We start from the raw sequence: 72089 nt of genomic DNA on the forward strand, positions 1-72089 counted from the left end.
ATTCAATAAAAGGATATTTCCTCAACTTTGATTGAATTTGGATATCGATTTCAAGGACTCGACGCGAAATAGAAAAACAAATCATTTCTCTTGGTAGGTTATCACTTATCGTTAGAATGTCGAGAATTTCAATTTTTTCAATTGTGACTCGATCTTAAGTAAAAAAAAGCTACTTCAGTTTTCTGAAAACACACTTTTTTGCTCAAAATTCGTTTTTTTTTTTTCACTCTGATTCTTCGTACAACGTTTGCACATCCCCTTACTTTCCAAACACTCCTTAAAACACTCGCCGAAATAGCGAGCTCCTCCATATCTCTTTCATCAAACATCGAACTCACAAATTCAAACACGTTAATCCGCCTAACTTGCCGAAATCTCCGCGCGTACGCAAACGCTTCGCTACGAACTAGTCTTTGGAAGCGGAGCTCTCGGTCGGAGCCTTGAAAACTCCATTAGCGCGTTTTCTTGCCTGCTCGCGAGGCAACGTTTCAACTAAATCAGCCAGACGCGTGACGAAACTACCAAAAACTCGCCGAAACTACACCTTCCACCGATAATTGTATTTTCTTACCGGCGCACAGTCGCCGAATCTATCGTCTTTCTATTCCTCGTGATCACCGTTACATCGTTACCGTGTTCTCTGCCGATTTACCTGTTCCCTGGCGAGTTTCCCCAGCGAAGAACAACGAGAACAACTTTCCCCTCTTTCGTGTTTTCTTCGGTCGGCGGTAGCTGCGGAACAAAAGATGGGGAGGAATTAGGTAGGTTGTTGGCGTTGCGAGGCCATTGGCCGAAAGTTGGTCGTGCAAACTTCGATAGGTGGCTGGTTAATAAGATTCGCGAGGAGTCGGGCGAAGATGAAGAGGGGCAAGAACTATCGATGCAACGAACTCGGCGTTGGGATTAAGAGCGTGGGAACCTTAAGTGGTATAGGGCCTCGGCTATTGGTTAGACGAGTTACGCTTCCGCTTCTGAATCGAGTTATCTCTCGTTGGTAATGCATATACTGTAATTGCGTTTGACGATCAGCCGGAGTTTCAGAAATGAATTTCGAAAAAGAAATCGTCCGGCTCCAGCTCGAAATTCTGTCTACGGTGCAACGTGCGAGTAACATGTTTTGGGGACTGAATTTTGAGGAATGACTTTATGTATCGTGTTGCAAGGTATAAAATTTATCGTCGTGTCGTATCAATTATTAGCGCGTACATAAAAGTGGAATTTCGTGTATGAGAATGCACAATTATTCCATGGAATTTCAATTGACATTTTTTCAGAAGTGCTTCTCTGCTAGAAAATGTAAAGTGTTTCGTTTATCAAACTGTGCAACAGTGCAACTGTTGACCGACAATCAGTTGAAATCTAATTCGTGAGAAGAATGTGACAGTATCATCGAAAAATAAATATTACATTATCACACGCACAACTGTTTCAAATCCCTCGAAACCAACGATCATCTTCTCTATTCTCCGCGAATCAACCGAATCAGCGACTAACAGCGAGTCCCTCGTGTTAACGGGCATGTCTCTCAGAATCGTCTCTGCGCCGGAGAACGCAGGCTTCGTGTCGGCTGATTTGCATCCAATAAATACGGTGCCGGATCCCGATGATTCGGTGGTAGTTGTTAGAATTACGTCGACTACGGAGCCGCGGCTGCATTTCCATTGACCATTAATCGCGCGACCGAACGCCCAGACGCTGCTCGATCTCCGCGCAGGATGAAGTGGCTTGTCACGCGGCGGAATAACAAGCGTCCGGGACAGCCGTGTCTGTTTGATCGGGCCCTGCAGTTATTTGACAAACACAAGAAATGGCCGGAATCGAGTTTCCAGCAACCGCGTCTCAACCAAGTCTCGATTAAATTCTGCTCTCGGTCAGGCACTGTATTCTCGGAGTCCATCGCTCGTTAGAGGTTAGAAAACAAAAAGAGAGAATAGATCGATCGTTTCGAAAATGAAAGCAACATCGCAAGATTTAGACAAGCTGACTGTGGATTTTACGCAATTGGTGGAAAGTCGATATCGAAAATGTAGCATGATATTGCTTACAGTGATTTGTCTAGGTCGCATATTCTATCAAAGAAACGTGGATCTGCATGAAAGAACTACAGTCGAGCTTGGAAGCTGGTTGGATTTCAACTTATTGTCACCGGTTTGACGCACGGAGTCACAATTATTCGCGCAATTAGGGCTGACATGACAACTCGCTGTTGCTTCATTGCATATCGCTTGCACATCGTTGCCCCATCTCGATGAAACAAACGGCTGAAAAATCCACTGTTCGCGATCGCATCGATGATCTTACGGGCGCGTAAAGGCAAACAGCGGCTATTTGCACGACCGCCGTGTTTCATAACGCGATCCTCCGTTTGCACAGCGTATTCATCACTGACAGCTTGAAAATTCAAACGGCAGATACGCATCTTTCAAACGACACGGGGCCCAAGAACGTATGAATATCCGTGGCACAGCGACGAGAGCGTGCAATTTGCCGAGTTCGCGTACCATCGTCCTCCGTTAAGGAGTTTCATGCCACTCTTAGCGACTTTGATAACGATCGATCGTACGTCGCGAGATCTTTCGCTGCGATACACACGCGACCGCCGGGAGAAAGCTCGTGCGGGAAGTTCGCGATTAAGGCGAGTGAAATTGTTACCTAAGATTTTTCCCGCGCGACGCGAGTCAACAATTTCAATTCGAGATTTTTCGATAGACTGTTAAGTGAAGATTGTATAATGTGAGGTGCGCAAGTCCCCCTTGCTGCGTGTATACAGCCAAAAGAACTAGACTTGGAACTGTTTGTCTAGTCGCTTTAGCCATAAGACGTAAAATACGAATGTACGATTGTGCGTAAGTGTGTGAAGTGCTTAAGAAGATAGTGGTTTTAACCTCTTGCGCTGGCAACTAGTTCGCGGACCATAACGAGTGACCGAACCGTACACAATAATTCGTCGTTTTCTTTTCCTTTTGAACTCGTCCTGTATGATATCACTGGATAGAAATTATTAGGGAGTAATATATTTATCATTTGTTTCGCCTGGATTACATTTAAATATACTTAAAACTCAGAGAATGTGTTGCAGTTTGGGATAAAAGAAACTCGACCTTGCGTGGCACGTCATTCTAGCGCGAGAAGTTAATAAATCTCGATTCGTTTGTTTTTAATGTTTGTTCCATGTTTAAAGTGGCTGTTCAAATTTGCACCAAATGGATAGTTTAGATAAGTGGTAAGAATATAAGATTTTGGACAGAGAGTATCGAATCGTGAAAGCGTGTAGATCATGAGAGAGTTTATTCAGTTTTCTTTAATTACTTAAATATTAATAAATTTTATATTTTGAGCCACTTGGTTTAATTTTATTTTCCTTTTCCTCCACGATACGTTTGATTTTCCACCAGTTCAATGAAACATGACAGGGGAAAGTGAGGTTGAAAATTGATTTCAAATTTGTAGCTTGAGAATATTGAAACGAGAAACACAAACCGCAGGATTATTTTTAACGTTGCCTTGATTTTTATGCACCAAATTTTGCTCGTCTTCGTGATTTTAGCAATCCTTCCGTAATTCTCGCGAAACATACACTCGTTAACTAAATTTCAACAATCCCCGTAGTAACCAGCCACCTCGTGGCCCAGTAAAAAGTTTGACAGAAGCAAACGACCAAACAAAAGAGACAAGGGAAACGGAAAGTTGGAGCGAGAAATTGGCGGAGGCGCGTCGCGACCACGCTTTCTCTTCGGATTCAATTTATCTGTTTGCTGCGACGTCTCGTTAGTAACTTTCCAGATCCGCTGCTCCCTCGCCGGTAAATATTGTTATTGTCCGATGAAACGCGATTATTATGAACGCAGCGCGGTCGTCACGTCGCCAATAAACGGTCCCTCGGCAACGCCACGAGAAATAATTTCCTCGAGCAACGATCCTCGAACGTCAGCTTTCGCGTCAGTTTATAACGAAAAATGCAATAACCCCGGCTTGTGGTTAGTGATCGAAGAGAAAGTGTAGTAATTCGAGTAATCTCGAACATTTTGTGGTAATTGATGTTACCGTTTTGTAAAAAAACATTGTCGTGCTGAAGATTTCAGTTTGTCGTAGAACATCAATCATATAATTGAATCCGTGATATGATATCGTTGGATTGTTACTAGAAAAGTTGGAATCGGGTTAATGAATTGTCGAATGTTCTCCTCGTCGAGTAGAATGAAAAATGTGAATGGAGGTTTGAAACAAAATGGAAAATGACCAAACATTTAAGGATTCAAGTATGGCACAGTGATTGATGAGAGTCCACCGAAATTTGTACACAATGCGAGTAACGTATATTCATGGTGTAACGTTTGTTGAGAGAATTCTTTCAAATCACATTCTCGAGAGTAGAAAAATTTGCCGAAACATCCGCAATCGATCGTACAGAACCAGAGTTGTTCCCAAAAATTCTTCCCTCATCCTTAGTTCCTTCCCCTCCTCTCTCTCTCTCTCTCTCCCTCTCGCTCGGTGTGGTAAGAAACGAGCGGCAAATTCAGTTAACAGGAAGCGGGGAGACAAGCATCAGCAAGAATCGACGAGGAGACACTACGTGAGCCGCATTGCGACAATTCGACACGCTCGATAAACAATCGTCTGTGGCCGCTTAACCGTCCGTTTGATTCCGTCGCGCTCGTTCCCGCGTTCACCTCGCGTCTTCCGCTTTAATTGGCTGCTCGTAATTACCGCTGAAGGGGTCTCTCTCCCTGCTTGTCCCTCCCCGCTGTCTTCCTCTCCGGGGCGTTCGCCTCCGGCGTCTTGTTAGCGCACATCGGTAAACGGTGTCGTCTCGCGACGATTAACGAGACAATGGCTCTGCGCGGCCCCTCGAGGCGCGTCTTGATCCGCGCGTCTCCTCCCTTTGGCCCAGACGCCGTATCTCCGTCGCTGTTCGTCCATCCACCAACTGTTCGCCGCACCACCAACTGCTCGGCCGATCTCCGATAGTCTAATCGTCTCTCCACTCGAGATAACCTTTGTCGATTCCCGGCCTGGCTGCAATCAATCTTCCGCCTGACGTAAGTAAATTGAAATTCGCCGTTTAACACCGAAAGACTTCCCACCTCCTCCCCTTCTCCCACTCCCGCTGGCACGTCTTGGTGAACGTGCACGTCTTGGCGAAAAGACGCTTTGCTTTTCCTTGTTCTCTCGAGGAGAGATCGAGGACGATTGGATTGAGTTGAATGGAAGGAGAATTGTTCCGTGGTTGTTTGTTTCAGTTGGTCTTGGACGAAAGTCTCCCGTTGGCCGCGAGTGAGTTTTTCTTCCCGACGTACAGTTGTTCGAACAAGGGTTTGTTTGTGTAATTTGGAATATTCTAGCATTCTGAGCAAGATCATTCTACTCTGGCTGAAGAAATTTTTACAATTGGCCGAAATTCCTAAAGCTTCGTCACGTTCCTCACAATCTTGCCTTTTCGTCGTCAAAATTCACTTCTCAAATTAAAGAAAAATTGTCCTTCGTACCTGCGCTTCTTTCTATACCGAGACCGGATACCCGCTTTACTCAAAGAAGAAAGAAATAGTAGCGAATGCCAAATACTAAAGAGGAAACCTTCTTCGTCATTAAATCTCAGCGCAAATCATCCCGTTGATCCGAGTTGAACGGAATCCTTGCACGAAACGGAGTTGGAAAGATATTGCAGTAATGGAGAGGAGAGAAATTGATCGGAGAAGGGGGAAGAAAGGGAAGATCCGACGATGACGATTCCACTCGAAAGCAAACGGGCGCTTTGCTTTTCGGTGGTGGTGGCGGCGGCGGCGGTGCCACAATTTGCTCGAGCCCGACCGACGATTACCGGTGCTTCCCACTCGCGTCTCGTTTCCCGTTTCCTCTGCTCCAGCGAGTAACTAGACCAGTTCACCAATACAAGACACAATAATGATGTAACGACGCGGCAAGTGGCCGACTAGCCTAATAATTTGCCGTTCTCAGCCACTCGGAATTGTGTCGCCGACACTTAGCCCCGTTGCGACGCTGACGACGATCGATCGTGATCCTCAGCTTCCCTCTCTTCGATCGTTTCTCTTTTTCTCTACGGCTCTTTCACACTTTACGCGAATTGCTTTTCGTGCATTCAATGACTGTAAGTTAATCAAATTTGTTTTTTTAATCACTCTCATACGCTTTGAACATTGATAACATAGGCTACAGTTATTTGGTTTGTCATTTGTTTTTTCAAGTTGCAATTTTTAATTCAATGAGAAATGTGCGCATTGTTTCCATTCCTTAACTTTTTGTAGCAGTGAGACTGATATCCACAATTATTCGTCAGTCGTGTTAATTTTCCTTCGAAGGGTTAATTTGTTTTCCTTTTCCATAACTGTGTCGTCCAGGATTTTTATGGGGGAGAGCGAGCGCGCGCCCGATGAAAATTTTTCGATCGATGGTCGGTAAGCTGCATTATTAGCGATCGCGCTTCGCGAGCCGAAAACTCAATTTCGCGCTCGAATCGAGCTTCTATCGCTTTTCTAAAATATCCTAGATCTGGGGAATACCCTCGATTCTCCGCGGCGAGTAGAATACGACGTGCAATCGCGCCGAGCTTTTTGGTCCCTTGCCAATTTTCCCAAGCAGGCGTTAAAGCGATTCTCGTTGCCTCGAACTTCCAAACAAGGCTGTTATTCTCCTCGCGGCGGTGGACATCGATAATCGGTCGGAAAATCCAATATTTTCCGATAGGGTAGCATCATTTGGTGAAATTCGATTGGGAGAAACGAACGAATATTCTTTAGTAAATAATTTAAAATTACAATAAATCCATCTTTTAGTATGTGATTTCTTCATTTTGTTACGTACGATTAAAAATCATTCACTTTCGTCAGACTTGCTGACGTAAATAATAATATTTATACAATATCGTCATATTTCTATATTTATGATGATGAATGTTCGGATGTTCCTAGAATATCTGAATAATTTTTGTGGTCGATGAAGAATAAAAATGAAGAGGAGCATTCTTTATGTAATAATTTGCTAGTGAATAATTGTGCACCAAAGAGAACAATCAAACTTATAATTTGTAAAATTCGCCTTTGAATGAATGCTCATTCATTTTATCGGTCAATTTGCTAGCTTTGTGCAAAAGAATTTATTAACGTCAAAGTGACGTGCCATTTCTTCATAAATAGTATTAAAAAATAATTTTAAAAAATATTTGAATAGTAGAGTCTGCCAGAAATCAATTACAGCTACCGTTTTGACTTCCACGTCAATAATTGTTTAACAACAATTTTATAATTTCGCATCAACGAGCTTGCGACTTGTACAACTCCCCCGTAAAGATTAATTCTGTTTATTCTACTTTGAAACTTATAGTTGAAATTATTCTGCTAAGAAATTATAAATTATAAATTATAAATTAAATATAAATTATATATATAATATAATTATATATATATTATATATATATATAAATTACAGATATAGATAAACAAAATTATCATCTACAAATAAATAATTATTAGCAAAATTCAAACTCAAAAGTTATTCTGCCAAAAAATCATAAATATGAACTAACTCTAGAATAATCGTCTATAAATGCAAAATAGAAAATCTGACCTGTCAAAGAATACGTAAAAATAACATAACACAATTACAATTAAAGGAAAGGAACAGTTTGAAAAATGTCGCCCGAGGGAGAAATATAATTTTCGAGGAACGCGAGAAACCCAAATCCATCAGGAATCGATTACAATTGCTCGTCGAGTTCTCGTAAACACGTTAGCGCATCCCCAGCTTCATCCTCCCATAGGGGAATCGGTGCACGTGTATGGAAAAACGTCCGACAAAAAGGGGAAAGTTGCAGTCCGCTCTATTAGTTGCGTCGAGTCCATTGGCCGGATTGCCTCGGATCGACGTTGCACTTAAATTTCAAGCGACGCAGCCCCTAAGAACTGCAATCGGCAGCTCCAAGACGCTAACTTTCTTCGCGAAGTAGACGAAACGCAGTTAACTCCGGAAACGCAAGCACCAGCTAACTGAATTAAAGTCACTCTCACCCCCTGTTACAGCTCTCTATCTCTCCTCTCTCTCTCTCTCTCTCTCTCTCTCTCTCTCTCTTTCGTCCACGATATATAATCTCTTTTGTGAACGGCTCTGCGAGCAGACTGTAACGTTCCTGGGGAAAATAAAAGCAAGATTACTCGGTCGAATCGTCGGTCCAGAACTTTCCTCCATTCTCCTTGTCCCGCGCGCGTGTGTCCCTCCTTGGTTTCGTAAATCAATTTCAGGCAGAAAGCTCGGTATCTCGGCCTCCTTTCGCTCTCCACTTGGTTAATGAAAATGAGTAAATAAGCGCGAGTCGTGTGCCCAGCGGAAGTAAGAAGTTTAAGTTGGACGGATGAAATTAGAGATTGGATTGATATTGTTGGATTGAAGCGAAGGAGCGAGAGGGTTGTTTTATCCCCTCTGTCTGTGTTCCTCTGTCACGCGTAATTTCGTTCGAAATAAAGATGCGCTTCTCTTTCGATTTATCTTCCAAATTTCTCCCGTTCATTCGCTCTCGTCTCGAATCTTGGCGAATTTTCTAATACTTAGCATTTGTAATGCGTGTACTTTTTCGTATACATGTGCGTATTTTACAACAGAATTGCAGTTTTCAGAAATACAGTAGAAAGTAAATGCAAATTTAAAATAAGCAAAATAATAGAAAAGCAAAAGAAAAAAATACAGTACAAGATAAAACACAAGTATCTAACTTATAGTACGATGGATTCAAACGAGAAGTTTCCAACGATCGTTCAGACTCGCATAATTTTCTACGACGTCCCCCGACGTTAAGTTACACGTTAATTTCGACAAACCTCGACTTTCACCCGTGTCTTGGCCTACTTCCGCCAATTTTAACACTCGCGCGCGCGAGAATTGTTTAACAGGCATCAAGCCTTGTTGGTTAAAGACGGTAAGCGTTTCAACGGGGCGTGGGGTTAATTAAGAAGACGGACGGGGGTACTTTCTTTCTGGCTGGCGTTCGACGAGAGTCTCACTCGAAAGACGGAGTATTCGCGGCTTTCCTTGCCGCGTGAGGCCGGCGGCAAGCTGCTCATAATGAGGGACACGAAGATCGCGGTCGTCGTCTAACGTCCCTGCTAATTACGGATTCGCGATGCATGCGGCAACTTCGAGATCTTCATTAAGGGTGAGCTCGCGCGAGGCCGAGTTGTTTCACCAGCCGTGAAAACGTACCTCGAATCGTCAACTCGCTCTCTTTCTCCGTCCTTTCCGAGATCTTGAGAACGAGAAGCGTTATGTCTCTGTCCATAACGACTGATTCAGGTTGGCTTCTGTCTTTGTATGTATGTCGAAAGCGGAACTTCGGTCGATGTATTAATGAGATATTCGTCGGAGATCGAGTTCGCTGAATTCCTCGGAATTAGTGAAATAAGATGATTTCTTGGCATTTGATACATAAATACATAAAAAGTCACTGTTAATATATGTTATACTTATTTTATAATATATTATATTAATTATATTGATAGAAACTAGTGACTAGTGAAACGCAAATTAACCAACGTTTAAAAACGACTAATAGTTTGACTGAATATTCATTTATAAAAAATTCTTTACAGTACATATCATTGTACTTTATACTTTATTGTATATTTCGCATTATAATTATATCATTGCCGTTGTACACTTGTATATAGTAATTATATTATTGTACGTTGTAATTGCATTCAATATTCACGTTACGCTGTAACGTGATTACTAGCATGATTCCGTCTTCTTATTACTGGTTTCCAATGCTCGAACGTTTCAATTCGTATGACACAAAGGAGCGCGTGACCGCGACAACGTGAAAGCTGCGAGATATCGATTTCGCATATAGATGGAGGCGAACGATAAGCAAACGTGATTAATTTAAATCATTTAACGACGTTCCAACGCCGGTTTCTGAAAATACCCGAACGCAGGTCGGCAATAAATCAGCCGACAGAGTCGCTGCTCTGTCTTCATTATCCGTAAAAGCATTCCAACGCGTACGTATATCCAGCAATATCTCTTACATTCATGAGATGTTGCACTAACTAAATTACCTCGCGCTCTCGGTGCCTGAGATGCAAACGGAACATCTATTTCTAATGCCGTCTAAGCCGCCTAGCACCTTCCGTCTGTGGCTTGCACAGTCGAACAGGCAGCGCAACGGATACAAATCGATCGAATTTATTTCCGGTTCCCCGAGTTTCCGGGAGACACGTTATCGACGACACTCGAGGAAAAACTCGCATGCATCAACGCGCGTAAATTGGAATAAATTACACGCAAAGTAATATTGTGCATACGATCATACGTGACGCACATCGTTGTACATTAATGCGGACGGAATGTTAAATCGTCAGTCGATGCTTGACTGCTGAATTCTGGGACAGTCTTCGACATTATTGATGATGTAATGCAATGTAACGACGAATTAATCGATCGTGAAGAATTACGTCGCCGTGTCTATTATATTGAAATGTGTCGAGTGAACGTGTGCCAATCACACGTATGTGAAATAATATTGAGAACGTGAGAATGTAATGAATAATTTTAAATGAACAAGTTGAATGGAGACAATGATGGAAGGTTCTTTGATGAATCTTTAAATTCTCACGTTTGACAGGTGTCAAGCGAACAATATTAAAAAATTATATAATATAAACAGGAATAATGATAAATCAATCACGTGTGTAGGTAATGAATAATTCTGAGTGAGCAACGTGAAGATGATAATGAAAGATTCTTTGAATGTATCTTTAAATTGTCACGTTCGAAAAGTGTTAAGTAAACGATATTAAAAAATCGTATAACATAATCAGGAATGAGTAAATCAATCACATAAATTTTCACGTTTGAAAAAGTGTCAAGTAAACAGTATTGAAAAAACTATCAGGAACAAGTAAATTAATCACACGTGAAATAAGAACACTAATCGCTAATTTAAATTATCCGAATCATCAGAAATAATAATAATAATAATAAATTCTTCAACACATCTTCGAATTTTCCGGACTTATTTAAAAGATATTGTTTAAGGTAGCGGCCACTATGAATAACTATTTATAAGTAGATACGAAAAGGAAGAGGATGTTCGTGTTCCAGCGTCGTAGGGGAAAGTTATGGAATTTTTAATTTTCAAGAATCGACCTCGTATCGAGTCGGCGGATGAAACATCTGACTGTAATATATTCACCGGCATCGTTCCGGCGAGAATTTACCGCGCTCGAGATATTGGTTATTGCGTCGATGCTCCTTTTCCTTCGAAAAGTTCCGAAGAAATTTACAAGATGGCCAAAGTGACTCAGAAAATGTCTCGCAATGATTTCCTGAATTGTGCATCGTATTCTTGAACCGGAGCCAGCTATCGATCAATTTTGATAGCCACCATTGTGTGTTCTAATTTGACTTTCATCCCTGCGCATTCTACTCGCCGCTTCTTTAACATCTTCGTCATTCTTGCAGATTTCGTGTATCGAAAATAATCAAGTTACCTGTATTTAATTGAAACTTTGAAGAAATTTGTCATTCGACTGGCAAGAGCAAGGTACGAATCTAATTATTCGACGAGAGGAAGTAATTTTAAATCAGCAAAGGGAGGCGAATAGCACTGATGGATGAATAAATAAACTTAATGGCAGCATCAGCAGCGATCATTTTCACGATTTCAGGAAGCTGCGTACATGCTCGTCGAGGATCAGCCAGGATCGGTACGAGCATCAAGGCACAAAGGCGCGGCAAACATGCGTGTTGACGAGCCTCATGAATTAGGCCGACAATTACACCCGTAATTCCTTCTTGGTGGTCCCATCATCGTGTTGACTCGTCTTCAGAGATTCCGTTTAACAACATCTCTGTTACAACGACGAAAAGAATTTCGAATGAAAGCTAGAAGAAATTCCCCACCAGGTTTTAACGAGTGGTTTATTTTATCTGTTTCTCAATTATGTTATGGGTCGTGGCGCACTGCGATTAAAGATAAAATGTCAATGGAACAATTGAAACTCACGTATCGCGTGTTCATATTTGTACGTTCGTTGATGCAAAGCAAGTCGTAACCTCGTTGCAATTGCGATGCAACGCGCAGACAATCGTCTGGAGGTCCCTATTGTTCCAACGTCATCGTTTCCATTGCCAACGATGCGAGAGCGCGCAGCATCCACGTTTCAAGGGAGAGGACCGGTCAAGTACAGATCGAACGAACCTCGCGGAAGTCGCGAGACTCTTACAGACGTCTGAATACAATTTTTCATTTCAATTCTGTGGCTCGCATCTGAGATGATGAAAGGGACGAGGCAGAGTTTAACAATCTGTTGTTATGAAACCGATATGTATTCCCCAATGGGAACTGATTAATCTGTAGGAACTGCGAGAGAAAAATTGCACAACGGATAAGATCCATCAGCGTCTGAAAGCACAACTTTACTACATAATTCCAAATACGTAACAGTTCTCTTGTCACAAACGCGAGGGCGTTTTTACTGCCTCTTTGTCGTAAAACAAATTACGAGAACGTTAACAAACAAAGTCTCTCGGCTTTGGATCTCGAAACGCGAAACCTACTCTTCCGAAGAAGAATTTTCCCTCTCGAAATTTTCGACGAAATTATCGAGATTTCGTCCAGCTCGGAAATGATCTTCAACTCCGGCCGTTCAACAGTCTGGAAAACGTTGAAAGCGGCCGGGCCTCGGTACGAGGGCGAACATTCTCGACGGAGCGCTCTCGAAACAGGACCATGACCATCCCTCGTTCCTGCCCGGCGGTGGTGACGTCACCACCTGATCCCGGGAGTTTCCTCGCAACGGCGAGAGGCGAGAGAGCGAGTCGGGGAGCAAGCAACGGATTAGGGTGACAGAGATGCGACTCGGTAAACTGGGCCGCCGGTAGCGCGAGCGAGAGAACACCGCGGAATCAGGTTAAGAACGACAAAGAGGATGAACGTGCGCGCACGCTCGAGTTCCACAGAAAGTAGGGGTAGTTTAGCTGGAACGGCCCGGGCATGCATCTCTTCGCACCCCGTCCTCCCCCGTATCGCCGCACGCATAGCGTGCAGAACCACTTTTCATCCGTGTTCGTGCTGGGATTTGCGCCTCCGTTGCTAGGTAACCGCGCAGTGACGTCATCGCCGGCTGACGTCATCGCCGCGCCCCACCACCCCTTTGCAAGGGGTGGGGGTCGGTATATGAAGAGCCGGCGCTAGTTTCCAAAGCGTTAGTCCGCGTGTTTCCACGCGTTTAGGTCGTCTCTCTTCTTGGCGGAATTTGACGTCTCTTTTTCTTTTCCACGCAGATCGACGGAGAAGATACGGAATTTGAAGAAACTCCCGAAATTATTGTCTCTAGTCGGCTAGACTCGCGATTAGAGTAGTAAGATACTGAAGAGAAAGGCAATTTCATGGATGAAACATGTTGAACGAGTTTGTTGGATGATGAGATTAACGAGGCTCGGAAATTTGAGTCAGAGAGCTTTAGTGACTTAGATTCTATTCGTAGGAAATGAATATTTATCCGTTGATTGGAAATATTCTTTAAAGAATACCTTGTCTCTTGAAAGTATCGATATACGAAGGTCATCATTTATGCATCACTTTCGTTCAATTCACTATAAAATTTCTACGTTACAGGTATTATTGACCATTAGTAACTGTCGAACGTTAATCGATTGTTCGACAAAATTCCACTTAACAACACGATCGATTGATTCTATAGAGATTAATGAAGATGATGGAAGTTTAGTTTTAGAAATTTTGCAAAGAAGGCATAACGCGCGTTACATTTGTATCAATAACATCTTAAATTGCAACGTTCCTTTTGCAAAGCATCCAGAGTAAAAGAATTCATTGCACAATCGCGATCGTCCATCTAAAGCATCACAGAAAGCGTCATCCCCCGACGAGGTTATAACGTTGACCACCGTTTTCAGATAAAAGATCGATAAACACCGGCGTAAATAACGCAACGAGCTCATCAATCAATTTATCGATCCCTGCCTCGTTTCACTCTTCAACCCCTCTGCGTTCGGTGTCGCTATTTTTACTCGAAAATCACCTCTACTGCCACTCGTAAAGTTCACGAGCAGCCACGACACCGCTTGATACTTTTAATAGAAAAGTGGAGCGTCGTTTTCAGCTTTTTACCTGATCCATCGACCATCCTTCGACGCACGATTGCATTAAAATTTATACGATGGAAAATCCGCGGTATCGGCGTTATTGATTTGTCAGTGTAAACAAACAGATACTTCTATATTTTCAACTGTTTGCGAACGAGTATTTTGCCGATTCCGGTTCCTAGGATATTTTACAACGTGGAGCATAACCGAGCCAATAACGATGAAAAATTGTTTGATGTTTCGAACTAGTGTAACTTGGCAAAAGAAAATGTATCAATCCACTTGATCTCATTTTCAAGCACAAAACTTCATTTTTTTTGAACGATGTTTTTCCATTACTGATAAATGAAAATGCCTCCCATTCTTGGAAATTGTAAAAGCTGAAACATTTCTACAGACATTGGAATAATACACTTAGAATACGCTTAGAATACAACTTTTTTTTTTTTTCTTATCAAACTTTGAACATTGGGATTGGACGGCGGAATGTTGAAGTCGTTGTCGTTTAACATTAACATTCAAAGTTCGATAAAACGTTAAAAAAAAAAACGAATCGTAGAGCAAGTTTGGAAAGTTCATAAGCTAGTGATTTTAGTGAAAAAACTTTTGCAATGTTTGAATTCACGTGTACCTATCTTAAGAAACGAGATCGTGATCGTCGTAGTGGCTTAAAAGGATTAATTATTGCCTCTCTTGCTCAGTTGAGTGAATGTGTTGCGTAATTGAAGCGACGAATAGCACCAGCGACCTATGACCTTTGCACAGAGGCCCACCCCCTCGAGCGACGCTTAAACCGACCGTCGATCATTAATTCCTTACTCGATTCCTTTTCCTCGTGCATTGTCGCGCGGCTGGAACAATGGCTGTATCGAGCTCGATTCAATAACGGAACGCTTAAATTCACCGTGGTACTTCGCTGTGGCACGAAAGGGGCCAAGGTTGAGTCTTTTGTTTGCTACTTGACAGGAAAGAATGCTGCCTCTCTTCTTTGCGGATTGTTTGATAATTGATTGCAATAGTTGCAGGAAAATCGAGGAAGTGGTTAAGTTGTCTTTGTTCAATTGTCTGAGCTGATTGATTAAGGGACGAATGCCTGTCTTTAGTATAATTTGGCGAGATTTAATAGAAGAAACAAAATTCTATTCAGATTCTTCGGGTATAACAGTATCGTTAGATTACACGTAAATAACAGATTTCTAAAACATTGGATATCTATTTTTCTCATTCTCTGTCTGTTACATCCACCGTAAGAAAAATGTAAAAGTGACGGAAACTAAATCAAGTTAAAAATTCCAAGATTGAGTAAAGAGGCAGAAGCCCAAGTCAGATTAATTTTATGTGTTTCTTGCATTTTTTGCATCTTTCAATCAATCTCGTTGCATCCTACATTAACAATTACAATGTTGGAAAAAATCAATTCATTTGTATAACGTTACAACGTTCGCGAAACACCCTCAATCTCTGAAACACTCTCTGAATTTCTATTTGAAATAATTGCCTGGCAACTTGTCTTCCAGTTATTGGCTTTCTTCGAATATCACCCTTGTATACAGTGTACGAGCGTATGGTTTCCGGTTGGGGATGTGGCTGCGACGAAGCCTTGACAAAGGGGTTGAAATACTTTGAAGAGGGTCGGAGAATGCTGGCTGGCAACACCATGAACTGGGATTAACCGCGATAATCGCTCACACGGAACGCCTCGTAAACGTTTCTACCCTCCGGAGTCGATCTTTTGAATGACTTGATCCGTCGATTATAGGTGGGAGGGTTGATTTAGGATTTGCTTTGGGAGAATGGATCCGTGGTATTTGGCGGAAATTCTCCCGTCCATGAGGGGATGCCACGTGGTTTAATGTTTTGACACTGGCGATAGAGCTGTACGGGGAAAACCAACAAGGGTGTCCAACCCCCCCGATATCGACTGCTAACAGTCTTTATAGACTGTGTGGTGAAAGCACAGTAATATTACAATAACACTCAATTTATGGTGTACTTGATTGGCAATACACTGGGGAAGTTGAGCAGGGGGAATTTAGACGCCCCTTGATTCGATATTTAAATTTTTTGCACTTTTCTTTTTTGTCCATGAGCGTTGTCGAATACTTTCAACGTTCATTCAATTATTCAGGGTAAAGAATAATGCTGTTTTATTTCATTAGTTAGACACAAAATAATTTAATTTTTATAGTTTTGCAGTGTGCACACTTTTGTCCAAAAATTTGGCGCACCCTCTACTTTTTGGACGAAAGAGAGAGAGCTCCTTTATCTATTTTTCTTTCTAAAAACATCTAGACAATACTAATAATAGAATTAGATAATACAATTTTCCAAAATTTAATTAATTAAAGCTTATACCGAATTGGAAACTAAAAACAATGTTAAGAACAGAATATCTATTTACTAAGAAAAACTGATTATTTTCTTTCTAATGCAATCTCATTCAAAAAAATAATTCGCAATAAATATCTTTACATAATACGTACATATTACTCTCGGACAATTCTGCAGAATCAAAGTGTTCTCTGTACACTAACGCACAATTGTGGCAATTCGAATTACCACAGAAAATACAAAAGAACATGGCGCAACGAAATTCGAAAATCCGTCAGCTGGACCGTGATGCACGTAGATCTTCCTGGACGAATCGGTCACCGCGCCACTTGCCGAAAATATCGAGCGTTCGCTCTCCTGAATCATGCTCCTGGCGCATGTGGGCTAGCTCGTCAGAACGATTCGCCAATCTGGGTTATTGCTGTTGCAATCGGTGCGACTGTTGCGGCTCGCCAATTATCGGCCCTACCGTTCGTTTCTGTCTCTGTCCGGCCGTTTCGCCGGCGCCCGGATTTTCTCGTCGTTGGCTTCGCTTTGAAAGCGAGCCGCGAAGTTGGTTGGGGCAGGGCTCGATTTTCCCGTGGCCGCGGCCACCGCCGCCGCCCGGAAACGAAAACCGCCGACCAGGCCGCGTCCGTTTGCAATTACGTTGCCCCTCGTTGTGTTTTAGTTAACGCCGTTTCTCCGCTCTCGTCTTCCTTTGCCGCACCGCCGACGAAAACGGACACCGTGCCACGAAAGTTTCGACTCGAGGCATTCTCCATCAAACAGCCTCTCTCGTTGACTCGTCTTTCCCGTGAAATGCTTCAGATACACCGCGATTCAAGACGAATTCTTTCCTTTTCGAGATACGAGAAATTGGGACACCGAGGTGGTGGTACGAGATTTGTCGACATTCGATGTAGATTTAACAGATTTTTAGATACTCCCAGATAGATATTTGATTTAATATTTGACAGAGGTATTTATAATCAATTTGAAAGTAAATTTCCAGAAAGAGATTTCCAGATGTATAATTGGTTTAGTATTCATGGAGGCATTTAGATTGTATTTGGGTGTAAATTTAACAGATTTCTAGAGATTTCTACAAAGTTAATTGAGGTCAAAAGTGTGTTTGGAATTTTTAAATATTCAGAGTAGATTTTTATAGATTTCCAAGTAGATATTGGGTTTGTTATTTTTGGAGGTATTTAAGATCAATTTGGAAGTAAATTTAGCAGATTTTTGGAAACTTAATTGGCATAAAAGGTGATTTGGAATTTGTTGATATTCGGAGTAGATTTCTAGAGATTTCCAGATGTATAATTGATTTAGTATTTTTAGAGGCATTTACAGTGAATTTGGAAATAAATCTAGTAGATTTCTAGAGATTCATATAAAGTTAATTTATAAAAAGTGATTTGGAATTTTTAGAGATTCAGAGTGGATTTCTGTAGATTTCCAGGTAGATAATGGGTTTGTTATTTTTAGATGTATTTAAGATCAATTTGGAAGTAAATTTAGCAGACTTAGGATCAATTTGGAAATAAATTTAGCAGATTTCTAGAAATTTCTGAAAAGTTAATTGGGATAGAAAGTGATTCGGGATTTTCAGAGATATTTAGAGTGAATCTAGATAGATAATTGAGATGGAGGTTGATTTAGAATCTATAAACATACTTGGGATATTTCTAGAAATACTCAGAGTAGATTTCAGAATAAACTTAGTAAATTTAAAATATAGTATTTGTTTCATCTTCTTCCGAAATGGCCAAGCTTTTAGAGATATTTTCGATATTCTCGAATGTTTAGGCTCAGAAATAAATTTAACAGAACAAAATACGACTCCCTTTCCTCATGGAACACTTTACCCACTTTTAGGATTTATTCGGAAATAAAAATAGATTTGCAATGTGACAATTTTTGGACGTTTCGTCTTCTTCGTAGATCAATATAAAATACAGTATTCGAAGATTTGGATGAAATTCCTTCTCTCGTACGTAAAGAATTGTTAAAAACAGTTTTTACAAAGTTACTTTTACAAAAAGTAAGTATTCATCAGAGGAAATTGGTTTGAAATCTTTGAAAAAGGTTCGAAATAGAAAAACAGTTCCATGATAATTCTGAGAAGAACATATCTTGTACATTGTTATATCACCTTTGTGATATCAAATTGGAGCCAATTTTAGCGCGGAACAGAACGTAGCGTGGCCAATTACTTCGCGAAAACTTGCCAGTGAAGCAACGTCGTTTAGGTTCACCAAGCGAACTCGGCGATATTTTAACTTAAATCCAGTTTCCATGGAACAGTGTAAGAAGGGGGTATGAGGTCAGAACCGTGGCTATCCCCACGCTTCGTTGTTTAAGTTACACAGTGCATCCCGTAGGATCGTGTAATTGGATCCTAGAGCACCTTACCTGGCGAGACACCTGCCGGCATTAATCTTTAAGACCCCCTACTCTGAAAGGATCGCGTTAAACTGGTGGGAGAATAATCACCTTAAGAGCTTATAAGTATTTCAACTTAATTACATATATTTTTCAACGAAAGCACCACAACCAACTTCCCCACTGAAAGAGACTAATTCTGGGCTATGAAAATCCCCCTCTCCTCATCCCCATGAATTTCTTTCCCCTGTTCAGTCGTCCCTTGGAGTCTAAAAATTTCCGCTAGTATGTTTCTTGAACAGTTGATTAGCAACTTTCAGTATAATTAGTAATTTTTAATTAGTACGTTCCATTGTTACGAACATCATTCATCGTGAAGTATGTAACAAATGAATTTAACAGGCTAACGTAAATTTAAAACCGTCTAAATTAGGAATATGACAACGAAGCAAAACTTGTCAAGTTTCGCCAGAGCATTCATAGTCCGATATTTTTTTTTTCTAAAATTTATAAAAATATCGCGTCTCTATTTAAAAGCGTGATACTCTACGCGGTTAATAATCAAGTCAGTTAAACGTATCAGTAATTAAATTCAACAAGCCACGAAACTACCACAAAATGCCAGTATTGATGAGCATCCCAGTAAAATTGAAAAAGCCTACAACTTATTCCCAAGATATCCTTCTAAGTACTAACGTCCGATATATCAACATCTATATAACACCTGAGAAAGCCGAATTTCTGCTATATCGACGGTCTCTCTTTTCTTGTTTTCAGTAGCTTGAGTCTTTATTTGATTTGATCAACTTTGAAAACATAGGAACAACAATAATTTATATGAAAACATGTAAAATTAAACTTCGCCTGGCGATTTAAACTAGCGAAGGGGGAATTTAAATACCTCGTCCTTAGAAGGTTAACAACTTCGAGATAAAAAAGAATTACGCACCTGAGAGACGTAAACGCGCAAAAATACAAATTTGACGACAAACGTGGGAAATATTCGTTACGCTCGTCTTGTTAATAAATCCGGGGAAGGGAAGTTTGTCCCTAGGAAGCTAATCGCTAGTAACCGGCGGTCGTAAATTCATCAAGAGTCACGCGTCACGATAAATAGGGCCTGCACGAACGTGAAATAAATCATTTTCTCCGCGGCATTTGTCGGCCGGATGCGTCCGTTGCAGACGTGGCTGCGACTGAACGCGCGCCGACGAGTTTCGGATCTAATTTGCATGTTCCAGACGTTACGGATCAGACCGGAGATGCGAACGAAGCGGTTTCCACGACGTTCAAGATACACTGATATGCGATGGATGTCTGATTCGCGTTCGACGGATGCTTGTGTTTGAACGATAACTTGCGAAGTCTGTAATTTCACTGAGTTATCGGACGAATTATATAGCAGATAGAATTCACGTCGGAAATTCCCCGATTTACCGACACTTGGTTTCTTCAATTATTTCTTGGAACGGAGGTCTGAACTGATTGTCGTTGATTCGAATATCTTTTTTTTTAATTGTTATTCCTTACAACTGGACTCGAGTTTGTCGATATACGTGCAAGTTAGACGGTTTTCTAGATTTCAATGTTTATCGTGGAAAGTTTGATTGATCCATTGTATAATTGGATTTCGAAGAGCTCAAGTTTCGCACAGAAATTTCAGACTTCGCCGAGTCGGTAATCATTGACTTATACTACTGGAAATATTCCTCCGCAGTTTTAATACTTCTATTGCAAAAACGTTCTGTCGTTCGAAATAGACGGAAATAAATTTATCGAATAAACTACGCGTTAACAATGTACAAGTCCCAATGAATCGAAATGGTTGACCTGTACTACTAAAAATATTCCTCATCCCTCTGCAACTTTAATATTTCCATTCCAGAAACGTTCTGTCGGTCAGAATGCATTGAAAAATATCACGAAAATAATAGCAAACCAGACTAAAAACACGTGAATAACGAATAATTTCCAAATGGACCGAAGTGGTTGACCTGTACTACTGGAAACCATACCACGGGCATCCAGCTGGAGAAAATCGTAAAAATAAAAACATTCTCGCACTGTACTCGGTAAAATATACCTCGCAGTCTTGAAAGGCAGCGTCTTTATTAGTGTCAGCGTAGGCAACGCGACTGAATAAAAGACGAGAGAGCTTTAATCCAACAGCGCAAACATGTTTGAAGTGTTTCGCGCCGCGCACTTGTGTAAACATGAAGAAATCGTTTCTTCCATCTAACAAACGTCCATTTGCATCGACTGCGGCATTGAAACGGCGGCTGAGTGCATCGCGGAAGGCTTGGATTTCATTTGCATATCCTCCGCGAGAAGACTCGCTTCACGTCACTTCTGCTTGCGCGAGCTTGGAAGCGCGACTGCCGGATGTTTATTATGTTAAACACCACCACCTTGATCACCCACCGTGAAACAATATTCCCCGTATCTCTTCCCGCGTCTTTTCAACATCTACGATACTTTTCTGCATATTTTAAAACGCCGATGAGAATCGTCAGGTGGGAGAAATGCGGATGACAAAGTGAAAACAGTGGATTCGAGGATTTGATTGATTATTTTCACGTGGCAAAGTGGGAACAACAATTCAGCGAACGTAAATTTTCCAATATTTTGTTTAATATCGAAAGGACGAAAAGGTTTTCAAGGATTTGCTCAAATGCTGTATTTTCATCGCACTGTGATCAATGTGTGTATTGTTAAATTTTATTATTTCAATATTGGAACGAAGAAATAATTCCAAAGACTGGCTTAATGTTTCCCCCTTCGCGAAGTCACGTCGATCAATGTACATTATCAGATTCTATTTTTTAATACCAGAACGAAGAAAAAACTCCAAAGGTCAGATTCGTATTCTTCTTTCACGAAGTAGAAACATCACTTCAATGTACATCTTCTATTTTTTAATATTAGAACGAAGAAAAAGTTCCAAAGATCAGCTTGATGTTTTTCCTTTACAAATTGAAATCATCACTTCAACTTCTGAAATCATTACTGGATTCTAATTTTTAATATTAGAACGCAAAAAAAATTTCAGCGATTAGCTTAACATTTCCCCTTCGCAAAGTAGAAGCATCTCTCCAATCAGTGTACATCTTCGAATTCTTTTGTAATATTGAAGCCACGAAAGAACTCGTCGAGAGGGATTTCTTGGTATCCTGTCATTTCAAAATCGACGCGCATTATCAAATACACAGCGGCGTAACATTTTTCTCATCATGTTTGAATAATATATATATATATATATATATATATACAATGAATAATATATAAATGTTCAAACTTGAAACAACATACACTGGTTGCATCGTGACATTCGCCAACGTATTCGTTGGTACTTTCTCGCGTACCTAGTCGAGGTCGACTTACAGGGTGTTGTAATCACGGCGCAGCGTTGTCAAGATATGCATTCTAATCCGTTAGTTGGAAATGCATTCGGAATCAAATCCTTAGCGCATTTCCATTCGCGGCATAAATGCAACCTGCTCCGTCTGAGCGCGTTTAATCTAATTTGCATGTTTTAGGTGTCGCGTAGAATGGAAATTGCAGCAACCAGCTACGTATCCGTGGCTCGCGCTTTGCGAGCGAGGGCGCGAGACCGCTCGTAAGAACGCGAGGTAGACACGTGCTCGAATTATTAATTAAAGTTTAACCAAAACGCGGACCGCTTTAAATGGACGGGACACGCCGACACGCCCGTGCTGTTCGATGTCCCTGTGCAAATAAGGACCGACGAGATAACGCCGCGAAACTTTCCACCCGACCGTTGCAAACGTAAACGCTACGCCGGACTTTTCGCGAGCATTAACTTCCAGATCTAGGCGTAGATCTTGACACCCAGTACGACGAATTCGTTTCATTTTTCATCAATCTTTTGTTATTTTTGTGTAAGTTGAATTTATGTCTGTCGAGCTAGTGTATCAACAAGATTTCTCGTGGAAAAGTGGTATATTATATAAAATTAGTTTCTTTTAAAAATTGTATAAAAATATATTTTATTTATATTATATTTATATTATACTTTATATATATTATAGAAATATATTCCAAAGTTCGTAGTATTGCACCCTCATTTACTCTCAAACATGTTAATGATGCATTTCAGTTATTTTCCAACCTCGTATGATATATTGTACGTATCATCAATTTGTCGGTATCATAACTAACTGTAAGAAAAATTAGGACAGTAGGATGTCTACTCTGCAATAGTCAGGTGATTTATGAAAATATCAAGCAGTGAGTGATTCATTTCGTTCTCACGATACTTCTTCCCCTTTCTCAGCAACCGACGTTGCACGAAATCGATCCGCGCGAGGCAAAACGCTTCGAAATTCGACAGAACCGAACGATTCTCGATGTATCTCCCGCTCTCAGCTCAAACGAAGAATTTCAGTGGACGTGGACGTCCCTTAGATTTTTTTGTAAAAAAATAATTAAAGTTTGTTATAAATGACGGTGCTGAGGGGCGCTTCCGGGGTAAAGGGTCGCGGCGTCGGAACGCCCCGCAGCCGAAACAAGATTATCACGCAAAGTGCAGCCACGTGCAGCCCCTTGCCAACCGTGTGGTTTATCGATGCCAGAAACTTCTTTCTTCGCCACTTTTCTACACACGCTGCACTTTAACCTTTTAACGGCCGCCTGCACACTGCGTCTATTTTCGCTCGTTATATTTAGGTGGCCAGCAAAGTGAACGCTAACATCGTTTCGTGCGCGAATAACGTGCACGCCCGATGAGATTCTCCGAGGCATCGACGTTCCCTTAAAATTGATTGTTTTTTTTATTTTATTGGCGCTGAAGAAATCACGATGCTGTACAAAAGTCTCGCGGAAGTCTTGTATCTCTGTTCTACCTAAAGTAGTAAAATCAAAAATTCTACGAGTAATGGCGAGCATCGTAAACTCTGTTATTAATCAAAGGAATTTAGATTTAAAAATAATTAGTTTGTAGAGATTTTCTGACAAGCAATTTAGCATTTAACAGTCTAAAATTCTGCTCGAACACATTTGAACTTTCTTCAGCGTGCAGAGAGAAACTAATATCTCTTTGTCGTACATATACGCAGTTTCCCTTAATCGCTCAAATATTAACAAATTTCATATTTTCAAACCATTTGGTTGACTCTCGTTTGTTTTTTTTTTTTTTCTCTCCCACAACGTCCACGTACAGAATATTTATTTCTCGATCCGGCTGAGTTCCACGATCAGGTGGAAAACGTCTGAGCCGAGTTGCGTGGCGCGCGACCGAACTCCTCGGATTCGTTATTTGCATTTCGCGGAGCCGGATTCGATCCGGCAGAGCACGTTGTAACTGACATATTTCACGAGCATCGAAACGAGGGTCGACGGTTCTGCAATAACGCTCCGAATGTTGCGAAGAAAAGGATGATTTCCATGGCTATCAGGCCGGAGGTGTTCCCCGACCCGTTCTCAGACTGTCACTCGCAGATGGAATTGCTTCATATTAATCCGCAGCCAGGCCTACGGGTGATCGATGAGGACAAGTATAGAACTATTCTCCGAGGCGGAAAGAAGTTCGCCTCGTCCCCCTTCGTTCGCCGTTTCCTTCGACCTTTCACCCCCTCCTTCGCCCGAGAAACGCTAGGAGAAAAAAGTTACTTGGTCCGGGCATCGAGGAAAGAAACGCCAAGTTGGTTAATAAATTATCGGGATACGCTATCGGTTGAGAAGCGAGAAATGAGAAATGACTCTGAGCCGTCTAAAAACCGGTCGATATTTTTGCGAATCTTACACGTAGTGATAGCGACCGATTTTTACGCGAGTTTCTTCTCGCGCGGGGATCGTAGGTAATTTTTTTAGTTTCACTTGAACCTAATGAAAATCCGATAAATTTTAAGTGAATAATTAGTTAATAGTGAGCGGTGCTTTGTATTTCTGTAGCTGTTTAAAAGCGGGTGGGGTTTTTTTTTTTTTTTTTGCGAATCTTTAGCGACAGCTAATCGCTAAATTGGCGATTTTTACGCGAATTTCTTCTCGCGTCGTATGTACTTTTTATTCACTTCGAACTAACGAAAATCCGAAAAATATCCAAGTTAATATATATAAGTTAATATATTGAGCAGTGTTCTCGTCTTTGTATTTCTTTTTCAAATTGAAATCTGTTGCAAATTGACGAATTTCAGTGTCTGAAATAGAGATTTTCAATTTTCGAGTCAATCAACAAGATGATTTCTACTGTCAAATGTGTTATAAATTTATATTACAAATTCATATTATGGAAACGCATCCAAAGCAGACTACTCTTTATGATATTTGGAAAATAAATATCCATTCGATTGAAATTCAAATTAAAAAATTTCCCCCCCCCAAAAAAATTGAAACACTGAAGTAAAAACGCAAAAAAAAAAAAAAAAAAATACTGAAACGTTTCCGACAAGCTTTTATCCCACTCTGTACGTAGTACGGGAAACGCAACAAACTTTTGTAGAAACAACGTCAACCGAAGGACAGAGAAATTACTCGCATTTACATTTTACAATGTATTTTGCAATACGTGCCCCGGTTTCTCGAGTGTGTATATACATATATGTATATATGCGCGAAGAACAAGGGGGAAAGTTCTCACCGTGGTCCATAAACTTTCAAGAAAATGTTGCCGTGGTTCTGCGTTTGGAAAGGATATCCCATCTTCATGCAAAAGTTCCACCTTTATCGTATAATAACGCGGTATTTTCTGTGCATTCTACTTTCCAACGGGCGATAGACAAATTCTGGCAACCGCAAGAAGGGAGAACGTTCTCCCCCTCCCTCCTCTTCGGGACATTCATGAACACAATGATTCCCCAGTTTGGGACAATGGTATTTGAATAACGTTCGAATTGTAAAGTGGATCGATCTTTCCCTTCCTTTCAACGATCCACGCCGAATGCGCTGTTTAGCAAGTATTATTAGACCTTCGAACGTTACATCCAAATCCCGACGATCTGTAATATTTTCCAGATGCTCTTTTGTCCGTGATTTCGGCGACTCGAATTGTTTTTCGTACGTGGATCGTACGGAAGAAGGATATTCTTCTATTCGCGATTGTGGAACAATTTTGAGGTTCAACCTGTCTGTCGATTTTGTGATTCATTTCGCGCGATTGTATCTTTTTATTGGACGTTTAAGAAATGTTTTGGTTGTTCGGTGTCGCACATCTTCGTGTATCGTGATTGATAGTCCATCTGTGTTGATTTATTTTCAATTTTCAATCTTTTGTTCAATATATATATGTATTTACATCTCAAAAATGGAATGAAACATCTACTGTCAATTATTCCTTCCTCTATTCGTACATTAAAATTATGTTCCTACTAGGATTATCTTCAAAATTGTCATTTTTAAAAGAGTCCGTTATCTCTGTCAATTTTGCAATCGCTCATGACTCAATCTCTGAATGAAAAATTGTTAATTCTTATTATTTATTCCATAAAATTGACTCGCCAAAATTTCAATACTAATCTGTTCAACACATTATTGATTATTCCTCATTAATCATTAATTACACTAATTTACTTTCCAAAGGCTATTTGTTTCTATTAGGAATTTTTATCAATGGATTTTCACTGAGATCATTCATAAATCAGTCCTTCAGAAAAAAAATTTACTACTTATTTTCATTTCCATTTTCATTCCGTAGACCTTGACCAAGATCTCAAGATCACTCGGAAATCATCGTATCGCAAATCAGTTTCGAAACGTTTCCACTATCCCACCAGTTCTACCTATTCTTCTCTGAAACTTCTCTCTTCTCCCAATTCCCCAGCCGCTTCCTTCCAAATTCCACCAAACTTCAAACTCACCCTTGACAATGTCCCCCAATATGCGGCTAGCAACGTATTTTCATCCCTCATCAACGCACGTGTTTGAAAAAATGCCACGGTGTCTCATCTCGGTTCGAACAAAGAGATCGAACGATTCGTGAAGCGTTTATGGATCGTGATCTATCAGCTCTTTTTTTTTCTTTCTATTTCTCCCGTACGCCAGCCAGGGGAAACAGAACGACAAATCGTGAAATCAAACACGGTTTGAATTGTGGTTACGTGCGTTTATCGCGCGTCTTCTGATTTCTCTCTTCCTCGCCGCTCTCTCCTACTCGTCGCGTTTCTTATTCGACAGTACAACGTCTCCGTGTATCTAAGAACGATTCGATGGAACGGTTTACCGACCACGGACCCGGTATAAATCCAGTCCCCGCTTTTGATAGTCCCGCGTCCGACGAATGATGTCGTAAACGTGTCACTGGCCGCGACCCTGCACCCACGTTCAACAACTATTTATGGCGCCTGTAGGGCGAGAGTGTTTTTTCAACGTCGCGTTAGAAGATCGTTCGGTGCCACCATCGTGGATGCATCGGTGTTTTTAGTGACCATTTTCATGCTGTGTCATTTCGCGATGGAAGATTAGACGGTTTTTATGGAAATTGGAGAGATCGTTTGGGCAGATTGTGAATTTGGAGAGGTGGTTGGTTACCATTGGTGGCTTCGTGGGACGAAAGATTTTTAACAGAGAGAGAGAGAGAGAGAGAGACTTCTGGAGGAAATATTTTTTATCAGACAGCATGCACACAATGAATTTTTATTTGATTCAATCTTGTTCTGTTGATTGTAAATTTCTGGTTGTTCACTTGAAAATATATAACGCGACGATTGACTAAAATGATTTAATTAGATTGATTGATTAAAAAAGTTTGACGAAAGCTTGATTCGAAAATAACGAAAAAGAATTATCGATGAATCATTTTAAGAAAGAAACGGTATCAGCAATAGCATGATAAACTGGTGTGGTTACATTATAATTTTTATAGAGTTGATTTAAGATGGTTTACCCTGTATACGTACGAGAATTTTAAATTCAAACAAAGTGACAGTATGATATTCCCTAATGTATCAAGAAACAACTTCGAAATTGAATCAAGAATTTTCTAAATAGTTCTCGAAGTCCAATAAAATTTGTTTCCCCTAAATACCAAATGCAAATCTACCAAATTTCGATAAAAAGAATTACAAACTGCTCATTTTCACCACTTTTACACCTTTGTCAATTAATATAATTTTCACTCGCTTAAAATAACGCGTCAAAGTAATAAAAATTCAAATCTCGAAAAATACACTGTGTCTGAATCTTCTAGATGTATCAGGAATTAAAAGTTGCTCATTTCGACGTCTAACCCCATGATACAGTCACTCCAAATAAATAATCGTGCACACGTGAGAAATTATCGACATTGTGAATTGTTATTAACGTTGCAAAGGGGAGACCTCAATTTTCAAGACGATGGTGAATTTAGTCATGAACTAAAATTCCCTTAGTCTGAATTCTTGCAAACAGGAAAGATTACGTTATATCGTTTGCTTAATTTCTTTCATAAATGACGTGAAAATACGTTCGAGAAAGAAAAACAGTGATACAATATTTCGAAAGCGAAACGCGATTCGATATTAAAATACAAGATTGATAGATCTATGACTATTACGTCTGTCGATAATTTTTATATGAGAAGTCTTCCCTTCTTGCGCGAATTCCTCTTTTCACGCAGTTAATGAGAGTTTCAATCAATGTCGATAAAATCCCTCGTCGTGCGTATGAAACTCCTGAGTGGCTGTACGTCGTGCAAAATTAAATCGTCCCCGTACACCGGCGCAAATTGTTTATCAAACGCTCGGAAAGCAAAAAAAAGAAAAAACGTCGCAAGACAGTGCACAGTGTAGTGTACACGCGAAACCGTTGTACGTCAACGTTGTAACGCGTTTTTGCTAATTCGCAGCTTTGCCATTGAACGCGAGTCGTCTCATTATCGCGGACGGTTTCGCGTTAAGTGGCAAAAAAGTTGGACACGCGCGAGAGATTTGATCGATGAACGCCTCGGTTACTTTCCATTATCGCCATGCAGAAAGCTAACGAGACAACGAGAGAGAGAAAGAGAGAGGAGCCGACGAACGATATTACCAGGCGCCGATTCCACGTTTCCTGGTTTTTGTTTCATTCGACGCTTGTTTTTCGTCCTCTTTGTACCCGTGGTTCGGCCATTATTCGCCAGCCGATCGTGATTTCGCGTGTCGCGCGCTCGAAACGATCCTCCTAATCGATTTCTCCGGTAGAGAAGATTTCTTCCTCGTAGAGATCTGCACGCGCACGCTTGTTTCGCGTTCCTATTCCTGCAAACGAGGTACTCTCGAGTCAATCGGTTTAACGTATTATTATTGTACAGAGGAGAGTTCACGTTGGAAAGTTAGATGCGTATTGGTTGGTTTGAATTGCGTGTAAATGTAGTCGAAGTCGTAATACATTTGTTTCAGTAGAAGTACTTAAGTACTGTGTTTCATTTCAATAAGAAATATCAAATGTATTTTAATATAAGTGATGAACTGTAGGAGACGTAATAAGTAAATCCTGATCAATTAAATGTCACGAATCGCGATAACTAACGCGAATGGATATTACATTTTCATAAAATGATTTATTTTAATGAGAGACGTCAGATGTTATTTATTTTGTAATTCGATGTGAAAAGCCTTCTGGGGAAAATGTGGGTTTACCAGCCTCGGTTGAAATATCGACAACTAACGTCAAATCGGTATTAAAACTTGAAACGTCTCATCGCTCCTCCATATTGAAAAAGTAGAATTGGCTAATGTAAACTAATTGGCAAAAAATTGTAACTAACAGCAAGTCGAGAAAGGAAATACCACGCTACGTTAAAAGAACATTCAAGCATCGTTAAAAATTCAAATTCCTGAAAACACTTTGCCAATGAAACGTCTCAAAGTTCAATATATACAATACAAACATTTTTGTATTTAAATACGAAATAAAATATGAAAATTAATCGATACATCTGCAATGTAATTCGCAAAATTAATCAATATCCGCGATATATTTTGCAATATGCGTTTATCTTCCTCGTCCATAAAAGTTATTCGTAATGTAAATAAAACAATTTTCTGCGGTGTATCGAAATTGAAACAGCCGGTAAAAGAATGACGACAGTTTTCGAGGCCGTTGACGATGCGCTCAATTTGAGCGGCAACGAGCTAGCCTGATTTCCGGTGTGCATCACCGCCGGTAATTTTCGAGTGGGTCGATTAATCGATGGCGTATTAATGAATTTCGATTATCGGCAAATGTGGAGCACCGTGCTAGGAGGGGAGGATAGTTTGTTCCGATGGCAGGCGATTTGTTTTCGCGATAGTGACGCCGACCGTGCGCGGCAGTCGCTCATTTTCCGCGCGTTGATGAGAGTCGTTGGAGACTTCCGGTACCGTTTCCAATTGTATTTTCCACTTGCCTCGCAACATGCTACGTTTATTGCTGTAATAATATTTTTACCACATTTACGTTAAACCGCGTTGTTGAGATAAATTTTCGTTCTTCAACTTTAGTTTACCTAGATGTTTAACTAGAAAATTTCTATAACTCCCTAGTTGTGTCTAATTTGTGTAATTAATATGGGTGAAATAATCTATTACAATTAGAAATGTGGAATTTAATTAATTAATTGTTAAAGATTATAAAGAAAACGTCTAGTAGAAGCATCATACCGAAATTTCAAATTTCTATTTTCCCTTATAAAGATAGCAGACAGATTGTCTTTGTAGAATTTTCCTACACTTGTTTTTATGTGTCTTATCAATACAATATTACATTTCTGACAAGTACAAATTGGAATGAAGAATTGAATGAACCTTTCAGATTCTAATCGCAGAAAATTATACTAAGATTCTAATCATACAGAAAATTATACTGCATTTCGTTCAAATCAACATTGTCATCGAGAACAACAATTTCAAATAATATTTTTCGTATCAAAGAATGAAAATATTTGCAGCGCTGCATCGATCTTCAAAAATCATGCTAATAATTAAAAAAGGCTATTTGTATCGTACATCGCGGTTTAATCCCGATGTTCAAGAATACAGTTTAAAGTTTGAAAAGAAAAAGGAAAGAGCCATTATGAAGCATATAACAAAGTTCATTGTGGCAATGATATTTCATTCAGCCTTTGCGTGTCAGAACGTGAATTATTATCGTGATCAAAGGCCTTCGCTCGTTTTTTCCATGGCGTTGTACGAAAATAAAATATCGAAGCTCGTGACAAGGAATCAAGATCTCATCTCGTAATTGTACGAGATTATCAGATGTTGCGATTTACCCTCAACCTTTCTCTACTTCCACTCTACTTACTCTTTTGCATAATTCTGGGAATCTTTGATATTCTTGATTTATTTAATAGCAAGTTCAATACACAGGTTCCCGACATTTTAATGGAATACTTTATCATTTTATGGAATACTTTATCAATTGTTTAGAAAATATATATGTCGTTTGTTGTTGTAGAGAATTTCCAGTTGAGTTTGATAAATATTTAAATTACTGACAGATGACTGTGGAAATCTATGTTAGATTGCTTGTATTCTGATCAATCCGATTTCATTTTGTATTTTACATTCTCACTGACAGAGATTGGCAATTAGAAACTTGACGAAATTAAAAATTCCAAAATGGAGAAATTTAATCTTAAATTGTTACGACATTCAGTGACCCAGATATCATCTGAGAGTTAAATTCTATGGAGAATTTTTCAAGTAATTGACACTGCAAAACACTAAATTTTGATTGTGACCAATTCACTCTATCTTTCCATCTAACGAGATGGAATGAATTTTCCAAATGCACAAGAAGAACACGCGCTATATTCCTCACGCTTGGAAAACAAAAGGATCGTTCCGTCCCCCTAACGGGAGCATCGTATCGACATTTCAAATTTAAATTTTTCCTACTTTCCGCAGAAAATGTACACGCAGTTTCTATATTAAAACTTCAATTTCCATTCAACTCGAGCACCAAGCATCGAGAGATCCAGCATTCGCTGGTTATGAATCCTGCCGTGGGCAACTTCTAACAGGATTCGCCCCCCTCCCTCCAACCTCTTCTTCCGATTCGAAGCCCGGGGAGATATCGAGCCGGTCGTCGTGTATCGAGACAAGAAACTTCGTCAGAGCGTCGGTGTCTGGGTTCTTCCCGAGGCTTTCGCACTTTCCGGAAGAAACAGGCCGAGACAGATGGTCGACGCGTGCCGTCTGCGAGGACAAGCCTGCCAATAATCCAAGTCTCCAGGGGATGGGTGCACAGTTCTCCAATCTTCCATTTTTTCCTACTTTTTGCCTTTCTCTTTTTTTCCCGTGTTTATTTCTCCCTCTCTCTCTCTCTCTCTCTCTCTCTGTCTGTCTGTCTCTCTCTTTTTTGTATCGAAATTCATTTGAAAAATCATTTGACTTTAGTACCGTAATACTCGACGTGAAACTTTGAATTCATTCCGTTTAAATTCTAATAAATTTTTCATCGAAATTGAAATTTATTCTATGCTTATTGATACATGATATACACGATGCACATTTTTAATTTATTCGTTTGATTTTTTTTGTTTCTCTCTCTCTCTCTCTCTCTTTTTGCGTTGGAACATATCCACGCAGAAATGTAGAATTACTTAATCAAAGTCAATGAAGCTTCCACCAAATTTTTATTTCATTTTATCTTGAATCGTTAAGAGCAAGTTTTGTATCGAACGTGGCAACTGTTTTTGTAGTTGCGAATAATTAAAATAATATTTACGCAATTGCAGTTACTTCCAATTTCTTTTTCGTTCAGCCGTGTCTCTCCTCAGAAATCTCTTCAATCCCTCGATCAACTATCCCAAACTCGGCACGAGCCACGATTTTCCGTTTTCCTCCTTCGAACGAGCCTCGTTTCCCTCGCTCGACGAACGGAGCATCTGGAATTTCATCGCGCGGTGTTGTTAAGCGATGGGCAATGTTTGTCGAAAAAGAAAAAAATCCAAAAGGGGGGAAAAAAAAAAGAAGAAAAACAGAATGCAAAACGAGGGAAAAAAGAGGGTTGGAGAGGGAGGATGAAAACATTCCGTCAGGATCGGTGGCCCGAGGTGAGCAGGCTTGTTGGACGATACTTTCTCTCGCTTTTTTTTTTCACGATATGAAAAAAACTGTTCCCCCCTCCCTGCCCGTTTCTTCCTTTTTTTTCCTCCCCTCCCCCCCGTTTTATGTCGTTTTCCCGACCCCCGTTGTTTTTTTTTTTTTTTTTTTTTTTTTTTTTTTTTTCTTTTTTCATTCTAACCGACTTTCATTCCATTGCCCGACGCATCTGTCCCGTTTCTTTCGACCTCGAGCTTGGAACTTGAAAACTCTGGCTGTCGAAATGGAGCAAAGAGGAGAAGGAAGATGCTGCGAGACACCCGAGACAAGGAGCGCAACGAAGGCGTGGAACGTTGCGGAGGGAGGATAAACGGGCCAGAAAATAGTCTGCACTGTGTATCAAGATTGTCTGAGAGGGCGCATCTCCCACAAAGGAAGGAACGAACGAGCGTTTAGCGGTCGATTTCGAAAAGTGCACTCTTCCAACGTCCCCCTTCTGTCTCATTCTCTCCCTTTCGCTCCCTCTATCTTCGCTGGTGTTCCCGTTCTGCGAGTCGCCGCCACCTGCTGTGACCCAGTTCCCCTAGGCGACCTTACAGCGCTCGGTTCGCCCTAAATTTCGTGCGTTAACAACCCTGCCTCGCCGTTATTAATTATTATCGGGCTGCCAGTTGAATCTCTAATTAAAGAAAAATAGTCGAGTGCGGGACGAACGATTTAATCAGTGGCGGAACGGTTTAGGTCAAAAACTGGTAATTGAAGCTCGCACGCGAACCGACGACTGGCTTCATTGGCCGGTTAGATTATTCACATCGCCGTCGCCGGATCGTACCAATCGAGTTTGTTTGGAACGAAAGAGCAGTTTTATTTTTTCGTTCCTCCATTTCTTCGAGTCGCCTTCGAGGTGAGGCTCGAATGCGAGGATCGAGAGTGTCGCGAAACGGGGCACAGCGGTGAACATCGTCGCCGATTTATGTTCAACCGAGTTTACACGATGATCTTGTGCCAAAACTTCGCAGTTCGTTAAGCCGCGGCGAGGCAGAGAAGAGTATTAAAAGTCACACGGTTTGCAGGGAAAGAGTTTCAGTTCAAAAAACGGGAGGAGAGACAGCGATAAATCGCTCGTACGTGACAGCACAAGTGAATCGTATAAATATTGAAATACCTATCGCGTCGCTTTTTCCTTTTTTTGTTTTTTACCGTTGGAGAGTCGAGTATTGAGTAACAAATGGAACGAGTGGAAAATTTTTAGTAGAACTGCTCGACTGTGGTATTCTTCGACAAACGAATCTTTAATGTTAGAACTGTTGACAGTACTAAATTAAAAGTTACGAAACTCGTATCAGAAAAATTAAAGTGCAGAGGATATGACGAAAAATATGTACGAGTGTAAAATCGTTCAGGAAAATTCATTCGAATCTCTAAGAATACAACGCGGCATTTATGTAAAATTTCTGTGAAATATTGCAAATTGGCCATTTTGACCACAGTAAACGAGCTTGTAGCATTCTATAAATTTTGACCTACTTACGGAGGGAGGATCGAAAGAGAATTGACTAGAACGAGAAAAATACGATACACAGATATAATAAAAATCTCTCTGCTAGAATAAAAGAATTTATAACAGTATGTACGAGTTTATTATCGCGGCTCGATACATCGAAAGCATCAATGGCTATTCACATCAAGGTTAACAATTCTACGGATGAAACCTAAATAACACGAAACGTGGAAATTCTATTTGATTCTCTTGCAACAATGGAGTTAATCAAATTTATTTTCGTCTGAAGAAATATATTCGTAAAAGAGAGAAAAAAAAGTCACAGTATTCAAACCGATAGAAAAACTGATTCTAACCCCGTTTCCAAACGTTTCATTTGCGAAACAAAGAAAGTCACAAGATCAAAATATTAATAAAAAAGAGAATCAAGTGAAAATTAATAACAAATTTCTATTTTCTGTCTGAATATCCATACATTATTTTTTCGTATTAACGTCATATATATATATATATATATATATTATATATAATCATATATAATCGATATATAATCGTATTAACGTCAGAGGAAAATGGAAACAAAGGAATGGAACATTCGCTTTGACTAGAATTTGTAACTAAATTACGAATGACTACAATGATAAATTAATCCAGAAATTTAATATATTGTCAAGCGTTCCAATATCAATTATCCGCTTCCCCCTCGAATCTTTTATCCGCCGATTTTGCAAAATCGGCGGACACAAATCAGACGCCGTAACAAGGTATATTTGTCACAGGCAACACACAACAACTCCAATCTGCAGAAACGTTTCAATCATTTTCCTACCGCGATTCGACAGCTTATCGCAGCCATAATTATCAACCATCCCGTGTCTAACGATCGAGCGCTGCCTTCGAATTTGCGGGATCGCGTGAAACATGCGAATCCACTTGCCAGACTGCATTTCGCGGATTAACGATGTATGTACATCGTCATGGACATCAGCAAGGAAATAGTAACGTTGCCCGTGTCAAAATCGGAGTTTTTTCGGTTTTTTTTTTTTCTTTCTTTTCAGTGGGAATAAAAACAAGAAACGTTGGAGAGTGGCTCATGGATTACAGCTGGAGATAGCATGAAGATAGCATAGAAAAGTATTTATTTATCTTTCTGTGAATGATCTACACTGTGTTGAAATACTTAATTATAATTCGTTGTAACTGATATGGTGATAGTTGAAATAAATATCTTTGCGGATTTTAAAGAACGTAACTAAAAATTATTTTATTACATCGATTTGGTGAATTCAAAATTCAACACTTACATTTCAACACTTATATTTTTAACGCAACAGGCGAAAAGAGAAGAATACAGAACTGTGTGTGCTTTCGATAAAAGTCACGATTAACAAAGATATGAAATCCATGACCATTTCAAAAAAAGATACGTAAAAGTTGGGAAGCAGCAACGATTAATCACCGGGGATTTTCACACTTGTTCCAGACCATACGTGCCTGTCCATAAAGTCACGTATTCAGAAAAAACATCACTTTCCATGAAATAGAGTCTAACTGTTACAACGATCAACCTAATCACTCGCGGAGCTTTATGGAATATCACGTGGAAACTCTTTTAACGTCCCAATCTTAATATCCGATTCTATCTTCCAAAGTAAATATTTTGCATTTAAATAAATTCGAACCAGTGACAAAATTCATTTATACCTAGTCAAAATGATCAATCTTTTAAAGGCTTTTATGGAATATCGTCAAGAAAATCTTTCAACATCTCCGACGATTCTACAATTCACCAAATAAATAAATTCGATGAGTTTTTGATTAAAATTCACCGTGGAAAAACTAACCGCGAATCAAAACGAGAGAAGAGTAATCAGATATGCCAATCTCCAGCGACTTTACCGAACGACGCAACAGTCTGCTTTTGATATTGCAAAACGACGACGTGACAAATTATTTATTCACAGTTGTATAATGAGAAATCAAAGATCGTATCGAGAATCGTATTGACAATGTGCACGATCTCGCACGTTGAATGTTGCATTGCGTAATTAATTGATCGCTCATTAACTGTAATAGTATTTGGAACTCGACTCGCGGTGATCGTTTCCATTCGATATCAACCACCGTTAGTTTTCATATGCACATTCGAGGAAAATTTTCGTTACCGCTATACCAGATCGATAGGTGCAACTAGGTGTGCTTCCATCTGACGTATCCACCAGAAGCGAAACGCGGTAGAGCAAGAGCGTAATTGTTGTTGCCTTGGTTATCACTCACCGGTATCACCGTTACTCTGTGTCGTCGTTTCCTCGTTTTGTGCGTTATCGTTGCTCGCCGGTGGCTTCGTTACCTCGTCCGCTGAAAAGAAATTCATGGGCGTAAAAAAATGTGATTAATTAGTTTCAAGAAATTAATTTAAACTCTTTGAAACCGGATGCGTCATGCGACGAAAAAAAATACAGGACGAAAAAATATTTATTCATCTGAATAGTTTAATGATCAGACATCGAAAGGATTTCTATTCTTAAACAGAACTAATTCTATTTAAAAATAGAAACTCCAAATAAAATCTACATACGTCGATTGATCTTTGAAAACTTTTATTTTAAGAAATTTTGTAAAATATATAATTCTACTCGGGTAGTTCAGACGAGGTTTCTAATATTCTCTTGTATTTCGCATAAATTTTTCTTTTTTCTTTCCGTAATGATGTAATCTGTGGAAAAGAAGGATTTAAATTTTCATGAATTAAATGAAGAAATGAAGTATACGCATCCAACGAAGTCGTATCGATAAAGCTTTCATACCACCATAAATAAAGGAGAATTTTATAATTAATTTTATTAATGTAATAATAATATAATAATTTATAATTGATAAATATTATTATTCAATACTTCCTTAACTGGCAAGCAAAGAAGGAAAAACGTATGCTTAATCAGTTAACAGATTAATTCCATTTAGTTTCATTTTATTTGATGGAAAATTCAAACAAAAACTATTTAACGTTAATTATGCTTTCTCAATATATACCGGAAATTAATTCATTGCAGTAATGGTTTAATGATGGTCTATAAATCTCGCTTGTGAATTCATATTTGCGAAACGGTATATTCAAGACACTCGAGGCATGAAGTAAAAATATGATACATATGTGAAGATTTGAATATAATCAATATACAAATAAAACTAATAAACGCAGTGTCATTTTTATATATTTATAACAATATAAATTTTTTACAAATATATTTTACAAAATACGATAAGTAGTCAAATATGATAATAGATACGAAACAAATAAAATAAATTAAAATACGAAAAAGAGATAAGAAATTAAAATATTTTGCACCATCATGATACATTATCAATTTCATACCCGACATGCTCGAGTATTATGTAGCATTATGTGTCCTTAATTGGGCATCTGAACAGAGTTCATGAAATTCTGTACAACATTGTGCCATTCTTTTTAAACTACAGACATCTAGCAATCTTAAAATTCTGAGTTTTAACTCAGTTGGAAAAGCTTGAAGACTAGGACCCATCACACCAGCTTTGTGCAATATATCTGAACGCACTGGTGTTGACAATTTGTCCTTAAACCTATTAAATAATTTTATAATAACAAATATAATACATATTAAATAACTACCACAAAATTAAAAATAAATTATACCTGTAAGATATCTCTTTGAGTCTCATATATCTTCCATAAAGATCACTAGAATAAGGATTAACATACTTCAGAGTTTGTACAGTTATTGTATAAGTAATTTTTCCATCTATGAGAGGGAAAAAGTTTATAATCAACGTATCTCCTAGAGGGAATGCAACTAGTTTGCATTTTATATCAGGTACAGTTTCTGGCTGAAAATACATCTCATACACTCCCGTTTCTTGTGATTTCCAATCTTTTGGTACATGGAGAGATTTTAGTTTTGGACTATGACAGATACAATTAAGACTAGAAAATTGTTAGAAAATCGCTATCGAATGGTAATACATACCGTGAATAATTATTATTTGTCGGTGACAAGTAAAAACCAGCCTCTGCTAGTAATACTATTACCAAAGCAACCATATAATCATGATGAGTAGAATTTTCGTTCAAATCGTTTAATACTCTTTCCAATGATGGAACCAGTTTCGTATATGTACAGTCTTCTACTAAAATTGGTTCCAACATCCCTATTCCTCTAACGATACTATAACTTGCAAACACACTAATGGATAATGCTTTGATAGGTTAGATCAATTGCGCCATCGATGGTGCTATTTCATACTAAGAGCCTAGCGCGCCATCTGTTTCACTTTCAGGAAACAAACTTTTACACGACGTTTACTTTTATTTATTGAAAATACCTATTTTCAGAAAGCATTTTAAAGAATCAAAGAATATTTATTTGAGAATATATTAATGATATAATTATATTTGTACATTTTAAGAAATTCGATTATAAAATAACTGGATTTTTTGTGCGTTTTGTACTGACCATGCTAAGATAAGTAATTTCTTTGGAAAAAGAAAATATATACTTGATTTACATGTAATAACACATGTAATGATTTTCTAATACGTACAATGTTTCAATGAAATTTAATTTTTGTAATTTATGATACGAGCATTGCAAAATTACAACAGATATTGGTGCAGCAATGTACCAGTAACAGGTAAAAGAAACAAGTTGTGAGTAATGTTTTTGTTATGTGATAGAAGCTAGTTTGAGTAATACGGACAGATAATGTGCAAGAAATCTCACGTATCTAACGTACGATTTAAAGCTTATCAAGAACCACTTATCACTTATCACATTTTTCCGTCGATAAGTGAGTGTTTATCTTGACACTTCCTTAATGATTGATTCAAGATACACATTTAAAATGTCAAAGAATGTTAAATTTTTCAACGTTTGTAAAAAAATGAGTGAAATTAATCGTAGAAATTATTTGTACGGTGTTTCCGGGTAAATAGCGCGTTAACAGCTTTCTTGTTGAGCAGCGCCACCACAAAAATTAAAAATTCGAAGCCGGTCAAATGAAGATAAAATAAATAAAATAAAAACCGGTATAGGAACTTGTTTTTTTTTTTTTTTTTTTTTTTCAGGGAAATGTCTCGGCGAACTTGTCGCTAATGGCTAATAAAATCAATTAGACACATCGTCGGGTTTACGTGTGCATAGGTTAAATGCAAATTCGCATTTCACTTGAGAAAAACTATATTTACGAGCAACTTGAATCCAACACGCAATTCCTTTGATTCAAAAAGTTGTTTCGCGAGGTCTTATCCATCTGTGTCTATGCATAGTAATAACATTTGCGCCAGTAACGTTAACTTACCCAATGATAATGATTTTCAACAAAATTCGTACATTCGAGACCTAATGCTCGCAAATAAATGAAACGGAAAATAGAATTAATCAAATGAAACAACGCAGATACGCGTATAAATTTATTATCTGTAAAAAAAGAGAAACATAGATGATAAGATTAAGAATGCAACGTTGCAATTGATCGTTCTCGATAAAACTCGCGAGCATTTCAATGAACAATCCCGGAGGATTTGAATTTATGACAAATGTCATCAGTAACTCGCCATTTTTGACAGTTGCTACGCGCGAAAATTAAGTTGCATAGGTGAACGATGAGTCACGTGATCGACGACGACATGTTAGTTGGAAAATACCGGGTTAGCGAACAGGGCCCCCGACGGGCCCATAAACGTTCTTGCACGTTCCTGTTCGGCACGCGAGAGCGCTCCGTGCCACTTGTTGCATGGCCGTGCTTCACAGCTCCGTTTGAACGAACCGTTTTCAAAGTGCTACGGGATATTCTAGCAGAGTTTACATACCGGGGGTACCGGATGTCTCAGCGTCCTCCTGGCTCGGTGTTTCAGCTGCTTTTGTTTGCCCGTGAGACGCGACACCAGTCACTACACTTGACACCACCGACTCACACGATTCGGCCATTTTCAGGTTAACTCGCGTTTATCCGCACGGCGGCTAGTTACCTCGCCGCATTCGAATCCGAATCCTTTTTCGAAACTTCCACGCACGCTTCGCGGTTCATAACACGCGACTCCCATGACAGATGGCGGCTCTCGGATCGAAAGAATGCTACTGCCACCTGGCGGCGGATTCCAGAGTTGAAGAGTCGTTTGAAAGGACCAGTCGCATTTTTAACCTTCGTCAAGAATTTCGAAGCGTAACGAATGTTTAACGACCCGGCACAGATTTTATTCTTCAATTCACTTTTACCGAAGCTTTCGTGCCAATGGGAAACAAAGGTAACTTCTCAGACATTGTTTCCTTTGCGATATTTATCGTGAGAGTAAGGGACTCGTGTAAACACGTGTAAATTGCAAGGCAACATTTGTAGAAAGTACGATATATGTATATATATATAATTAAAAAACGATTAAGTACAAATGTATTAATGGTCGAACAAACGCTTAATGCGCCGATTATCAAACACAGCACTTAAGGAAACTCGATGCGTTTTATTTCACAGTTATCAACGATTTATCAAAAGATTTGCTGGCGGTAAAGACACGGTTCCGTGACCGGAAACCGGATGTGGCAGCGCGGAAACTCCCTTCATCCATTTCCCCATGTCGCAACAGTAACATTCGACACTGTTCAAGGTTTTCATGAGCACTGTGGTTACTCCTCCAATTATCAACAGTTGATCACCTAGAGGAAGAAGACGTCAAGTAGTGAGTCTGCATAAAGATGTAAATAAATTGCTTCATTTCTCAGTTACTTGTGCGAAAGAAAATTTTGAAATCCGTTTTAAGCAGACAAAATTTTTAAATTTACAACACCATGAAATTGGTGTCATTTATGGAATTTTATATATTCCAAACAAATCGTCTAGTATTTAAAGAAATGGAAATATCCCAGAGAAATACAAGACACAAACTTAGGTTCGATAACCTAATATTTATAACCATATTATCAAGTAATGCGATATAATGTTATATATAAAAGAAACAATTACAAAATAATTACTATGAAGGATGGAAGAAGAATTTCTCTGGAGACATGTGACATCTTTTGATACCGTAAGAAAATGGTATCAACTTATTTGAAACATTTATAATTATATATTCCTATATTTATAATGGCACCGCAGAAAAAGTGCTATAAAGTAATTACTATGACTATCGTGTCTTTCAATGCAAAAAAGCTGACCTATCGAGCCTGTAGAGTGACCGTGTCTTGCGATCGACATGTTCGCATGTTCCTTCCAAATGCAATCGTTTACATCCCACATGTCGATGCTGTCGATGCTCCGAGTGGCGTTTTCCATAGTCGATGCTCCGCCGATTATGTAAAGACAGTCGGACACCACGTAGAAGGAGGCAAAGCACCTTGGTAACCTCAAAGCTATCGCTTTTAGCCATCTGAAAGAGCGTACATATAACGGAGCTCTCTTTCTTTCGCTCGCTCATTTGCCGACATAAACGCGATAAATCGAGCGTTTAACCGAGATAATGGGAAATAGGAAACGCATGAAGGAACTTTAAGGGATGGGGATCGAGCTAACAAATTTTTGATCGGGTCGTAGCATTCGACGTCCTTTAAGAATAGCTCTTTTTTCGATTTTGTCATCCCGCCAGCGACCCAGATAAGATCTCGATATTTCACGCTGGCAGGTCCGATCCTTGCAGTCTGCATCGATTGCACTTCCCTCCACGTGGAATCCGTTGGGTCGAAAGCCTCCATTGTTTTCAAAGCTCTACAACGAAGAAAATTATTTTTAAATATTTATACGAAATCCTAGTAGTACATATTCGCTAGTATCTTTTGCTCTTGCCTCCATACTATACTAAATTATGATTCATTCAGACCGGAAACTTTTGTTCTACAAAATATCGTCTAATGTTAATCAATAGATTAACATTATTGTTAATATTGATTAACTACAATGTTATCGTATGGAATATAAAAAACGAGTCGTTTGTGTCTTTCTCGTTTTCTCATTGCGTAACCGTGAATCGAATTGTCTCGTTTAAACCGTGACGTCGATGACAATTAGGAAGGCTTAAATTAATAGCAATTAGCGTGGCGTAGCGTAGAAATAAACAGCGAGGAAAATAAAGGGAAACGAAAGAAGGAGCAACGTAATTACGCTCTCCCCGTCTGTATTAACAACTCACGTCCCGTTCCTGCCTTGCCCTCCTATCGCGTACATTTTCCCGTGGCTGACCACCAATCCAAAGTCCTTTCTAGCTGTCAGCATGCCAGGTTCATTGAACCAAGTCCTGGTAGTTGGATCGTAACTCCAAACGCTTGCAGCCGCAATGCTTTTCCTGTGGAGTTTGTCTTCCACGGGATCGGCTCCACCTGGTGAAAAATGTTTCGCTCGTGTGTTGTTTCTTTTTTCTTTCCCCCCTTTTTTTTTTTTTTTTATTATCTTTAAATCTTTCCCGACGAGAAGAACTGCACGATAAAAGGTACGACGAGTTCCCTCTCGCGGTTTCCAAACCAAAGTCGTACAGAAGATTATACTGTAAGAGACTCTTTCGTTAAACTCTACACTCTCAATTCTTTATTTCTCTTTTGACAAATAACTGAGTACTGAATGAATTTAGAGTACTGAAGTTTTTAATTAATTATACTCAAAAATGAGAATTATTATAAGTTGTTCCCTAGGAGTTGCTTTGTCCAATAAGTAAAAGATCGTAACTCCAAACTTTTGAGCGAGAACGGATTACAACACGGACAATTCACGTTGCTCTACTTTCTCCAGTTTTTATTTAAACGCGACTCACCCACTACGTAAATACGGCCTTTTAGATAAGCGACCGAATGATGATGTCTCGCCCGTGGAATTTCATCCACAAATTCCCAAATATTCTCGTCGGGTTTGAACCTGTATATGTCTTTGCCGGTGTTCCCGGGACGACCGTATTCCTCGTGAGGATCGACTCCACCGAACACGAGGATCGACTCTCTGTCAGGAAAGAACAGAGAGTTGTCGAAAAAGTAGTCGTCTTCGTTGGTGGCTATTATGCTATTGCTGATCCTTTGCGGGCTGTGAATTCACGGTTAAAAAACGTTTTCTTTTTTCGCGAATGTTGAAGTATAATTTTAATTTCAAACAGACGATAAATGTACAGAAATTTCACTGGTATACTGACAGTGTTCTAACGTACTCACAGAGCTCGTTTATAATTCGTAGATCGAATCTGAACATTCCTAGTGGCAGGTTTCACTCGCTGAATATTGTCACTTCTTGGGTAATCCTCCTCGTTGTTTTTCTCATTAATCACAACGTCAGCGAGATTTATCGTCGTCGATTTTGCATCAGTTCGTGGAGAGATAGGATCGTCCGTATCTGTATCTGATGGCGAGCTGGTTTTCTCGTCGTAATTTGAAAAAAACATGGGTGATTTTATAGTCTTGATAGATTTCAATGGGTCTCGTTGGCTTGTTAAGTTTTGTGGAATTTGTTGCCTTCGTTGTTCTTCTGTCGTGTAACAAAGAGCGCGTGTCTCAAACTGTAAATCGAATAAATTTGTTTTTTTCATTCTGTAAGTAGGTCTTTTCAAGAAAATCTTCTTTTTTTACTTGATTCACCCGATCATCGACGCAACGTTGGTTTTGAGTTCGAAAGATCGATTGCTCCCTATTCCTATTTCTAGGAGAACATCTCAACATGCGTATTGTTTCGTCCTTCTCGTTTCTCATTTGATTCATCGAGCTGCCTGATACCCTGATAGGCTCTATCGAGAAATTACGTATTGTTTCGTCCATTGGGATGGCCAAAAGTTCCGCCACCTTCTTGATATTGCGATTCTCCCCCGATGTTGATTTCCTTATCTAAGTTTAAGGAAACAACGTGTTAAGAAAAGTTTGTGTTTCTCGTTTACTCTCTGAAAACTACGTCGCCAATTTTTGAATCGGTAAACTTTACAGAAAAACAATCGTTAAAAATAATATGTTTTCCGAAGTGAAGTCACAAGTCACGTGGGTTTGTTGCAACAGTACAAAAGCTTTACTTTATTCAGCGAGGCTTGGAAATCAACCAAATTGAGAAATCAATCGTGTTTCCATGGTGTTTCATAGTCACGACGAGAAAGAAAAACTTTCAAAGTTAAAATCCACTAACTTCGTCGAGTCTCCTTCGAGTCTTGTATCCTCTATAAACGGCCTGTATCGTTGTGGCGGCTTCTTCCTCGGATTTGCAGGAGTCTGCACGCTCTTCCGGTTGCCTCGGTATGTTGGATCTCGTCTGCTGCTTCCTCGTGGAAAATATGAAATTCGACTCGCGCTGCTGCTGGCACCGACAAACATCCGTCGCGTTCTTTTCCTGCCGGCTCTCGTAATCCAATTTATCGATGTCCTCCAGAAAGAAAAAAGAAGATATAGAGTACCGTATCGTCGAGCCGAGAAAGTTTCTTCTCACGAACGAGATCTCTCGTCGAAGACTTTACCGGTGAATTCGTGCCGCGCTCCTGCGTATACTTCTGCACTGCAGACAATCTGTATGAGACTTTCGGCGATTCTCCGCCACCCGTGAATCTCGCGTCGAAGGCGACGTTCCTTTCGTCGTTCTGAATTCAGTAATTCGTATATTTGTTAATGTGAATATTTGTAAAATATTTCTCGGTCGTGTAATAAGTTCGACACTTCGAGAAATACGCAGAAAGAACTTGTAAATATCGAAATTTTTTTTAGAAAAAGATCAAAGTTGCTCCGTCCGCCACAATCTTAAATGCGAAAGAATTTATTACACAACCCGACAGATTGAAAATTAAATTCTACGATCTAATTTGCAAGTAACGTTTGTTCTGAGATTCGCGTTGGCTTATTTCTGGAGCCAACAAGAGAGTTGTTAAACTGTTGTGATATTTTGCTGTCCGCATGACAGCAAGTGATTTGTCCAGAAATTAGCAGCGCAGAGTGTAGTGGTATGCTAACTAGTTACGTGTGAAATTGATGGCGAAGATTGTGTTAATTTTTCATTGCTATGAGCTCAACGTGTTCACTGTTCGCTGAGCTAGATGGGTCACGGATGTTTCACCTAGGTAGATCCATACGTAATTTATAGATCATTCTGTAGCTGTTTTTAATTCGACGACGATGGTAGTTTCATTTAACGAGCCTATCACTCAAAGATAGTTCGCTACCAAATTATTTGACAAACATTCGTTGCAAAAATATTTTAACATTTATAATTGAATAGAAATTTTTCACAAACGAAATTTAAAATTTATCTCTCATTATAAATATTAAATTCGAAAGTTGCAAAACAATTTTGATACAAGTTGAAAATATTAGATAACTAATTTTATTGTTCCCTTCACGAGAATATCTATCTATTAGAAATAAAACTGCAACCATTTTCAATCATACAGCAAACGTTCTAAAAAAGCAGGTAATTTACTTTTGCACGTGTGTATCTGCCCCAAAGAAAAAGCATAAAAATAAATTCCAAGATAAAGCATTAGAAGCATTTTCGAACCTTGGATGTCTCTCGACTGCAGAAATTGCATTACAAACTGGAGAGTTTCCAAATATATTTATCAAAGAGCAAGAGATTCGCAGCTGCTTGGTAAATTGGAAATTTATAACAAGAACGGCAGCAAGAGCGCGTCATCGGGCTCCGGTTGAACCCAAACATTCACGCGAATGCGAGCAATTTTGACGCAATTAACAGACGCTAAATTGTCACGGGATTTGTGTAATCTCAAGGTAAGAGCTTAGAAGTGTGCTGTAAGTGTGCTGTTTCCATGAGTAGTACGCGGCGCATAATGGTCCGCGGTTGCCCTGTGTGCCAGGGTTTTCGAATTAAAGCACGGGTTTTCGAGCAACGTAAACTCTGACCTTTGACTACAGCTCCGTGACTTCCTTCCACCCAACCTCCCGTCACTCGACTCCGTCTCTTCGGTGAAATTTATCATTTCCACTTACAAACACGTAAGCTTACCTCGAGATTTCTTTTGACGATAACCGCGCAATAATTCCCTGAAAAGCAAGCAGAGCAACTCTTGAAACAGAATCTGACCTCACTCCGCGTTTCTCGTCGCGAGATTCGATCGCAAAACGACTCACCGTTCTCAACAGTCCACGTTTATTCTCATCCTCGACGGCGTTTATATTACTTGGAATATCAAAGTTTTACTAACTCGTCTCTGTGAGACGTTTGTGAAAATACACACACAACGCGTATTTACAAAATTCACGTGTGCACGTATATTTTCTCACACAGATCGACGTTTAATAAATAAATAAATACGACATACGTTATCTAAATATATACGTTAATCTAAATATTTCACATATACGACGTCTATTCGTTGACTCTGAATACGGATCTCTGATTCTTTGATTCTCCTTTGGCAATATCAAAGTCTCTGGGCTTGCGTAAAAATTTTAGTGTCGCGATTTTGGTAATTTCACGTGGCAAGGTGGTTAGTGAACAGGTCCGTCTTGAGGTTTCTGCGTCGATCTTCGATTTGCCCCAGGGTTACTCACCCCTTTGCTTCTTTCCAAGTTGCTCAGGTATTCGTTCATAAATTTCGGAGGCATCATCATGCCCTCTGGCATCTGCAGCGGCAGATAATTCGACGATACTGGTTTCGATTGCCTCGAATACATTGCTGGCCCATTGTGGATGACAGCAGTGTCGCCTGAACGAGTCCGTAAGTTTTGTTAAATTTCATTGTAATTTTGACTTTAGTTCGATATTTCGTGCCTTGAACATTACTTAATAATATTGTCATTATTACCTGAACTTTGAATATAGTTGTTTGGTATTTTGGAAGCTGTAAATGCGTAGTCGTTACGAGGTGAACCGATAGTTGTGGGTTTCACCCGACTTTTTCGGATCTTCAGCTCTGATATTTTCGTTCTCTGATATTCCTCGAGGTAGAGCAAAAATTCTCGATACGTTACGTAGTTCTTGAAAGGAGAAATATTATTTAGACTATATATATTTCAAATATCGGTCTAGTTTAATTATTACCTTGTCTTCCCCAGCCCAATTTCGATTGGTTGGCTCCGTAAGCCCCAGTAAGTCGATCCAGTGATAGTAGTCTTCCGTTTGGTTACCGTACCAATATTTTATAATGACGAAACTGAAAAACGCTCAAACTGACTCAATCAATCTTCTTTCGTATCTCATAAAAAAACAAACCCATAAAAATGTACGAATCTTACGCTAGACCGTCGTCGACCATCTTCTGCACCTCGGGAGAAGACATCAGTTCCATAAATTCGGGGTTTTCTGGATTTCTCTTGACATCTACCAACTGCCACGGAGCGATCAATCCAAATCGAACGCATTTCAATACTTCCAACATGTGTTGCTTTCTGTTGGCCCAATCGTGCATCAGCCATCGTACAGCGGACATAAGAACCTCCATTTCGCTGATTGAAAGTTCGAAAATAAGAAGGATATATCGTTTCATACGTGTACTGATTGTTAATCGTATTTACCTATTGACGCAAATGTAGTTTGACTTCAACAAAAGGCACAGCTCCTCCACGGATAATTGGAGGAAATCTTTCGTGCTGACCAGCATCAGGAAAAATTTCATAATTCTCGGCACCATCAGTTCCATGACCGCGGTGTTTCCAACTTTCTTCGCTTCCAGATACAGTAGAAACGCCGTGTCTTCGGTGAACAATTCGTCGTTGTCTATGAAAGCCCAACATTGTTCTTCTAGCTCTGAGTATTGAGAAAGGGATGAAAATTAAGGGGATTGCAATAATAAAGCCGTAAATTAATGCATACAACTATTAACTTTCTATTGTTGCCAAAAAGAAAAGAAAAAAAGAAAAAAATATTGATATTGACAAAGGCTAGAGAGTGTTATTTCACCCTAGACTTTCTCAGGCTTTTTTCTCTTGGCAATTACAAACCAATAAATTAAGGCACACTGATTGACCTGTTGATTAATAAAAACTACTATCTTGCGAATAATTACTATTAAAATAAAAAGATACCATGGCCTTAAAAAGGACTCAGGACAATTTTGGGTCAAATAAATATAAAAATCAAAATTAAGATAAAACCAAAATCAGGATAAGATTTTGTTGTACATCGTATAAATATGAATTTTCTTTTGTCTTCGGCAGTGCGGAAGCTTCGTGAACAACGATCCTGTTTACATCGTGCTTCCAATACAGTTTCCCATCTCCATCGATCTTCTAAAACGCGAGTGCACCGCGCAATATACAGCCGATGCTTTCTAGCACGCTTTAAAGCTTCGAACTCGGGAGAGAATGAAAAGTTTCCAGCCGCGATAGGCATTCGGCAGTCTGTCTCGATGGTGCCGAATCTCGAGTTTCGTTGAATACGTCACTGTCCAACTCGGAACTTCAACGAACCATACGAGATCTCGGAAAAAATGGCCGTGTGATATCGCGTTTTTCCCGGCAAAACACGAGGAAATTCAGGTTTCTCTTCGAGAAATAACGTTTCTAAAATCTTCGCTTCTTCAAAGAATGTGTTGTACTTTTGGCAGAAAAGTTACAACTGCGAAATTGTGAAATTAATCACGCTTGAATATACAAATTGGAAATTGGAAAAAATCCAAGGAGAGACAGAACGCTCGAGTGTGAAAATTTATAGAATCGGTAGAATCAATTTTTTAATTCACCTTTAATTCCGAGATATTGGGCTGCGGTGAAGATTTCCAAAATGTTGTCCCTTTGCAGAAGCCTGTAGCTCTCGTTCTGCGAACTGATCATCCAGTCGTAGATCAGCGAAAACGCCTTCGAAGACACATCACTCTAGCAGATACAAACCAAATGTCAAAAGTTACTCTAATACTATCCCATAGGAAAACAACAGACTTTAAGAAACTTTAGGAGATTAAAACAGAAATTTATTCAAACGCATTAACTTGAATATGTTCTTAAACTATCCGTATCTCTCAAATTAGAGAGGCTAATGTGCAAAATTCTGAAATAAGTAATCCATAGTGCCTCTTCTTCTTCTTCGAGCCACTTGATCCGAATGCAAAGTACCAAGAGGCCAATTTAACTGGGAAACGTCAACGAAGACGACGTTTTCAGCCAGGGAGGAAGGACTCGGTGTTATCTAGTTACAAAGCACGTGTGTCCTTCCATTTTTAATTACACGTCTCCTTGACACGTGGCGAGCGTGAGAGCTGTTCGTGGTCCGCGTGACAAGAAGAACGGCGACGGGGCAAGAACGGGGTAGAAACTGCTCCTCGTAGGAATCATTAAAGGGCGGCGGGTGGCGGCGCGGTTATTCGAGCGTCGCTATTCACCCTTGAGTAAAAAGAGGAGTCAAATATAGCCGTGTGGCCAGGGAAGAGCGAAAAGGAGTTCAAGGTCGCTTGGCTACGAGCCCACCGAGTCACCGGCGAAGCACGGGAAACACGAGGGGCGCTAGGATGCTGACACAAGAGATTGGGGTCGCCGGCAACCCCTTGTCCTCTCGTTCGTTGCCTACTTGGCGATTTCGAAGCCTCGACATCGCCAGATTTATTGAATCTCCGTGCTCCCCTCGAAGCGGACCGTCGACCATGATCCGCGCGGCGTTCGCTCGATTATTGTCATTACTGTTCGATGTAAAGTTTCACGAGGGTATAGTAGCGTAGTAATTTATGAGTGGCTGACGGTGAAACAATGCAAGCTGCCTGAATTCGCGGTGATTTATGGCGTTTTTTATGGCTGAGAATGTAGGTCAATTTCAGCGAGGGCAGGTGATTTGATACATGTCGATTTTGATATTTGATGCAACGAGAGTTCAAGAATGTGTTCGTACACTTGTAGACATGATGCACTGCACAGCACAGTGGCGGTAGAGAGGGAGAAGTTTCTTCACGAACGTAGTAATTGTCCCAAGGCTTTCGATAGATAAAGAAGGGAATGTATTTCGTCTGTCAACGAACTTGACCAGCGCCGCACCAGTCACGGATCAAATTTTTCAAATATCAAATTCCTCCAATGGCCCCTCCGATATGAAAAAGATCGAAATGCCGTAGAACTCGGGAAATTCTCCAATATGCGTGATAAAATTCCTGCGCGAAACACTTCTCGACCGAGATATCATAAATATCGATCGCCTTTACAACCCCGACTATCGACCTCGTCACCTCTGTACACCAATATCAAGCAATACGTTAACGAATATTCGCGTGAATTCTATCGAATCGGTCAGTTTATCGGCGGAGAGTCATTAAAAGAGAAGCAGAGTAGCTGGAGAAAGAAAGAAAGTGGAGAACGGTAGAAAGGGGAAGATGAACACTGACTGGTGGACGATCGAACGCGGACCGTAGATATAGGTATTCAGGACAGGCGGAAAATCGGATCCCGCGAACAAAAGGACTCGCTAGACTGTTCTGTATACCGATAAATTCGTAATATATCTTTCCCAGTGCGAGAACGAGTATAATGTGGCGTCGTGCTGTTTCTCTTTTTCTTTTTCCTCTTTTTTTTTTTTCAAGACAAGAAATCTCAAAGGGGACGAGCGTCGTTTTCCGTCTCTATCGTATAATAAATTCCCGATGGAGTGTATTCAACGCTGTCACGATACGATAGCATTAAGAATGTCAATTGTGCGAAGGAATGTCTCGTGGTTACGACTCGTTTAACGCGCCTTGTTAAAAGACGAAGGTCGATGACGGGCGGGTGTTCGTGAAAGATGTGGAGGACTTTCGTTCGCGTGCCTACCCAATTTCTGAATAAACGACAGTATTTGGGAAGAAGAATCGTGCGGATCATTCTGTCGCTTACAGGATCGACGCGGAGCGGAAATAAGTCGCGTTGAATATCTCTTGGTTATTCAGAAGACTCGATGATCTGAAGCAAGATAATTTACCGAATAAAGTGTAATAGCATAAAAATAATTGATAGCCTATATTTGAAAAAGGAAATAAATAAACTTCAATCTTCGTAGTATCATGAAATTCCTAGGTTTTTCAATATGAGTTTCTGGATAACTAAATTAACACATCGATTACCACGCGAAACTGTCCATGGGACAAAATATTTAATTTCCATAAGATATTGTGTTGCAAGTACAATGAAAGTGTATTTTAAAATTAATTATCACTGATATTCATCTGGTTTTAATTATTCTCAAGTATTTATAGAAATAAAAGCGACTGGTGTTAAATCAATGTTTCTGAACAAACATAGAGATTCGTCAAATTCTTAGAGAGCCACAATAATAATATCTTCTACATTACAAAACAGAAAAACAATAAATTGAACTTTTCAAGCGAAAAGATACACGAGTCGAGAAATAAGATGGCATTAACTTACCTCGGTCAGGTCGATCTCCTTGCAATTCTTCTCGTCGAAGAAGCTGCTGTAGCTCTGCAGCACCAGCAGATGGCAATGGAACTCGTCGTGATCGATTCGCACGATACAGTCGGCGTTCCTCGAATGATCGATCGAATTGAAATTTAGCCGGTGATCCAGTGATTAGGTGCCGATGCCGGACTTCGTTCGCAATCGAACCGGCCACTAAGCCTAATAAGCTTACTTGTAATTTGTGATACGCCTGGCCAACTCCTGATACAGGTCAGTCTTCTCCGGCAGAATTACGTTGTCCCAATCGATCGGCTGTTCGCTCGTAAATCCAAGTCTGTCGCAGATTGCACGACGATCGAAACGGTTTGTCGAGTGTGTACGCTTTTCTTACGATCGAGCGAAATATACGAGATATACGCCGAGTCACTTTATGGAAAACTCTTGCTACCCGCGGCAATAAAACTTTGTTTTTCCCTTGCAAGGTTACGTCAACTTGGGGTTCCTCGTTTTATTACGATCGTAAAGTGACTGGCACGGTTTTGGTTTGATAACGGCGAATGAAACTCACGTGGAAAGTGGCACCTCTTGTAACACTGGTATTTCGTGAGTGGCTGACGACGTTGACTGTTGCTTGTGCTCCATCGTCTCCACTTGGCTGAAGTTTCCTTTAAATGGATGTAACGTTGGCCTGTAATCGTCCTCGGTAGATGGCAAATGTTTCTGACTCTAAAAGTCACCAGAATCTTTATGAAATCTCCAATGTATAATATCGATCAAACTCTTTCACTGCATACGAAAATTGAAATACTCCTTTACTCAAGAGATATTTGTTAAATATAGGAAAGAATTAAGTAAAGAATCTGAATCTAAATCTGAAGCATCAGTAATTGTATTACAAAATGCCCGACTAAAGTGTAATTGAAATACTAGATATTGGAAGTAAAAACGTCTCGCGAACTTCCAAGCGAAAAGTCGCCTAACTTCTCGATAAACTACTATACTAAACGAAAGTTACAAACGTCGAGCTTACTTGCAGCTGATCGATCGTCGATGACGATACACCCAGCGGAAGATCGATGGGCCTCGGTCGAGTCGCAGACTCGGATACGCGTCCACCGAGCTCGTTTCCGGCTCTATTCAGCTCGGCCTTGACGTTGACCTTCGCGTGCCTGGGATCAGCGACCAGCACACTGACCTTCTTCGATTCGAACACCACCTAAAACGACTACGCGTCTGCCTTGAGGCCAACATTCCTAAGGTTTAGTGTCAACCTGTTCGAGGATCGATCGAAACGTTTACCTGATTGGGAATGATCTTCAGATTGCCGCTTGGCGTTTGCTGGAACGGGAACACTCGCTTCGTGGTCCCACCGTCGTTCAAACTGACAAATGCACGATGAACGTCGCCTCGTTCCCTCGACCTTGTACGCATCAGATAGGTTAAGTTCGGGCAGGCTTTGTTCCTCCGTTGCTTGCAATCGCCGTCTTTTCCTGGACTGAAACGTAGTTTTACGTGGTTTTACATGATCCTTCATTTTTTTTATTTGAAATTTCGCTAATCAATTAATTTGGATAATGTAATTTTTGCTGATTTAGCTGACGATAGTTTTGTGTGTTATGCGAGATAAATAAGATCCGACACTGCTTGACTGAATCTCGATTATGCCAACAATTTCAGTGGTGGCAAATTTGATGATACTTCGTTAATTTTGATCGTGCCACGTTCGTAGATTTAGATGACGTTTACGAGGGTAGTTTCCGTATAAACCAAGATGTTACTCTTGTGATCAACGTTCGTTATTTATGACGATGGTCGAATGTATACGCCATTAGCGTTGAATACAATTGATAATCTATAAAGATAATGGTTAAGAGCTAGTAAATGCTGCAATTATTGGTCGTTAAACGTAGTAGGTAGTAATTAGCGGAGGCTAATGGCAAGGACTATCAAATATTACGTTCAGTGATTATAATCGTTGATTTATCAGCATTCCAGAGTATTATCAAAGGTTATTGTGCAACGTCGGTTTAAAATTCTAATCGCGTTCTAGATAGCTCTCAAATATTCGTATCGTTTACCTTCTGTCAGAGAATATTAATTTTTACATTCATCATTCCACTCAGAAAACATATGTTTCTGTAAAACATAAAACTATCATATATTAACGAGACACTGTCAAACTATATTCATTTGAAATTTTATAACCATACCAGCAAACAATATCAGATCTTATTTGTCTGATATTAAATAAATCGATTTAAAATCAAGTTCATGTGATATTAACGTCGTATTTTTTTTTTTTTTTTTTAATTCACGCCTGAAATCTTAAACTAAAGATTTTCTCGTCACAATGTAATTTCGTACCTGGAACGAGCCATTAGTTTCGAAACAGAATTATCAGAGGGACGGCATCGTTCCTCGAAGATTCTGTCGCGTCTCCACTGGTTGTTCGATCCTCTATCTCGATCAGGTTCATCCGAATCGTCGTCCTGTCGAGTGGAGGAACCACCTCTGGATCTAATCAAATTTTTCGCGGACTCGGTCGTGTATCTAGCTAGATCGGATCTCCGTTCCGGTAGTTGCACCTCTTTAGAACCGACACGACGATCCTCTGACAACGAACGAGTCTGTTCCTGATAAACGTGCACGTTCACCGGTGTTTGCCGCTTTGATAAGCGTCGACGTCTCCTGAAAGTAGCTTTTCTTCGATCGATCGGATATACCGGAAGTCGGTGTGGAGTAGTATCGAGCAGATCCGACCTGTTCGAAAGAGAGAGGGAAAAAGAAGAGAGAAATTTCTCGGATTTTTCAAGAAAATTCGAGTCGTTCTGTTTGTGTCGATACTACAAAGGGAAAATTTTATCCGCTTTCTACCTCGAAATTCACGGGAATTTAATTAGGAGAAGGAGGAGAAGTTCGTAAATTCTTAAGAAGATTTCCAGATAATTCCAGTAGAATTTCATTTCCTCGGGGAAATTATTTCGGATTGGGAACTCCATTTGTTTAATCACATCTGAGCGCAACGACAGCAACAACACGTTTCAGCGTTTCGAAGACCCAATTTTGACTTCCAATTTAATTAACGTGCTACCGGTGAAACTTGCAACATTCTCAAGTAGGCACAATATTGATTCTGTTTGAATATTTCGCTCATTCGTATTTGACGTATTTGACAAAAAATTAGTCGTAAATTTACAAAATTTCGTCGTCCAATGACGTCAGTTGGTCTGATTTTCGATTTATACCTTTTTTTTTCGTAAACTCCGCGAAGAAGCTGCGAATTATCGACTATATAACTTCACAAGTTATAATTTACAACATTCTCAAGGAGGGATAATATTGATTCTGTTTGAATATTTCGCTCATTCGTGTTTGACGTATTTGACAAAAAATTAGTCGTAAATTTACAAAATTTCGTCGTCCAATGACGTCAGTTGGTCTGATTTTCGACTTATACCTTTTTTTTCGTAAACTCCGCGTAGAAGCTGCGAATTATCGAGGATTCTAACATTTTACTATATAACTTCACAAGTTACAATTTACAACATTCTCAAGGAGGGACAATATTGATTCTGCGTGAATATTCCGCTCATTAGTACCCTTTTTTCGTATTGCGCGTAAAAAAAAAAATTGTCGTAAATTCATAAATAATTTTACCATGATATCATTTTTAACCTCGTTAAAAATCAATCACGTTGAACCTTTAATTTATACTTCGTTTTTTCTTCGTGAACTCCGCGAAGAAGTTGCGAACTATCGAACATCCAAAACATCCTGACGTTTCACCATCGAAACGATGTCTAGGTGCGTGTCCACGCAGCGATTATCCTCATAATTACCTCTGATGACGCGAGGATTGAGGACTCTGTCGACGCGTAACCGCTTGTTCCGACTGAACAGCTCTGAGGGGTGGTGGCTCAGGAGTTGAGGCAGCCGGCGCGACTGATTTCTCCTGATACAAAACGACAACGCTGCTTTTGCTGTTTCCGGGTCGCGGCGATTCCGATCGATCCTCGTCCGGCTCTGCCACTGCGAACCGCCCCCGGGGGGAATTAAAGCGGCGCTCTTCGCAAGAACGGTGTCCGCGCGAGTTCCGCTCCAGCCGCTGGCCCCTTTCTCCTCGGCCCTGAGTTGCCGCGTTCCTTGCCGAAGAACACGCAGGCGAAGAGGAACAACGCGAATAGGAACAAGTACATGGGATCAAGAGGGCAGCGGGTCGAGCGAGCGCGACCGTGTTTTCAGGGATTTCGGGCCTTGGGGATGACCAGAATCACGGAACCGCTATAAAAATCGAGAAATCCAATTCTTTTCAAGGTGCTCCTTTGTTTGAACAGAAGATTTTTTAAGTCACCTCGTGACGGAATTTTAATTTTGACTTGGATCGATAGTGTGAATGTTGAATCAAGATGATTCAAGGGTTGATTGGTGGTTTGAAAATTTTGACAGATTCGTGAAAGTATTTGAACACTTACTATAAAAGAATTTGTGTATATATATATATATATATTTTTTTTTTTGAGATTTGTTTCAAACTTACGTTCATGTAATGTCAAAATATTTAACGCGCATAGCACAGCGATAAAATGTTCGAGTATTTCACGAGTAGTTTTCTTTACTTTTCGTTATTTACTTGTTTGACGGTGTATTGATATTTTATCTTAAACCTACTAGTTTCCAAAATTTGTCAAATGAAATTTATTATACGTATTAATCTATACGAAAATGTTCGACCAATATTCAGTTACAAATTATATGTATTTTCATCTCGTTTTTTTTCATCTCATCAATTTTTATATTGCCATCGAGCGAAATTTCGTTCAGCAGTCGCCCCCAAAACTCGAGCTCGCAAGTTTCCACAGTTTCGCGCGACTTACATTTCTTGCTCCGTTGACGAATCGCTCGAATTATTCGCGGTGTACTTTTCCCCCTCCTGTTGTCAAGGGAGTGCATTAGGTGTCGTTATAACGATACTCAGATTAGAAGCATACGTGAGTTAAGTGCGTGAACGTGACTCGTCGAACTTTTCGGATAATTACCCAAGTTTCCTAGAAGGTCTGCCGCTAAGATCCTCACTACCGCTTGAAGACTTCTTCGTGGCGAAAGTTACCTAAATTGTAAGAATATGGGGGTAGAAATAAATGAACGAATGGATTAATTGAGAATTGTGGTAATGCAATGGCGTATGATCTGTCTTAGTAAAGCTCGAACGTTTTTACTAATCGCAAGTACGAAATATCTGACAGTTTTCTAGTGTTGGAAAACGAATTTCTATTCGTGTAAATAGAATTAACTTTCGAAAATCATTTGAGCCACAACGAAGCACAGTGATAACCTAAATCAAACATTTGTTCAATGTCATTTATAATGTACAAAGTGAATTATTTTTCCATCCTATTAATTCTTTTTTTTTGACTTTTATCTCATTGGAAAAATAAATTTCTATTTTTCGTATCACTGATAAAATTCGTCCTCAACAGTTATTGAAATTCAACGTATAGTAAGTCCTCGTAGCATTCCAGAGGTACTTTTAATTTCTACGAAATTGTGTTCTTTTTCTCTAAATTATTTTTATCGTTTCACTCGATGTGGTATCGTTTGTTAAAATGACGAAAACCAATGGTAACAGATTAGATAGTAGAGTTAAGCAGTTTTAGAGTAAAAGCAGTTTCAAACCCGAAATGTACCTCGGAGCGCTTTCTGGTTTGGATTGTAGACATTTTCGTCGGTAAAACCCGAAATGCGACGTCGAGTGACGTAAATGAAAATTTATAAATGCGATTGCAATTTCGTCGTATCGCTGAATGGTTATTTCCAACAACCTGCGCCATTCTCTGCGGAATGTTTAATTTTTCGATATTTCAGAATGTGGCTAAAAATCGAACTACGGATATTTACGCAAATCGAGATAGTCTCGCGAATTTAAAACAACTAAACGCATCGAATTTACGTACTTTTGCACCTTAAAATTTCTTAACAAATGAATAAAAATCCGCAATCCATTAAAAACAAGATTACCTCATGCTTCCTTCGATGCTGGAAACTCGACGCACGACTGTGGTTTTGAACTATTTTGTCAGACACTGAAACATATTCAGAGTAGAGTGATGTCTGAATTAACGTCTAAAGAATTACTGTATACGATTCAGTTTCACTTACATCACTTACGTAATTTTGTTTCGACGCGATCACAGTTTGCGAGGCAACGACAGCAATCAGAGTTCCTTCTAGACGCCCCGAATGATTTCGGCGAACTGTCCTCGGTTCTTTTTCTATTGCGATGCTGATATCGTGACGTTTGACAGGAACGTCTGCAAACAATCACTCGATTGTTCATCTTGGATATTTATTAACGTCCCTCTTTCAAACTCTTACGAACGATACCTTGGATTTAACAAATCGAGTTCCGAGAATAAGCAAGACTCGCGTTCGCTGGATGCTGAACTTCTAGATCCCTCCTGGAAACGTAAAGAGAAAATATTTCTCCCTTGGAAAATGTCGAGACGAGCTCCGAACTCGGAACTGATTTTTACGCGTGTAATATTTATGGAAATAAATATTCGAAGAAATACACGAAATGCACACAAAAATATGCAAAATATCGGAAGCAGTTGTGTTTGTCACAGCGTCTAACAAGTGTATTTAACGTAGCTCCATTCTTCCAATTACGTTCATAAAACGTAACACCGGTTTATTTATTAACTGATCCATTCGGCGATGATCTTGTACGAGCGTACTCACGTCATAACGCGTGAAGCCTGTTCGCATGGTACGGAGTCGCGTTTCAGTCACGCAGAAATCACTCTGAGAACCGGTGTCATCGCAGAACGTGAACCTGATCCCCGGCGGTGCAAGATCGTTGACAATTCTCGACGGGCAAACGGTCGGTTCGACGTTGAAAACGGCCGGGACATTTACAAGAGAACGGTGAACGAAAAGAGAGGAGAGATCGCCGCGAGTTTCGGGGAGAATAGGCCGTGGAAACCAAACAACACGCGACAGACGAGAACAAAACGTTCGTCTGTTCGAAAATTCGATCGGTAATGGAGTCGCGGCAGATTCGTCTCGCGATTTCCTGTAAATTCAAACGTATTTCGCCGTCGCCGGGGACGACGTTATCGAGTTTGAGACCAAAGTGCTTCTCTCCCTCGTAAATTCTGGCTTTACGAGCTCGTTGACATCACGGGCTAAGTCGTTTCTTCTGCTCGACGATTTCATGCAAAGTTATTTGTCCGCTTCGGGCGAGCTGCTGCGCGTCGCTGCTCTTACCGATTACTCTCGATCCACGGTTTTACGAACGTACGAGCACGCTGAAGTAGAAAATAATTTTTGAAAACGTTACTTTGAAAGCTCGAGAGTCGAGAGGATTTCTGGCAATTTGCGTTTACTTCTACAAAGTTAGAAAATATTTTAAGAGGCAGATCCTTTGAACAGATCCTTTTTCTACGTCGGATTATATCTGGCCTGTTCGAGGGAATTCGTTCTACTTGTAGAAATTTATATAAGCGCGAATGTCTTGGAATAATTCGGATTCCTATTCTCGCAGAAGTATCGTCGAATATGAACGGTATTGATTCAGTCCACAACACGTAAATAGCAATATCTACGTTATCGTCGCAGTATGCGATATTGAACGTAAAGTGACGTACTTCCGAGCACATATGTACGTCGATGTCAATTTCAGTCCGTGCAAGTTTAAACTCTGAAGATCCGGTATCTGGAAGCTGTGATATAGACTCTTTAAAGGCTCTATAATTCACATTGCTTGAATATTGAGATCTTGCCTTTAAAAATCTTTGTTTTAACTTCCCAACAATTGCAAATTCACTTAATATCTCGTCTTATATTTGGTTTATACTTGGTTTTAAAATTTAGTCATAATTTATCTATAAAAATCTATCATTTCTTCCTTCTAAACGGCAATATTCGTCGCCTTTCGAAATCGTTTTAATCGAAACGCCGAGAAACTAAAAAGATTACGAGAATTAATATTTGAACGTGAGCTCGCGTCAATATCGGCTCGGGGAAATGCTTAAGCTGTTGATGCACGCCGAAAGATGGACTCGGGAGCCCTGTATTCGTCTGTTTCCGGAGCGTGGCGGAGTCTAGAAGCGTCGACGCCCCGGGGAAACAGCTGATCGAAGCTCGAATGTGGAGCATCCACGTGTTGAACCAGGCGCGAGTTTTTCTCGCCGATGGTCTTTGCTTAAATGCAACCAGACGTAAATAGAGACGTAATAGAGCGATGGTGAAGGTAAAGAAAGCGGAGAAAGAGAAAGAGAGAGAGAGAGAGAGAGAGAGAGAGAAAGATGGTGGAGAATCGGAGATAACGGTCGGCGTTATTATTCGGCGAGGAGAGAGGAGATTTCTCAGCGGAGGGAGAAAGCGGAGAGGGTTGAAACGTGGGTGGTGCTGCCTGGCGGGCTGCATCGATCGCTTCGGCGTCCTGGTGACCTCGACCTAATGCCACCCTCTTCTGCTCTTGAGCAGTATCCCTCTTCCGCGCCGCCTCCGCCAGCCACCGGGTCAGTTAACACCCCCGTCAAAACACACAAAGCCCCGGGAATTGTAAAGGGTACCAGGGGTAGAGGAAGTTACGAGCGTTTCCCTAAGAAACTGTCGGCCGTTACTTTTGATACGTCGAGGTGGAACTTCGTCGAGGCGTTGGCGATACCGAGTTTGAGACTCACCGAGTCTCCCAAGCCTTAAGGTGTACGTATTTTTCTCGAGTTCTTTTGATTCTCTACGACGTGTTTTTGACGAGGTTCGTAGGAAGAGCTTGAGTTTTGTGAATTTTTTTGCATTTGAGAAGAATCCGGAATTTACATTACGAGATGTGATTGTGTATCGTTACCTTGGGTTTCTCTTATGTCGAACGATTCTATATACTTCGGGCGTTACTAATATTTATAATTTGACTAGAATTATCGAATAGTACGGCTACAGTGTACTATTTTTTAGCAAATTAATTGAAGTAAGAAATATCTTTTTTATTAAAATGAGAAATATATATTTTTATATTTTCTTTTTGAATATTTAACTAGAATTTCACTAAAAAGTAATTAAAATGAGAAATATTTTTTTATGGAAAATTATTCAAATCACCCCAAGACGTATCTATATTTGTAGAGCTATAAAAGAGGAATTATCAATTTTTCATTCCATCATTAATTACTTTAATTAAAGATTAAAATTAAAAATATATTGAAAGGAGGAAAGTGCAAGTTTGACACTTTTTTTCGTATCAAAGGAACTCGTTCAACTGTAACTTGCTGCGTTCAATGTAAACACGTAATTCCAGCAATCAGCTTTATCATTTTAAAAGTTGCGAATACGAGCGTTCGCTACTTTCCGGTAAACCGACGAAGCGAAGTATATCGAAGCTTCCTGCAATTGAACCGTGGCGTGGGTTCTTTATGCCGATTGGTTGAAGCTCGTTGATTACCAGGATCGATCGACCAGAAACTGGTATTGCCTGTTCGATTTTCCAAAGCAGTTTTTCATTTCAGTATTTTTTTCCCCTTTCTCTTTTTTTTTTTTTTTTTATTCAGTTTGCAGGCTACTTGCTGGAAGAGTTTTACGAGTTTCGATGAAATGGAAACGAGGAGCTTGTCGGATAATGAAGGATCGTTAAAGTGCTGTATTTGACGGGAGATTGGATTTTGGATTGGCTTGTTTATAGAAACTTGGCGATCTTCTCGAAATGTTAATTGCAAATATTTGCAACGTTCTCCTCGACGCAATTTCCTTTTTTCATTTTACATTACGTTTGTTTAGCAAATGTCCCTCTTTCCTTCTAACGAATTTATAGATCAACGAGAAAGAAAATTACGTTTACTCAGCGGCGGTTTCTCCTTTAATTATACTTTAGTATACACTCTAAACGTTTCTATCAATTCAACAATCTCTCCCTCACAATCTGATCCTTTCTCGTCGATTATTACCTCGCAATTACAACAATGACGTCCCTTTTGCTCTCGCCACCAGAGAAACAACATCGAACGTAATTCTCCAAAGTCCTCGCATAATCATCCCTCTCGTACGAATCTAACCTTGACCTGACCTCCTGAGTATCTTCGCTCGCAATACACAGGCTTGCTAGAAATCCCTCTCACAATCGACGAATTCACCAACAAAACTCCAGCCCAAGTGTCTACGAAAAAATTCAATCACTCGTCCTAAATAAATCGCTCAGAATTCTCTTTCGAACTGTGCGAAGTATCAGAAACAAAACAAGAAAAAAGAAAAAAAAGAAAGAAAGAAACGAATGAAAAGTACTCTACTCTCCGCGTGTCGTTGGGAAACGAACGAACGAACGAACGAATCGACAGCTGGCAATCTCCCCGGCGGAACCCGAGTCTCCCTCGTTTCGGATAACAACGAGGCGTCGGTCGGTGGTTGTTCCGCGTTTGCGTTTATCGATCAGGTGACGACGGTCCGCGGGCACGAATTCCTGGGCCGTGCGTTCGCCAGCGGACAAATATCTCCGGGCAGGCATGCATGCATGCATGCATGCATGCATGCAGCACCCTGTGCGCGGCGTTCGCGCGATCCTCGCTGCGCCAGCGGAATTTCGCGTAGCGCGGCTAGAAAACGAGTCGGCCCGATGATATTGCGGCCGCGGCTTACGGCCGACGATATTAAGTCTCCCGGGCTGGAAACGGCTACACGACGGTGAAATAAACCGCCGCGAAACTGACGATATTATTACACGGCCGGCTGTCGTTCGGCCTCGCGAATGCCACGCCGCCGCGCAGCCGATCTTTATGCAGATGAGAGCGCGTTGCGCCGCGCTTGGAAACCGCGCGCTGTTTTCGTTGACGTTGTTAAGTAATCGGCCGTGTTGCTGCAGCTTGGATGCTAGCTCATCCCTTTACTACTGTGTGAGACGCCATGAACGTCGAAATAATATTTTCGCGCTTAGATTGCCGTTACGAAGGATACGTGTTCTAAGTTTGTCGGTCGTAGAAATTTCAGCGAAAGAAACTAAAATATTGGTACGAATATCCGGCTTTGTCTTTGATACACGGTGAAATTGTATTCGTACGTATACCGAAGCATTTGTTTTCATTCGTATTCTTAGTTTACATGAGACAAGCCCTGTTTTAGTGGATAAAGATTTGTAATATTTATGATGAGTTTTTCTTTAATCGTATCAATGAAAATTGCATAATTTTTAACTACATTGTAGCACTATCGATTTTACTCAATATTTATTAAGATTCCTTCCCTCTGTCAATGAATTGTAAAATAACATGTACAACCATTATGATGGTTGGAACTGTCAAGTGTATTTTGACTCTTTATATATTTAAAGGTTAGAAATATCTCTTCTTTTGGTTGTTGCAAATTAAAGCCTAAGTTAATTTCAAACATTGAATAGAAAAGTAATACATCTCTTCGTTAAAAATTTGAAATAACATTTCACGCCATTTTTATACTTGGTATTCAACTTGCTGTTAGGTAGGTTAGTTCCAGAGGAGTGTATTTGAGGAAATGAGGTTGTTTTGATTATGGCTTGCCGTATCGACATCCATGAGTTACGCCGCGTTGTTTCGCAGGGGAATATTCGAGGAATTCAGTTTTGGAGGATAGGTGATCGAGATTTGGGAACGTGTGCGAATAATTGGCATTCGCGGACGAAGAATGATAGAGGATGGAATTTTTGAACCGTTTAAATCCTTGGCATGTCTGAACTATCAAAACGCTGTGCACGGGATTCACGTGTAAGCGTTGTTGAGATTCTTAATGGATCATTTTCATTTGTCACTCTAGGTAAGTGAAGCTCCGAAAGCTTTCGGAAATGTTACTTCAACGTTGTCATTGAATTGAAATTGCACGTACACGTTTCAATTATTAAACTGAATATTTATATTATTAATATAATATTTATATATTGTATTACGGCTGATTATTCGGAGGTTTACTCAAATTATTTCATATTTCGAAGATAAAATTAATAAATAATAAAGTAAGTAAATCACAGTAACGGTATCCTCGTCAGCAAACAACTATGCACTGTGTACAAATATCCATAAAATCAAGCATTCTTCACGCGTCCATTCGCACAAACGTAAAACCACACGAAATCGTCACGTTTGTGAATTGAATTTTTCAGCTGGTATCAAACAGGAAACGAGCGTTGTTACGGATATTATCGGTGTTTATGGATCGGTGGCCCAGGGTAAACACGTAACCGCATCTCTAATCATCCGGGAGGGACGTGACTGACGCAGTTAATGCAAGCCGAGCTAACGATCGATTTCGGTTGAAAACGAAGGATTTTCGTGGCGAACGCAGGCTGATCACCCATCGAAATCCCTCTTTCACCCTCTCGTTTAGCTTCCTACCGGGCTACCGTTATCGGAGCGCCCATGAATATGAATGCCTGCCCGATCTATCTGTCGATAATGATACCTTGTAATGGTAATAATGGTATCTATGAACAATAGAGCATCGTAATTTCGCATGGTTCGGCGAGACGCGCGTTACCATGACGCTACCGGAATATGGAATATGGAAAGTGTCCGTATCGTTGTATCGCGGCAATTCGTCCATGATCGATCGGTTCTACCACTTTACATCTTTCTTCCGTCGTCGTCCAGATCGTGGATGTTCGTGCAACTTTCTATTTTTTGTATTTTCCATTTTGGACTATCGGATCTTTGCGTCGAAAATATTTATTTTACGTTTAACGATTGTTTTGAAACTCTTGTACAATTCTTGGTGAAAGAAAATTATTACTATACGTACAGAGTATAACAATCGCCATTAAATTGCCAAGTTCATTAAACAGTTGTATAATTGTTATCGATTCCTCGAACAAGCGTTAATATTCCTCGTCAAAAGGGAAACGGCATAAATAATCCCATTCAGTCACTTTAATCCCATCGGATGAGTCGCGCATCGGCAGCTCTTCCTTCTTCCTCTTTCCGACCGGCTACGTTCACTCCGATTTTTAATCCGATCTGTTCGAGAAGCAACATAACGGTGGACGCTGCACTCTGTTCACCAACCGTGATTACCTTTCATCGAGAGTCAACAGTTACACGGTCACTAATTCCGTTCGCTGCTGGAACTAGTTGTCGCTCATTACCGGCATCAAAGCCGTCATCGTAATACACGCTCGACAGGGATCGCGAGTTTCGCCTCCGCGGTCAACCGTTCGATGAACTTCACGTGCTTGTCTCTACATTTTCCGCTGTTTCACACACGCTATGTAATAACAATAAAAAAGAGCTACTTATTTACAATAGGCTTTGTCGACTTTAACGAGCTTGAAATATGTTGTCGGTATCAACATAATCTCATTCAAAATAATCTCATTTCACTTCTATCGAGGCTATCGAGAGATGCACGAAAGTAATTTCCAGAGTTTCAGCCACGTATTACATTTTAATTAGATAAATGTTAAAAAAGGATAATTATAATAATTAGTAGATTGTTATTTTTGTCACAATTGTTAGACTGTATATAATAATAATTATAATATTGTGCGTCTATATAATTATAATAATCGGTATATTATTATTTTCGTTGCAATCGGTGAGACTGTCGGCGAAACAGAAATTCTAGCAACACTGTCCCTCCGTAATTAACCAAATAACAACGATCGAAACGCGACAGAATTCCCTTATATTAAATACGACGAAAGTTCATCACCTCTTTCGTTTCGTTTCATTTTTCTTTTTTTTTTTTTTCTCTTTTTTCAACTCGCCTCGTCTCGCCCGGCCAGCCGAGGTGTCGAATCGTCAAAATGAATTTCCACGCGAGGCTACGACGTCGTCCGGGGAAGCGGGACGTGGTCCGGAGAGGGCGAGACAGGCGAATGGAAGGAGCAAATCCACACCATTCGCCGAGTACACGGCTGCGCTCTTAATCTCGTAGAAATGTAAATCGCGTTTAAGCGGCGTTAACTTTTCGCCATGGCTGCCGAACACGCGCGTTTCCATCGACGCGGCTTTGTTCCGAAGGGTATCGCGCCATGCCACATGTTGTGGTTACCACTCTGCGAATGTTTATGCGTGTCGATGTTTTCGGAGGATAATTGGATAGGATTAGAGAGGCATTTCCCGGCGATGCTTTCGTTGGGAATTGCGGCCCTTGACGGCGTAGACTGAAGAAAGGAGAGGTTTCTCTTTTAAATTTTTTAAATAACAGCTAATAGAAACGTTTTAATATGTTAATAGTATTATTATTAATTTATATATATATATATATATTAATAATAATACTATATAATAAATATATATATATATACTAATACTATACTATACTATACTATATATATAGTATAGTGTAGTATAGTATAATATAGTATTATTATAGCATAGTATAGTATAGTATAGTATAGTATAGTATAGTATAGTATAATATAATATAGTATTATTATAGCATAGTATAGTGTTATTATAGTATAGTATAGTGTGTGTGTGTGTGTGTGTGTGTGTGTGTGTACTAATACCAGACTATACTATACTATACTATACTATACTATACTATAATAATACTATACTATACTATACTATAATAATACTATACTATACTATACTATATATACTAATAATATATATATATATATATATATCTTTAGCTAGAGAAAATTTTGCTATTTGGTAATGCTTTCGTTCGAAATCTCACGTTACGGATACATTGAGCGTGCTAGTCATTTTGACACCCCGATGGGCCGCTCGAGGCGGCGAGTTAAAAGAGAAACGAAGCGGAAAACGAGAGGAGAGACGAGCAGCTAGCATCGAAGGAAAAAGACAAATGGGATACGGAAAGATAGAGACGCGCGTAGGGTTGGATGAATCGGATGGAGAGGGGTGGAGAGTTGGATGGAGGGGTAGCACGAAACGAGCATGCATTCGAACAAGAACACGCTCCAGTTTTGCTCCATTTATGGATGTGGGTGGAGTTGCGTGAGAGAGAAGGACGAACGTGTGTGCCTCCTTTATCGATGTGTGCGTTACACCGGGGATAGGGGTGGTTGAAATTTGTAGTCTAGCAGGCGAATCGGGGGAGATAGATGAGACAGAGACGGAGTTAGAAAGTTAGAACGACACCGGTTTGTATGTATACCGCCGTCCAAAAGTGTCTGGACATTTTCCTAATTTTTGTGTCTATCTGAGAAAACTCGAGTCCTTTAGCTTTCATGTATCCTGGTGAGAGAAGATGAAGGTCTACGTATTCACCTCTGTTCTACTGTAAAATACAGTATACTTATCCCCCGTATATATTATCAACCGTATACATATTCATTCGTTGAACGATCAAACTTTTCACTTGGTCCTTAGTCAAGAATTTATCAACGAGACATCGTTGAGTCGTGGATTTCGCGCGAACGCTGCGTATGCTTTTGAACGTCGGTGTACATGGACAAGGGGAGAAAGCTGGAGAAGAAAGATTGAAAGGAAGAGAAAGAAGGAAATGAAAGGAAGAAAAGGGGAAGAAGAAAGGAAAGGGGTTAGAACGTGCCTCCGCGGGGGAGGGGGTGAGATGTCGGCTACGAGAAAGGGGAATGCAGAGTTGCCAAGGTTACACCCACGTCATAACCACCCTGCCGGCCGTGCCAGTAACCACCCTCCTTTCCTGGACCATTTTCCATCCCTGTCTGCTCGATTCCCATCTACAACCTATCGTTGAATCGTTGAATCGGTCTACCCTTATCCCACGTGCGTCTAATCTTTCTCGAAAAGTTTCACTATAAATCCCCCACTCTACGACCACCATTCTGATTTATGTTAGACATAAATAGGCTCGTTAAAAACTCCCCCCCCCCCTCCCTCCACTCCACTCCATCATGTTGTCGAAAGAACGTCGTTTCATCCTCTGTTCCTTTCTCACCTTTTCTCACGAAGGTGAAACGAGTTGTTTCTCGTGTAAAATTATCGCTTTTAAATTATTACTACCAGCAATTTTTGTAGTTTTCATTATTTGGTGTATTTTTTTTTTTTTTTTTTTATTTTGAAAATGTATTTCAATTCTTGCTGTGTCATTTTTGTGTATACGTGTGCGTGTGCATGCGCGCGTGCGTAAAATAGCGAACGATATACGAAAGCACGTAGAATTGATTTTTTTTTTTTCCTCGTGAAAATCCAGTTTGCAACGATTTATTCCCAACATTTTTCCTCGTTTGTAATTTTATCACGACGATTTACGCATGGTTTCGTTTATGCATTGTATTTCTAGTATTTTTTTCTTTTTTTTTTCCCCTCCCCCCTGCCCGGTGAAATTTGATAACGAACGTGGACGAAATGGAAAATAAATTGAATCGGTAAATATCCGTGGACAGCGATTCAATTCGAAAGTCTTTCCCTTCGGAAGCTGTTTACAGTTCTAAAGATAATTAATCTCGTCTCAAGGGAGAGCCTACCTTCTTTCTTTCTTTCCCGAAAGAAATCCCTTTGTAATTAAACGCGTTAATCTCCCGTTTTTCCTCCCCTCTTTGGAGATAGTTCGTTACGTTGAAGCGTTTATATCCGATAAGTCTGCAATTAATTAAACACGAGCCACCGGTGAAATTATAAGCGTCCCGTGTAAAGTTAAACAGTGTCCACATCGTTGGAGAGCAAAGTAAAGCTTCCGTGGAACGTCAAACATCGATGTCGGATAGTAACCACTTGCTTTCTTAAAGTTCCTTTTATATCCCTCGCCATCGTCTTTTTAACTTCTCCCCCTCTGAAAACATTTCCACGATAAAATCTCTCTTCAGTATCTCTCCAAGCGATATTCGATCATCTTCCACAAAATTTTCTTCGTACGAAATTTCATTTCTCAACGATCGGATGCGTCAACGATTAAATCGATGCTGTAACGTCGTTGGTCAAAATTTCACGACCTGCAAGTTATTCAGCGTCAACTAGGGCCCCCTTTAGTAAAATCAGCGAAATTTAGAATTGCGAAACTTTGAATTAGCGAAATTTAGATTTGCGAAAGAAATAAAAATTCTAAATTTCTGATGTCTGACGTGCATCAATTCACTCATTCGTGTTGTTAGAAATTGTTGCGTGCAAAATATCTAGAAATATCTTTATTGCAACATTTTCACATTATAACAATTTCGCGCGTTTAATTTAATTTAATTTTCTAAGTAAATTAATAATTTCTTTTATGTATACTTGTTTCCAAACTTCAAGAATGTTTCGTACTTCTCCGTGGTGTTTTCAAATACGGTAGACACTGTATAAAGTACAATTTGAGAAGTCGCAGCAGTTCTGAGAGACAGATTTTACTTAATATTTATAACCTCGTTCGTACGTGTCACGTCTGCGGCAACGTCGTTTTACGTAACCCGTAAGTGGAATTTTCTTTTCCATTTACGTGCGACTGGTTTACGAACCGCACGGCTGCGGATGATGTAAGTCAAGCAAGACGTTTGATCTAGCTAGCAGCTGTCGGGAGACAGTCTCTTAAAGGAATATTCAAGACCCAATTCCCGACAGCTGCCGAGCAATTTTTCGCGAAACTTCTTCCGCATATAAGTTAACCTTCCCTCGAAAAATCAATGGCTACGCGTTCGAGATAACCGCTTCTCCAATGCTGGCGCGATTCTATTGGATGTTAATGGCGTGGAAGAATTTACATTAACGTGCTTCGCATCTCTCTGAAATTTAATCGATTCTTTCGTTGGACACAGCCGTCTCCTGTTACGTGAATTTTCAATTTGGCAATGAAATTCATTTTCTAAAGAAAAGTGCACATTTGCGACAGTGTGTTCGAAAAATTAACCGAAGTTTCGAACTTCGAGTTTCTTGGATTGGACGTTCGAGGTTTAACTGAAAATCAACTGGAAACTAACATACGAATTAAAATACAGTGAAACATTAATTCACAGGTGACGTTATAAGACGTCATCGTTGTTGCCAACTTGTTCCTTCCCTCTCTCGTCGCTTTCAGCCGGAAGTACGAGCATCGTTCGCGCGCGACGCGTCGTTTAAAGCGCACACACTCAGGGGAAAGTTCCTTTGAAACGCGACAAGCGCGAGAAGGGTGCATAATTTAAATTTCAGCCACGGACGCCCGGCTGCTAAAAGTTAAATTTTTGCAGCGGGCAACTACTGCTGCAGCCAGCAGTTTCAACTCTCCCCGCAGATTGGGATGAGCGTACGGGGGTTGGAGCGTACAACATACAAATTCCCCCGGCAACGGAAGCTTCGTCCTTTAATCGTCAGCGTTTTAAACGCGATCCGGCGCGGCAATCCTGCGAATTAAAGCAAATATTTGGCCTCGAGTCTTGCAAGAAGAGCTCGTCGGCCGGATCCAGCGAGACAACGCGAACGACTAATCCCTGTCTTCGCTAGACCGATCTCTTCCGATTATCAATTAATTAAACCGACCTTCCCTTCCGTCTGTCGAACACTCGCTTAATTAATTGCCGATTCAGTCTCACTGCCGTAACATCCGCCCGCAATTAAACTGACAATCGCGCGGCGATGTATTCCAAGAAGGAGTGGGTTTGTGCGACAAATTCCGTTCCTCTGGTAAATATCGGGGAAACTTTGCTTTTTTCACAATAAGATTTGTGTCTTTTTATGATCTAAAATCGTCTGTGAAAATTTATGCTGGATCATTGAGATTTTAGTTCTTGTTATTGCATTGGACGTGGAAATTGATTCGATTCTTTTCAGACAAACTTGTCATTTATTGGTTTTGTTCGTACATCATTGGATCATCAGTTTCTGGTAATTATTTTTTGATGCAGGACAAATTCTTCTTGCATTCTTCACTTAACAATTACTCCAACTCTTCGAATTTTTAATTTTTAATTCCTGTCTCGAAATGTTCTTGATATGTACATACTTATATAAATTACTGTCGAAAAAAATCTTTAGTTGAGACAATCAAGAAGAATATATTTTCTCTTTTTTTCTATAAATATCAATCCACACTTAATGCATTCTAACGAAGATTCGTAGTCAAAATTAAACAGTTTAACCGTAAGTTGATTCGCCGTACGAGGACGAGACAGGACGTTTCTACTCCTCTGTTTAAATCGCGGAATTGAAAGTGGAGGAAGATATAGTGAATCAAGCACGCCGTGATGGAAGAAAATTTCATAGCGATTAAAAGGCACGATGATCAAGGCGAGGAAGACCGTACATGGCTTAAAAACAGGCTGCTAAATGAAGTGCCCCGAGCTCCGCGGCAAATTAACTTCTTTATGACCTCTGCCGAAGAAAGCATCTCGTAAGTAGCTTAAAGAGAGAGAGCGCTTTGTGAGTTGCACGGGGGGAAAAAAAAGGATAAGAAGAAAAAAGAAAAGTCGAGTTGCTCTTTTCCTTTACGCCGAGAATTAGCGACGTAAGGAACATCTCCTGGCTCTTGTACGGCCATCGTAAAAAGAATTCTAATTAATTTTATGGAATATTCAACTTGATTCCTCGACGGATCGCTAAACTAAAGCCTGGTGCATTAATTATCGATTCTTCTGGCCATTCAATTATTAATCATTCAATTTTCCTTTCCTAGTTATTAACTCATCGATTGGACTGTTAATTTCTTATATTTTCGCAGCAAGAGGTTTCCTAATGAAAAGTCTTTTGTCAGGGAACTTTTTTATCGAAAGCGACTTTGAACAATTTATCAAATCGCAGGAGTAACTGCGTTCGCGAATGACTAGTTTGGCGTTCACTTTTCTCAGTCTTTTCGTTACTGAGATTTCAATCTTTCGAATATAATGATTTCTCTAATTGTAAAGTATTTCATAAAATGGGCAGAAAACGATCCAATATAATAAATTGAGAAACAGTCGAAATTAAGCCGAGAGAAGAAAATTTCCGTCCAAGTCGGCGGAAATCTATCCAACTCGAAAGTCTCAAACGCGATTTGAAACGCGACCCAGAAGGAGGACTCACACGTGAAACAGGTTGTTTCTCACGGACGTTTCTGACGGATGAGCAGCGGAATGCGATACATTCATCACGGCGTCGCTGCTTCCCAAAGAACTTACGGACATTTATCGTCCGTAACTCTGATGGGTGCACACTTGCCTGGAAAAGAAGCGAAGCAAGCGAGCGAAAAAAGGGGTGCGGTTATGTAGGTTGAAAAGGATGGCGCGAGGAAGAGAGAGAAGAGGATTGGCACGAAACGAAAGAGCAAAACGATGGCATCCATATTTCTCCAGCAACAAAGCAAACAACCGTTCTCTTCTCGAAATCCTTCGGGCTTGGCCTCGTTGTTCGTCATTGTGGCTCGCCGCGAAAGAAGGACGGAACGCAAGCGAGCGAAGAAAAACGAGAGTGAGCCGGCCAGGGCGAATTTTCGCGTTTCTCACTTTTCGAGTGCTCGCCTCGAGTTGCGCGTCGACGATAGTCCTGGCCTAGTTTCCCTTCGAGCTAGTACATAGATACTTACAGAGTTACGCGAGGAGGAACCTACGGCTTTGAACATCACAATGGAGTACAGCGCTTTCGACGTTGGTCTGAATATCTTTCTACACGATTGTCCTTCCTTTCCTACGATTGTGGAAGATTAGCGCAGAAATCTTGGCAACTGAGCTCCGCTAGTGTCAATTAGCGAAGAAACCTACAAAGACATCTGTTTGAGGTTGAAATTTAAAACGGCGAAAGATCGCAATGATATTAGTCTGAATATTCTTTTCTT

General features: G+C 40.0%; 2 protein-coding genes across 3 annotated transcripts; both read right to left on the bottom strand.

The window, feature by feature from the left end:
* Positions 1-37445: 37445 nt before the first annotated feature.
* On the bottom strand, positions 37446-38560 carry LOC122533595 (F-box only protein 7-like). The gene is made up of 3 exons (XM_043663453.1): positions 38256-38560; positions 37925-38191; positions 37446-37851 (listed from the first exon to the last, which is right to left on the bottom strand). Exons 1-3 carry the CDS (start codon positions 38432-38434, stop codon positions 37641-37643), a joined length of 657 nt encoding a protein of 218 aa, XP_043519388.1. The 5' UTR covers positions 38435-38560; the 3' UTR covers positions 37446-37640.
* A 1963-nt stretch (positions 38561-40523) lies between these two features.
* On the bottom strand, positions 40524-58461 carry LOC122533594. Of its 2 annotated transcripts, XM_043663451.1 has the most exons (28): positions 58227-58461; positions 57870-57943; positions 57654-57796; positions 57504-57568; positions 56525-56595; positions 56363-56418; positions 55328-55517; positions 53853-54248; positions 52788-52983; positions 52519-52704; positions 52057-52214; positions 51721-51822; positions 51498-51615; positions 48860-48992; positions 47694-47925; positions 47415-47624; positions 47221-47332; positions 46985-47156; positions 46731-46885; positions 44687-44806; positions 44362-44595; positions 43821-44072; positions 43410-43750; positions 43022-43284; positions 42407-42593; positions 41794-41985; positions 41439-41650; positions 40524-40937 (listed from the first exon to the last, which is right to left on the bottom strand). In XM_043663451.1, exons 1-28 carry the CDS (start codon positions 58251-58253, stop codon positions 40759-40761), a joined length of 4776 nt encoding a protein of 1591 aa, XP_043519386.1. In that variant the 5' UTR covers positions 58254-58461; the 3' UTR covers positions 40524-40758. The 2 variants fall into 2 exon arrangements, with proteins under 2 accessions (XP_043519386.1, XP_043519387.1); XM_043663452.1 differs by lacking the exons at positions 57870-57943; positions 58227-58461 and having other exon boundaries at positions 56363-56595; positions 57645-57788.
* Between the last annotated feature and the right edge of the window lie 13628 nt (positions 58462-72089).

The sequence above is a fragment of the Frieseomelitta varia genome, unplaced genomic scaffold (genome assembly GCF_011392965.1).
Source record: "Frieseomelitta varia isolate USP_RPSP 00005682 unplaced genomic scaffold, Fvar_1.2 scaffold_540, whole genome shotgun sequence".
NCBI classification, from domain to species: domain Eukaryota; kingdom Metazoa; phylum Arthropoda; class Insecta; order Hymenoptera; family Apidae; genus Frieseomelitta; species Frieseomelitta varia.

Bases quoted from the DNA above. Each gene is read 5' to 3' on its own strand.
- LOC122533595 (XM_043663453.1), bottom strand. From the start codon at position 38,434: ATGTTGGAACCAATTTTAGTAGAAGACTGTACATATACGAAACTGGTT. The intron at 38,192-38,255 runs GTATGTATTACC...TATCTGTCATAG, and splicing joins ACAAATAATAATTATTCACG to TCCAAAACTAAAATCTCTCC. The intron at 37,852-37,924 runs GTATAATTTATT...ATTATTTAATAG, and splicing joins CTCAAAGAGATATCTTACAG to GTTTAAGGACAAATTGTCAA.
- LOC122533594 (XM_043663451.1), bottom strand. From the start codon at position 58,253: ATGCGAACAGGCTTCACGCGTTATGAC. The intron at 55,518-56,362 runs GTAAGTCGCGCG...GGCGGTTCGCAG, and splicing joins TCGTCAACGGAGCAAGAAAT to TGGCAGAGCCGGACGAGGAT. The intron at 47,157-47,220 runs GTAATAATTAAA...TCTCCTTTCAAG, and splicing joins ATTGGGCTGGGGAAGACAAG to AACTACGTAACGTATCGAGA.